At 36.3% G+C, this 54,050-nt stretch overlaps 1 protein-coding gene across 1 annotated transcript; it reads right to left on the reverse strand.

Annotated features, from left to right (window-relative positions):
- Positions 1 to 940: 940 nt before the first annotated feature.
- On the reverse strand, positions 941 to 29,699 carry LOC150083585 (transcription termination factor 4, mitochondrial). Its single transcript, XM_090377373.1, has 3 exons — positions 29,382 to 29,699; positions 21,236 to 21,316; positions 941 to 1,931 (listed from the first exon to the last, which is right to left on the reverse strand). Exon 3 carries the CDS (start codon positions 1,890 to 1,892, stop codon positions 975 to 977), a length of 918 nt encoding a protein of 305 aa, XP_090233499.1. The 5' UTR covers positions 1,893 to 1,931; positions 21,236 to 21,316; positions 29,382 to 29,699; the 3' UTR covers positions 941 to 974.
- Positions 29,700 to 54,050: the final 24,351 nt, after the last annotated feature.

Below are 54,050 nucleotides of genomic sequence, written 5' to 3' on the forward strand. Positions count from 1 at the left end.
CTGAATGACAGCATGGGGTAGAGATTTTAAGCCAGAGAAGATCGAAAAGAGGAGATTCAAAATTACTAAGTCTGACAGAGAATATCAGAGCGGACATGTGCACAAGTGCCACCTCTGAAGCGAAAGGAATCATGCAATGAATAATTAAGACAACTGAGATGATTGGTGAATGAATCAATGGATAACAGGGATTCTGCCAGCAAAAGTACATGGGGTTTGGCAGACTAAGTGGAAATGGACATCACCGAGATTAAGAAATGAGACCATGTATATTTGCAAAATGAATAAGGAAGTGTTTGGGAGGTTTAGATCATTTTGCACATAAGTTTGTTTATTGGTTTGAAAATTCATGGTGTATTCAGTAGTAAGAAAAGGTGGGCGCTGTATGAAGTAATGAAATTTTTGGTGGTGCACACATGGCAAGCATATACCAGCCCCCTTTTCATAACGTGGCCTCGACAATGCCCCCCGCATACACACTACTCGGACTCCCTCCAGTCACTATCTGGCAGAGTAGAGGCAGCGAGATTATACACTAGCTGATCCGGAAGCCTCCTAGAGAGTTATCAATAGGTTCGGTCCGGTGGACTATCTAGCGGCCGGCCTGCAAACACCTTTTAGAGCTGTACCCTCGTAATGTAAAGAAGACTGGATCTTGCCATGATGACATGATAACCTCAAAATACATCAACCATACTGTAAGATGAAAGTGATAGGGGGATTTTCTGGGGCTTTGCTCCAGAGACCATTGACTACTGAAAACAAACTGTAACCAATTAATTTTAAATGTAATAAAAAGCATCATATAAACATGACATCAATAAAGCTGTACAAATTATTTTTCAGTAAACTAACATGTGGAACTCCCTATATCATGTTATTAATAATAAGTAATAAGGCAGAAAATATTAATGGTTTATACAGCGATACTGGTCTAAAATAAACAAAATATGTTAGTAAGTTAAAAAAAAACCTTATTCATTATCCAGATCAAAGTCTGAGTCATCTTGCTCATCCTCCTCATTTTTTATCTCTTCTTTTACCAACTGATGTAACACATTATATTCCTCAAAAGATATCTTTGCCAATTTAATTAGATCCTTGTCTGTCAGTTTAAGAATTTCCTTAAGATAGGGATTGCTTAATTTTCTTTTACCTGGTTTGGGCATCTTATATATTCCAGTTTTTAACAAGCACTGGTGCCTGGTCCTAATATGAATTAAGTCATAAGAAAGGGCATGTGAAATAATGATATCTCTTTGGTCTAATCCCATAGATAATGAAATATAATTAATTTTACTCTGAATAACGTTCCAATCTTCTACAAGTACCTGTGGAGAACACTTAACCAATTGAATTATATCCCTGTCTGTAAATACACTAGTTAACGTCGTAATTCGCTTGTCTAAATATTGGGGCTTCAAAAGAAGAATGGTGGGGCACTGCAAAACTGCATTTATGATGTTTTCCTCTCCTAATCCATGTTCTCTAAGTCTTGTTAGTACCCATGTTAAACTGTCATTATTTACATTTAGCAAGCTTGGGACACTCATGATCACTGATTTTAGATTATCATTAGAAAAGCCATTCTCCAAGATAGTGGTAAAAACAGTCTCCCACTTTTGTAGAGGACATTTAATTAAATATGGATGCTTTGCAAGCATTTCACTTGCATCATTTCTGGAAATTTCATATGACATAAGAAATTGTAAGAATTTTTCACTTCCAGATGGAAGCAAGGCAGTTTGTATTTTTCTTAAGTATAATTTGAATACTTGATGATTATCAAACTGTTGAATAAATAATGGCCCTTTATAAAAGTGGCACAGAAAAGGGAATCTTCTCAGGTACTTATTGCAATGACCAAAAATCACATGAAAAGCTGACGACATGTTCACTTCAGGGTATGTTCAGCAGGTTTTCAGTGGTGCCTGGAAAAAAAAAAGAATATAAATATATATATATATATATATATATATATATATATATATATATATATATATATATATATATATATATTATAATAGTTATGTAGAAAATTTTCAAGAAATGTAAATAACAGAAGACATAAGTAGTGATATTTATGCATCATAAATCCAGAAAATCAAAGTCCTCCATGATACTTTCAATTTTGCAAACTGTAGCATCTGAAAATGAGGCATCTGCAAGGAGATCTGACTGAAGTGTTTAAGGTTTTAAATGGACTGAGTAAACTAAATGCTGATGGCATCCTTACTCTTTTTCGGCTGCCACACACATAAGAGAATTTAAATTGAAAATGGATGGTTGCAGGAGAGACATGTAAAATTTGACTTCGGCCAGATAGTACTTGATTGTTGGAATAAACTTCCATCTCAAGTTGTGGAAGAGGAGTTTGAATAAATTTAAGAAAGGATTAAAATTGTTAGCAGGGATGGACAGATAATATGGTTATGTTTTTTTTACATGATGCTGTATAAGCTAGCTTCCTTGCATCGTTTATCACTACAAATGCTGAAATCATAATTGTTCATGATTTTTGTTATCTTATCCTTAGATAATTTCATATTTTTAATCTCCTTTAATTTTCCATTAATATGGAATTCACCAAAAAAAAAAAAAAAAAAAACCTTCCATCTTCACCCATCCATTCACTCCAAACATCTGTCTAGTTCAGCCTTGAATTTATTTAAGCTGTCAACTTCCACAACGGCAGATGGAAGCTTGTTCCAGCAATCAAACCACCCACTGGCAAAAGGCAAATTATCACACATCTATTCTACAACTGACTTTCCTCAATTTGAATTTATGTCCCCTCAGGTGCAGAAACTGAGCAAGAGGAAGAATCCCACCAGCATTGACTCAAACTATTTAAGGCCTTATTCACCTCAATCAGATCACCTCATAGGTGGCTAATCTCCAGATGCTGCAATTTGCAGAACTAAGCCTATCTTGGTAACTGCAACTCTTTGTTTCACTCACTAATTCATTACCCTTCTCTGTGCTTGTTCTAGTAGCTCAACATCTTTCCTAAAATGAGGCCTCCAGACCTGTATGCAGTACTCAAGGTGTGGCCTGACCAGTGGCGGCTAGTGACTCTGTGTTTGGGGGTGCTGTGTCTTAAAGTTACATTAAATTGCCTTGGTTAAAAAACATGTAGACATACACAGTAATAATAATAAGCAAGTTAAAAATACTACAAAACACTAACTAGGCATTTACCATTAACAGACTTGAACTTTTATTTAAAAACAAAATCCATTCTTCGGTTTTTATTTGTTTAAAATAGATTAATAGCTTTTTCATTCAAGTTTGGTGCACTGTTGACCCAGCTTTTCTCTATTGAAAGTATTGCTTGAGCATTTAGCCTTTCCTGATTCATAGTGATCCTTAAAAATGTTTTTATTCTTTTTAATGTCAAATGGCAGTGTTCGGGCTGTGAATTAGTCATCGGAATGGTAAAAAGAACTTTTATGAGTTTTGTAAGTTTCACCAAGAACTTTGGCTAGATTATTTTCTGAGATCAATTTCAGCAAGTCAGTTAAGTTGCAATAATTGTGTAGATCATGTCTGCTATAGAAAACTTGTAATTCCATAAGAAGTTTTTCTCTTCCAATCATGGGATATACCTCAGTAGTCTCCCGTACCTCTTCCATGTGCATTTTCGTGCAAAAAATAACAAAGTTGTCCTTGTTAAACAATTTAGCAACAATTAATTGCTTTGAAAATGAATATCTCTCACCAACGTCAACACTTATATAGATGCATACTTCCTTCGCTTCAATCATGAGTGTTTTTGAAGGATTTTCACAGCACGTTTACATTTAATTCCTGATTTTTAGAATGGCATTCTTAAAGTTTCCTATATATTCATGTATTTTAACAGCCTCAATTTATCGAAACTGCATTTTATTATAAATAACTTCCACATGAGGCATTATCTGATATAAAAGTTCTAACCAGAACCCGAATTTTTCATTACTCAAGATATGCAAAATTCCAGTTGCTTCTGAAACCATCTTATCTGCATTTACTGTTGCTTGTAGTTTCCCCCCTGCACTTTTTTAAGGATTCAAAATTTTCATAATGTTCACGGTGCATTTATTGAAGTTCCATCTTGTAGGGGAAGGTCGGGCAACAAGACTGTCCATATGCTTTCTGAGAACAGAGAGAAGCTGTGGTGATCTCGAGAAAAATGTTGGTATTGACATGAAGTTCGAAAACAATATTCTTGAATCTCGGGTACTACTTGCTGCATTTCTCATCATCAGATTCAGTTGGTGTGCATAGCAGTGAATAAAATGTGCATTTTTGTACACTTCTTTTATTTTAGCCTGAACTTCCCCTTTCTTGCATTTTATTACACTTGCACCATTAAATGTCTGAGCAACCAGTTTTTTAGTATTTCCATCGAGGATTATGTCTAACTGATCTAGAATGCTCTTCGATATTCCATCTGCCATTTGGTTTTCTGGAGTAAAAAATCCCCCAAAAACGCTCAAAAATTTTATTTCATCCCAGCATATTTGCAGCAAACAGTGAAGAATATCATTCTGAATATTTTTTGAAATGCCTTTACATGCTGCATTACTTTCTAAATTGTTCTTTAAATTGGGATCTAATGTACAGGCAAAATTTATTAATCTTCTGAATACTCCTGGATTTTTAGAATCATCTTTTTCGTCATGTCCACAAAAAGGAATTTCGAACTGACCACAAAATTTAATGCAGTCTATTATTTTAGAGAATACCTCACAATTCTTGGTAATGTTTCTGTTATGTTTGTGGATGTAGCTATCACTAAGTTTAATATTTATGCTTCCTAAAAGCAATAGTGAAATCACATTATCAATATGTTTCTTCGAACTCTCATGTTTTACAGTTTTTTCTTTCATTCTGTTTGTTTGTAAAGCCACTTTTTGTCCACGCTAAGTCACCTCTCAACAGTAAACATGGAAACCCATGTTTTAACACTGTGAATATATTTCTTATTATTACTTATTCCCAGCTGAGAAATTTGAATCTTTGGCGTGGGGCAGCCTCCTTTTTTAATCGCATTTTTTTCTTGGAGAGATAATTGTAAAAAAATAAGTTGCTGAGGTTTATTCACTGTCAAGTGATTTACTTCACGGGGAAGCATGGAAGCCATGATCGAATCAAATTTCACAAAATAGTGTGTTGTAGAAATAATGTTTTGCTTACACATCACATCATAATATATAACTTCAACTTACCAAGTTCAAACTCAATTTGCAATTAAGCTGTAATCACATAATTACACTGTTGAATGTTGAATATTGACTTAACACTGATATATTTAGTTACTTAATGGGAATTCGGGAGAAAAACAAAGACACTGACATTGTGGCTACATACTCATCATGGTCAACAATGAAATGTGCACTGTGCACTTTACAGAGACTGATTCGTTTCACCTATAAAAAAGCTGCCAATGGCAACCAACTACCAGATATTCACTGGAATGCAAAATGTGTCACTGCCTGGTGCACAGTGAGGCCTACAGTTAATTAAACTTCAAAGTTTGAAACGATTTCACATTTTTATTCATTTATTATTGAAATGATTACTGGAAATAGAGGATGCACATACTATACGCAGGTCCTGTTAACAAAAATATTTATATAACTCCATTCACTGTATATCTAGATTTAAATAGCTGAGGGTGCTACAGTGCCACAGTGCCTACGGATGTGAGCTGCCCCTGGGGCCTGACCACACCTTGAGTCAGCAAACAAGGAGATGATTATTCCCTTATACAAGGGGATAATCACCTCTTTATCGCTGCTAGCAAAGTTACTATATATCATTGACAAGACCCCACGAGCTACCTGCAGACAGGTTGCTACACTAGCAACCTGTCTGCACTACTCAGAAAACTTCATTTCTGACTGTACAATTACCCCCAGGTCTTAGCAGTGCAGTACATAACTGTGCAGTACTGCACAGTTATGTTACTATGGGGTTATTGCTACCCACATGCAGTATTTTGCATCTGTCTATGTTAAACTTCAGTTGCCACCTCTCAGCCCATCTGCTCAACCTTTCTAGATCCTGCTGCAGTAGTGTACCGTCCTTACTGTCATTGACAAACCTACCAATCTTCATATTGTCTGCAAACTTGGACATTAAAGGTTGATGACGTTGTAGAGCAGATATCATCTTTTAAGGGCACAAAAGGTGATATTGTTGTACACATTGGCACTATTGATATTAAGAGTAGGAGACTGGCAGAATTACTTAAGAAGTACAGGTCAAAGTTGAAAAAAAAGCCTTGAGTTAGGGTTGAATTTGAAAGTGTCTGCAATTCTGCCCAGACACGATAGGAAGTAGTATATGACAAGAGAGCTGTTGAACAATTCAACCCTGGAGAAATTGTGCAAGGCTCAACCGGTAGAATTTTTCTCAGCCTGGTCTGTGCTTGTTAACAGGAGAGACTGCTTCTACAGGGATGGGATACACTTAAATAGAAAGGGTGCAAGAATATTCGATGATGCTATCGAGGCAGAGTTAGGCGGGTCGGAAAACTGCTAGCTTGGGGGATACATGAACTAATAGATTAACAGAAGCAGCAAAGGTGAAAGTGATTTTTGCACTACTTCTATTGAAATGAACAGCAGCCTAAAAAACAAGGTGCAGGGGATTCCAGAGAATGCTGGGAGTCATTGCAGAACAAGTAAATAAGTGGGCTGTGTTAGGGCAGCTAAGAATAGAAACAGGTGGATGTATATTTAACCCCAGGGGCTCAATATCTGGTGAGTATGGGCTTGGCACACCCAGGGTCATGAGCTGGATATCATCATTCTTCTCTTTCTTGGTGATTCCTTTCTACCTCTCTCTCTCTCTCTCTCTCTCTCTCTCTCTCTCTCTCTCTCTCTCTCTCTCTCTCTCTCTCTCTCAGGGTACTCAGGAATTTTTTTTTTTTTGTCTGGTGCAGCATAAGCCTCAGGCTTCCTTGCACCATATGGCTAATAATAATAATAATAATAATAATAATAATACTTGTGTGTACACCAATGCTAGGAGTTTGGTAAATAAATTTGATGAATTTGAGGTGTTGGTCAAAACTTCAAAGGCAGATATTGTTGGGATAACAGAGACATGGCTTCACACAGATATAAGGAATGCAGAACTGGAATTTGGGGAGTACAATGTGTACAGGAAGGATAGGACAGGATAGAAAGGGAGGAGGGGTTATGCTACTGGTTAAGAAACAAAATCCAAAGAAGTACAGCCAGTTGACATGGCTGGACAGTGCAGTGTTGAGTCATTTTGGTGTGACATAAGTACTGGGAAGGGAAAATTGGGAGTAGGAGTGTGTTATAGGCCTAATGACTCTGATGAGTATAATAAACAAACGTACAGAGATATAGAGTGGGCCAGTAAATCAGAGTGTCATATAATGGGGGATTTTAATTTCCAAGATATTGACTGAAATTTATGGGTTGGTCACGCGCACTAGCAAGGCTTTTGTGGATTTATTGGATGATTGTTTTCTACAGCATCATGTTCGGGAGGCAACTAGAGGGAGTAATACTCTTGATCTCATTATCAGTAGTGATTCTTCATGCATTAAGAATCTGCAGATAAAGCAACCACAAGGTGGCAGTGATCACAGTGTGCTGAAGTGGGACTTACTCAAAGAGGCAATTACCATCAGGGGTAAAGGGAAGGGTTTTTGCTTTCATAAAGGTGACTACGGCAGTCTGAGACAGTATTTAAATTCTATACGGTGGGACCAACTGATGACGTTACCAACAGCAACTTCAAAATGGGAAGCATTCAATGAATCAATCTGGGAAGCTGCTACACTTTTCATACCAACTAAGGAATATTGTTCAAGATTGCTTAAATAGATGTTAGATGAACTAATTAGACATGTGACAGAGAAGAAAAATGCATGGGATACATATAAATTAACAGGTGACACGGAAGCTATGATAGATATAAGCTGGTCTGTAACCATGTCACACAGGAGGTTAGGCAGGCAAAGGCAGATTATGAGAAATATTTGGCAAATGATGCAAAGAAAAACAGCAAAGAGTTCTTTATTTATATAAACTCTAGAAGGAAGGGGATGAATCAGATTGGTCCACTTGATATCGATGGTTCAACTGTTGATGATCCTGACCATGTAGCTAACAAACTAAATGAATATTTTGCATCTACATTCACACATAAGGAGTTATTCAGGAAGGGGAATGCCAGAGGTGTATTAAACTCTGACAGTAAGCTACATAATCTTGTAATAACTGAGAGTAAAGTGGAGGAGAAATTGTTGAAGATAAACATAAGAAAGGCACCTGGGGTGGATGGAATCTATCCAGTTATATTAAAGGAGGTGGCAAAGGAAGTAAGCAAACCCTTAGCCATAATTATGAGAGCTTCCTTGGACTCGGGGTAAGTACCCATGGACTGGAGATGTGCAAATGTGACCCCAATCCACAAAGGAGGATCAAAGGGAAACACAGGTAATTAATGGAGGCACTGGTTAAAGAAGCATTGCAGGACATCTAGACAATACTTCAGTTATAGCTTGGACACAGCATGGGTTTGTTAAGGTCTTCTCTGATCAATCTGATTGGATACTATGATGTGGTCACAAAGGAACTGGATGGAAAGAATAATCTTGATGTCATATATTTGGATCTTAGAAAGGCTTTTGATACTGCTGCACAAATTGGAGCAGTGTGGCATCGGAGGCAAATTGCTGCTATGGATAAAGGGATGGTTGAGTAGGTGGGGAGGGAGGGAGGGAGGGAGGGAGGGAGGGAGGGAGAGAGAGGGAGAGAGAGAGAGAGGGGGGTAATCGATGGACACTGCTTTTTGTGGACTAAATGGGAAAGCATCTAAATATACTATTAATGGAAAATGATGTTACTAGTTTATTTAGCAGTGATCCTCTTGTTTTTCCACAGTGACAATCCACTTAATGAGGATTTAAATGAACTTGGGTGATGGGGGAGGCAGAAGAGAAAGGCAAACTGAAGTATTTTCAGAGGAAGTGTCTAAGGACTCCAGAATAAAAAATATTCACCAGAAAATTGTTGTAATTAAGACTGAAGAAGGTCTACAGCTCAGAAACGCAAGATCCAAAAAAAATGCAAGATTTGCATCCATCTCCACGGACAAATTAGACCTTCTGGTATGCTATTATGATATAGAGAAATTTATCATGAGAAAAGCAAGGCAACTGTGCAAAGTTCTTTGAAGTCCTACTTCACCAGTTCTAAAATGGGACTACTGTGCAACTCTGACGAGGACTCAAGAGGGCTTCTGTTCTAATTAAAATCAATCTACAACAACAAAAGGTCCATTCCAACCAGCATCAATAGGCAAGGCAATAAACTGTTAACTTAATTGTATTTTCTATACTATTTACATGATGTATTTTTTTTTTTTTGCTGGGTGATTAAGGTTGTCTTTATTTTTATTTAAAAGATAAAATAAACAGTTTTTATGTGCTAAATAGTTTTGTTTGTATGCATATGTACACCACTGCTAATTACATTATTTATTATTATTATGAAATCAACAGGGTTATGTTATTGTTGTTATTTGGTTTTTAGGAGCATTAGCAACTAAAGCCATGTTGTTCCGGGGATATGCGGTGGTCATTCCATGACCTTTCCGCATCCTCCGTATTTGGTGGTCACGGGCTCGAATCCCGGTCTAATCAAGAAGCGTATGCGACGCACTGCCGCTCCTGCCCACCTGGCTACGGAGGCGCCGAAATCAACAGCGATTACCTTTATTTTTGATATAGGATGCTTCTAGGATACTTCTAATTTGATATAGGATGCTTCTTTTCCAACCAACGGTTGGAAAAGAAGCATCCTATATCAAAAATAAAGGTAATCCCTGTTGATTTCATAATATAATAGAATATAGGAATTACTGAGCACTTAATAGCTCTCTATTATCAAATCTATTATTTATAATGGAAAAGTTGTTTCTAGTTAAGAGTGGGCAGGTGCAACGGTGGAGAACATACATGCTTTTGAATAGATCGTGGTTCAAGCCTGCATGATGCTCAATACAGTTAATGATTGTATTCATTGTCAAAAATAATTAATGTAAACTCTTCTGACATGGTGGTCATGCCAAGTATAAACAAGAACAGAGAGCTTAGGAACATAATTCATTCCTAAGTCAAGGACCAAGTATGTATAAGACTGGAAGGATGAAGTGGGAAGAGAGGTAATACTTTAATTATAAAGCACATAATTCAAGAAGAGCATATCAGAAATATAAGCAATGAAATACTGTGTTAGTTGAGTATGGCAGGAATGGAGTTGTTGATTTAGCATTTTTTTTTTACATCAACTACTTGGGTCACAGTGTACCAGTCGTATGGTCTTTGTTGTGTATTATATCCATACCGATGCGTATTCATATGCTGATTCACAAGTTTTAGAAACTGAAAAATCTGGAATAACTGATGGATGAAAACTATTTCCTCTACCTGAGGTTAACTAACTGCAGCTTTTACTGAACAGACTACGTAAGAATTTCTTCAGTTTCTGATAGGATTTAGGTGCCTCCTTAGCCAGGTGGGAAGGAGCAGCAGTGCGTAGCACATGCTTCTTGATTAGACCAGGGTTCGAGCCCGTGACCACTAAATACGGAGGATGTGGAAAGGTCAGTGAATGACCACCACATATCCCCGGAGCAATATGGCCTTAGTTGCTAATGCTCCTAAAAACCAAATTACAACAACTCTTTTCAAAATAGTAGAGAAATCCATTAGCTGCTAACTCTTATGCTATCTTGAAACTTTCCATTTGATTAATGATTGCAAATATGAATTCTATCAGTGTTGATCCACTGGTGATATAATGGCCTATGTTATTCATCTTCGGATAAATTTGAGGAAAAGGTTGGTGAAACTCAGAAAGTTGCTTGTGATATTCCCAAGGCATTTGATCATGTTTGACATAAGACTTCCAAACAAGCTTATGTCTTGTGGTTTTCCATCTGTTTTTTTTTTTTTTTTTTTTACAAATTGGTAGCCAATTTCTCTCAGAGAAGTGGATATCAACATGAATTTCAAAAAGTAGCTATATTTATTTAGTTATTGGGATTATTTGGTGTAATTGTACCAATTTGTCCTTTTCATACCAGAATATCCACATGAAATATTTATTTATTTTACTAATTAAATATTTCATGTGGTAAAGTGTCTTTTCTTACTTAACTTTTCCTCTCATTTATCCTTTCTACTACTGTTCTTTGGAACAACCTTCCTTCCCATGTATTTCCTAAAAATTACACCTCACAGAAATCGAAGTCTACTGACAAAAAGACAAAGTATCTTCTGTCTTCTCAACCTGTAACCCATAAACATACTTTGTATCACAGATTCTCAGTGTTTAGGATTTCAATAAAAAGAGAAAGAGAGATTCTGTAGGCTCTTTGTTGACCCAGTAGCCAAAGTTTCATTGTTCCAAATTTAAATTTCTTAAATTCTTTATAAAGTACTACAGTTTCACTGGACCCTTTAAATATCCCATTTAGAATGCCATTCTAAATGGGTTTTAGAATGGCTTGATTTTAGAATGCCATTCTAAAATCAGGGCACAGACTAATAATCAAATAGTAGTAGTAGTAGTGGCATGTGATGCAAGAAAGCAAGCGGGCTTTTCATAGAAAAGTATACGTAGAGGTAATGCCATCTACAAAAAAGTAGCAATGTAGTGGTCTAATATGCAAATTCGTATGCGATTTAGCTCGGAGTACACGGGTTGAAGGAGAGGTGGAAGCGAAACGATATCATAACTAAACTCACTTCCTTGTATAAATTTTTTTGATAATTATCAGTATTTTAAAATATTATTAAAATAAGCACTTTACCATGGATTTTTTGTTTTAAGAAGGAACTTTAAAACAAGACGAAAATACTTCTAGTATTGTAACTGTGCTCAACGAAAACGAACACAATACTGCCACACTTCAAAGTGAGAATGAACAATTGAGCCTTTTATTCCCCAAAATTCTGAAGTGAAAAAACAGGAACCAACTAATAAAAGACCAAAACGAAAGTATGATAACAGTTATTTCAATTTTGGCTTTACATGTGTTGGAAATAAAGCTGTTCCTAATGCACAGTGCGTCGTACGTAATAAAATATTAGCAAATAGTTCTTTGCCTTCTGCTAAACTTGTGTTCCGTAAATATTTGTGAGATGAAAAGTGTTCTGTGACTAAAAAAGTTTGGGATACGCTGCTCTAGAAATATACTGTCATCATATTCCCCTCTTCCTCAAGAAAAAGTTTAGATCCTTGATTAATGCTACCAGATGCTCATCTTGCATTTTCCAGTGTTAAATAATTTATCTAAGTCTTGTTGATGTGGTACATACTGATTACTGTCATTAACTTCCCTGCTAACCTCTGTACCATCAGTAAACTTAGACGTGAAACTTGAAGCAATACTTGTGTCAACATCACAAATGAATATTTGAAACAGAAGAGCTGAAGAACCAAATCCCCTGTGGGATTCTACTAATAGCAGTAATCTATTATGAGTCTAATCTGTCTTCTACTACTCAACCTTTATTCATAGTACTTTACTATTATGAATAAAAGTTGAGTAAGGGAGAGTTACTATTTTATTCATAGTAGTAACTAACTTGCCCTTAATGCCATAAAGCCCAATTTATACAATAATCTTTCACGTCAAAGTTATTCCTTTTAATTCATTTTTTTATTGGCAACCTCATAGTAGCTAATCACATTAGTCAGACATCATCTGCTGTAAACAAATCCACTATGAGTCTCTTATAATTCCATACCTGTCAAGACGAACTTTTATTGCATCTGTAACTCCATAACCTCTCTTGGCACAGAAGTCAAATACAGAGGGATTGTAGTTGTTTGTTTCCCCTCATACACCACATTTGTGAAGGGTAACACATCTGATGATGTTACCAACAGCAAATGCAAAATGGGAAGTATTCAATACATCTGTACAAATACAATCTAGGGATTTTGTCTGAAATCGTGGTTGTTCTCATTGTAGCAGCTAGAGGTTTGCTTATATCTTTTACTGCTTCCATCAATATAACTGTACAGCTTCCTGAATTCCTGGTGCTTTTTTATTTTTAACTGTAATAATTTTGCTTCTTTTCCCTGCTCAGTTATCTTACAATCATTCAACTCCCAATTAGTATTATACAGACCACTGTATTGTAAACTTCAAAAACTTCCTCCCTTGTGAATGTGGATGAAAAATATTTATTCAGCTTATCAGCACCCAGTTCGGGATCACATATACTGTTAACAGGGATAATGGGATATTAAGTGGACCAATAATCCTTTCCTTTTACTACTAACATAAACAAAGAATTCCTCTACTCTTCTTTGCAATCTTGGGTAAGGATTTTTCGTGATCTGCCTGAGCATGCCTAACCTTGAGTACCTTTATTAAAGAATAATTTATATTTACTGTAGGATTCCCAGTCTGCAGATATTTTATAATCATCTGATGCACCCTTCTTCTTTACCACTAAGAGCACGAGTTCTTTAGTCGTCCATTTAGGTATATATCTTGAAAGATATCTTTTTGTTGGTATAAAAAACCCTAGCTTCCAGAATATTTCCCATTTAGTGCTTTTTTCTCACTACAGAAGTATCATAAAATCTGCTGCAAGGAAGACCAAAGTTGGGATTCAACTTTTCAAGAGTAATCCAGCATATCACTTCTATTTGAAAATTTTCAAAAAAGAACGCCTGTGCTAACTTGTCTCTCCTCAACAGTAACAGAAGGAGAGCCAGATTCCACGTTGCTTGTTTGTCAACCTAATAATTGCTCAAACATCACAAAGAGTTCATGGAATCAGAATTTTTTCATCAGAAATAAACAATCAAAATCCATAACAGTAACAATTAATTCCCTCTCCACATTCTGTGGTAAATCAGCCTGAAAATTCACCACGATTTCAGAATCAAAAATATTACCACTATTGTAATCCATCTTCCAAAAGAACACACTGAAAAATAAACCAAGAAAAAGAAAAAGTATCAGTGTCATATCAAAATATCAAATACCACATGTATGAGCAAATTTTAAGAATTTTGTCTGGGATGGATTTAGGTTGTCAAGGGCATCTTTAAAATGGGGGGACAATCTGAATTTCATGAGACCATCTTTGATGGGTGAGGGTGAGACCTAGCTAGCACCTCATTGTGCTTGTGCATAAATCTGACCATGTTTTATTGATGAACACAAAGATTAACTACACAAAGAAGCTAGCACATAAACTTCATAAACTAGCACAATGTTCCATTAGTAGTAAGTTGTCCCACTGAATAAAATTATGGTTAACTGATAGGAGAGAGAGGATGGTGTTGAAAGACCATTATTCTGAACAAGACAGGGGCATGACTGTGGATACCACAGGGTTCAATATTTTCCCACTCAATATTCATTAATAACACTGCATAAAAAGTGTAATGTCTTCTTTTGTTTATCAACAAAATTCCCTTTACATTCTGTTCAGTACAGTGAATGTGTCACTTGGTCAGTTCAACTATGTAAATATGTTATCTCCATAAGTTTCACCCACTCTAAAACCTAAGAGTAAAATGCACAAATGTGCTGATTCTTAAAACTCATAGATTATAAATTTAATGTGGACGTAAGTCACAAGCATGAGACCAACTAATATTATAGGAATGCCAAATGAACTAGATTACTGAAAGATGACTCTTATCCAACTTATGGAAATTTTCATCACTACCCAGTTGACAGTTTTAGTGGTAACTGGCATGAGGAGCTATAGTAGCCGAGTGGTCATGTGCGTGGGTGCTAAGTACACAAGTGCCCTGAGTGACCGGGGGTTCAAGCCTGTGACTGCTAAATACGGTGCTGTTTCTTGTATTCAGTCTATCTTGTGCACTCCTCTGACCGTTTGGTCGTCCCGGAGTATAAACAGAAAATTTATTTATTTATAATAGTTATAATTATTAGGGTCCAAAGGAGCACTGTAATCAACATGTAGTCAATTGAGAACCTGCTATATTTGGTCACTGTCTTTCGTCAAAACATGTTCAAACCTTGTAACAAATCTCTATTATTAACCTTAATGGGACAATACATTACTAGTGCTTAACTCACTTCACTGCTGATATAGATAATCTTTATCTATATCATCAGCAGTCACAAGAAAGAATAGTGTCTCCGGCTTCAGAAATATCCAAATTCACTGCAACACAAACAAGGTACAGCTGCATATACTCATATGGCTGCATTGCTGTCTGGTGTGGTGAATTGGCTCAACGCTACAGCATTTTTAAAAATTTTATTCTATTTTATATTTTGGAATAGCTATGTGACTAGAGGAATTTTAAACAAGTGAGCTGCTAGAGGCAGTGTTTTATACTTTTTATGAATATAAAATGATATTAATGCAAAGAAAGACACTATTACACCATGTTCAGTGGTGTAATAGTGTCTTTCTTTGCATTAATATAATTTGTTATGAATAACCATGTATTATCCTTATTTAAAATAATTAGTTTCATGTTACAACTTACCCAAGGTAGGTTCAAAAAAACTACTAACAACTGTACTGTAGAAAACAAAATATTTTTCTTATAGGGTTGCAGCCATATGCCTCTAAGGGGCTTAGAGGAGAATAGGTATTCTGTGTGTTATCAGACACTCAGTCTAAAACACTGATGGATCCAATATCTTTCTATTAGAGAAGATTTAGGAGAAGCCCGATTGGCCTGCCTCCTGAAAATCCACGCATGCACACCTTCTCGATGGTAAGCCCTGTTATGTCACTTAGGTGGCAACGAACGTATAGAGTAGTAGCTCTCTTCAAAACGCCTGGTCAGCGTGAAGAGGAAAAGACCAAACCCTCCAGCATATGACAGCACGACGAAACAAATGGCCCTCAGTCCCCAGTGCCTTTCACTCCCCCTCTTACGGCAGTGAGAGGATCAGAGTGGAAGCAGAGGGTGCTACAAATCTCTGGGTACGACCAGGCCATATACCAATGCCATACACGGAAACTGAACTTGGCCTGTTACAACGTAAGATCACGCATCGGTGAAGATAGGATATTAGAGTTGGAAAAGGAACTAGAAAATGTGAAATGGAATATCATCAGTTTGGCTGAAACAAGAAGAAGAAGAAATGAATCGCTTATAAGTTTATCAAGTGGAAATCTACTGAACACCAATGGAAACAATGAAAGGAGTGAAGGTGGAGTTGGGTTTCTGATCCATAAAGATTTAAAAAACAACATTTTGGAATTCAAAAGTACATCACCAAGGGTGTCAAGAATAATACTCAAGATTTCTAAGAGGTACAAGCTAAAGGTTATAATGATTTATGCACCAACATCGAGCCATGATGATGATGATGAAGAGGCTGAAGAAATGTACACTGAAATCGAGTCTTCTAGATGAGCAGAAAACCCACTACACTTATTATGGGGGACTTCAATGCTAAGGTTCGGAAAAGACAAAACAGCACAGAAAGGGGAACTATAGGAAATTTTGGAATTGGTGAAAGAAATGAAAAAGGTAAAAGACGTGGAATTTTCAGAATCTCAAGGATTGTCAGAAATGAACACTTTTTTTTCAAGAAAAGGGTGAACAGAAAGTGGACATGGAAGAGTCCAAATGGATTAACAACTAATGAAATCGACATCATCCTCACTAACAGAAGATATATCGTGAATGATGTTATCGTCCTGAATAAGGTAAATGTTGGAAGTGATCACATAATGGTAAGATGTACACTTGATATATATGTAGGAAAGGAAAAAACTGACTCGAGTAAATAATACAAAGGTCTTTCAGATAACAGAAGAGGAAAAAAAGCAGTATGTACTGGAACTTAAGAACAAGTTTGAACGACTCAGGACCAAGATATGAACGAGGAATATTGCAATTTTCTGAAAGTGATAAAGCCCAAGAAACCTATAGGGAAAAAGAAATCCAAAGAATAAAAAATTAGTCAAGAAACATTTATGATGAACTGAAGGCGACGAATGAAAAGCAAGATAAACACTGACAAGGAGGAAATTGAGTACACTGAGTTATGCAAAACCATTAGAAAGAGACACAGAGAGGACATAAGAAGATTTAACAAAAGAAAAGTAGAACAAGCATTAAGGGAAAACAAAGGACTTAAATCAGCAGCCACGAGCAGTAATACAGAAAGACAAATAATACTGAAACTGTAGAATAGCGATGGTGTACTTATAAATAGCAGAAGACTACTATAGAGAATTATACAAGGAGCGAGGGAATGATGCCAGAAGTGGGGAAGATGGATCGCAAATTAGCAACACATACGACATTTTTTTTTTTTTTTTTTTTTTTTTTTGATTTGGTAGTTGTTGGCGCATCGGCTTCTGTGGCCATATTGCACCTCCCAAGGTTTTTGCAGTACTTTGATCCAAGCCCGAGGCGGGAATCGAACCCGCGACCTTTGGGTTGCCGGGCAGGTACTTTACCCACTCGGCTAGCCCGGTCGGCTACATATGACATACCCGATATTTTTCCTGATGAGGTAGAACATGCATTGAAGAAAATTAAGAATCAGAAAGCCCCGGGGAAAGATGAAGTTACTGTAGAGTTGTTAAAATTGGGAGGAAGTGATATAACACAAAAACTGGCAAGGCTCTTCACACAAAGTGCATTAGAAAAGGTGCGATACCTAAGCAGTGGAATAATGCAATCATAGTTTTGCTGCATAAGAAAGGAGATAAATCAGAAATTGGAAATTATAGACCAATTAGCTTGTTATTCCACATCTACAAGTTGTTCACAAGGGTCATTACTAACAGATTATAAAGAATACTTGATGAGAATCAACCGAAAGAGCAAGCTGGCTTTAGGACAGGATTCTCAACTATGGATCACCTTCACATAATATCACAGCTAATGGAGAAAGCAAATGAACACCATTATACCTGGCATTTGTGGATTATGAAAAGGCATTTGACTCCATACAGCATAGGGCAATGTTTCGGGCACTGGAAAGACAAGGCATAGATACCCCACATATTATGATTTTGAAGAAAATATATGAGAATGCTACCTCCTTTATTAGACTAGACAAAGACAGTAGCAAATTTAAAATCGAGAAAAGAGTTCGACAAGGAGAGACTATAACTCCGAAGCGGTTTACTGCTGCTCTTGAGGAAGCTTTCAGAAGATTAGACTGGTTGCAGAAAGGAGTCAATGTGAATGGAGTGGATCTAAACCACTTACGATTTGCAGATGACATTGTGGTCATAAGTCACGATCCCAAAGAATTAGAGGAAAATCTTAATCAGTTATGCACAGTTAGTAAGGAATTTGAACTAAAGATGAATATGGCTAAAACAAAAGTAATGATGAACAAGTATGCTACAGAAAGGGACATAATGATTGAAGGAGCAGTAAATGAAAAGGTGGAGCCATATACTTATCTGGGGCAAGTTATTAGCTGTAATAATGATAAATGGCTGGAAGTCAAGAGAAGAATAAATTTTTGATGGATAGCATTCAGGAAATATAGTCACATACTGAAGAGCAATATCCCAGTTTGTCTGAAACATAAAATAATGAACCAATGTATACTCCCCACCATGGGCACTCACCAAAACTTGGACACCAAAACTTGGAAACTTTGGCACTCACCAAAAGAATGGAAGAGAAGCTGAGCACTACACAGTGAAGAATGGAACAAATTATATTGAGAATCAGACTGTTAGATAAGAAGAGAAAATATGGATTAGGCAGCAAACTCAAGTAAAGGACATTATTATCAAAACTAAAGAACTAAAATGGTCTCGGGTAGGACTCATAGCTCGAAGACATGATGACAGATGGACTAAGAAAATAACAGAATGGTACCCAAGAGGAGCTAGAAGAAAACCTGAAAGACAACGGCGGAGATGGATAGATGAAATTCATGAGTTTGTGGGTAGTAAATGGAGCCATTGCACAAAACAGAAGGAACTGGAAAGTTGCTGGAGAGGCCTTCATCCTGCAGTGGATTGAAAATGGCCGATGATGATGATGCTTCTAACATTTTTGCCACTAAAGCAATTCTGAATACTGATCCATTTGGAATGATTCAATGCTATTCTATTGCATTTTGTTTTACAGCTTCAATAACAAGTCTTTCTCCTTTGAAAATACCTTTTAACTGCATAAAGAAAAAGAAGTTACTTGGGGCTATATCAGGTGAACAAGAAGGCTGATATTTCTAACACTGGTTTGATATAAGTTAGAAACTGGTAAGTAATTAAAAATTAATGCAATTCACAGTTCATTGAATACACACAAAATTTAATGTCCTGATGTTTCAAAAACTGCAATACGAATTCCCATCATTATTCTCAACAGTGTTATTTTGAATGATGGAAATTTGTTCTTGCAATTTCTGATATGGCATGGCAAAGTCTTAAAATAATGTAACAGAGATGCATTTAGCAATTTCAAAATGCTGCAACAAAAGGCACTTAAAGGGAAATCAGGATGCAAACTCTGTACATGAAATACTGTGTAGTCTGCTACAGTATCAAGCTTCATACTTTTTTAAACAAACCCCTTAAATATTCTGTTATCAAGCCAGCTTGCCAATCTGTAGGCTATTCGAGTTCAGGTAAAAAAAAAAAAACATATGCACGGACCTCTGAGACTGACTACTTCAATCTTGTTTAAAAGCCAGGAAAATTTCTGTATCAAATAACATGATTCAGATTTTATTTCTTTCTTTCTTTTTTTTTTTTTTACAAACTGGTGGAATGTGTTGAATTAATTAAACAAGGAGGACATTATTAAATGATTGGTATTAAATAAAAAATAAAAAAAAAATTTATTAGTTACTAGATGAATGTGATTACGGACAGGTCCCAGCTTTACGAGTTTTCGCTTTATGAGTTCCCGGGTTTACAAGTTTTTTTTTTTTTCTGAAGTATCAACAAAATTGAAAATATGGAGATTAATTGCAAAAAATGAATGTTAAACATTCATAAATACCGCATTTCAAACTACACACATAGCTATACAATACAGTGTACCCCGTTCCAGAGACACCATTGTATCATGAAAACATCATAATGTGAACCCAATAACACATTGTTCTTTAGTTATTCATTCCAAGACCTCAGAAGTTGAAATTTTCTCTATATAACTCTCTAAAAGGTCGTTTTTATAGTGTAAATTGTATTAGTTACCAATTCAAATCATTAAAATGCATTACACTTTCATCGTTATCATATGTTCTGTTATAAGAACCAATTTTGAACGGGCTTTGTGATATTTTTCTAAAGCACATTTCTGGAGGTAACAACCAAAAAGCAAAAACAAATTTGCACTTTCCGGTTTATTGGGCTTTTCTGTTACTGCAATCAATTACAAACGGGTAGTAAACTCCATATTATTGCATTTGAGAAAATACCGATAGCTGGAATTGTGTGGTTTTTTTTTTTACGTTGGTGAAACGTGTTTCCCCTTTACTGAAATCTTCAATCATATAAAAAACATAATAAATTTCAGAATTGCATTTTGAAATTCTTCATTCCTTTTTTTTTTTTTTTTTTTTTAAACTTTGTAAACTTGTTACTCTGTGCAAATCGAGTGTTCCATTAAAAAATGCTTATGCATTTGAAATTTATAAAAAAAGAGAAGATTATCTTGGAAATAAACGCCTCTTGAAGCATTTCTGAAGAAGACGACTCCACATGCAACAAACCAACAACGAGTGCCGAGCCAATAATGAGTGATCAATGAGTGTGCATTTAGTCGATGATGATGATGGTGAAGAATAAACATTCTTTAACATTTGTAATATTTGCTTGATTTTACAGGCTATGATTTCATTTCTTTGGATAAATCAATCGTTTAAACAAACTAATTAGTAAACTAATTTCATTGTTGATAACGTAACCCCTATTTTTAACATTATGTCTATGGGAAATAAATTTCCGCTTTATGAGCGCACACTAGGAATGAATTAACTCGTAAAGTCGGGAACTACCTGTATTACATTTCAGACATTAAATTACATTTCCATATAACTTAGATTAGTAATTAACATGAAGCACATTTAATTGATCTATTCTTTATTCCTTAATATAATTTACCATCTTTTCATTTTTTTACTAACTAGACTCTGAACCAAAAAGCTTAGCTGTAAAGTTCAAGATGTTTAAAAAAATAATAATAAAATAAAATGTTGATATATCATATACAAAAGCACAGAAGTGAAGTGATATGCTACATACCTTTTGAATAAAGAAAACCAAGTTAATAGAAATGTATCTTTTCTCTCTTTCTGTTATTAGGGGCTTTTCTTGGATTTCTTTCTACAAACAAATATAACCAAAATTTTCAGATATTAGCTAATATCCTCGTATAAAAACAGAAAAAAATTTAATATTTATTAAAATTACGTAAATGTAATTTTAGTATTTACTTCCATTCTAAATCATGAATTATTTTTAATTGGAAAAGGCAATAAAGAGTTCTTCTTCTAAGAAGAACTGAAATTTTTTTATAACATGTTTGTTGAAAACTGTTTCTGTGTTAATTTTCCATAGAGTTTTGGTTTCCTTTATTTTTTCACTCAATTTGCTAACCTGAAATTTCACAATAAGATAGATGGGATTTTGTTTTTTTTGTTTTTTTTTTTTGATAATAAGACTGTTGTTTTTAATGTTTTTTGATCTTATCATGCAATATGTCAATTACAAATAAAATTTTTAAACTTTCCATTTAGATGATTTTTGTCTTTTTTTTCTGCCCAGAAACACTGATTGGTATATAAAATCAAGTATTTGTTAATGGACAGAATATGATATGCAAACTAAAGAGTTAAGAATCCTCACAAAAAATGCATGAAAACAGCACTAATTTAACAAGGATATTCTTTTATCACAGAATCTCAATATAAAGTAACATGACAACCCAAGGGGCTCACATCTGGTAAGTATGGGTTTGGTTTTTTTGGTTGGTTTTTTTTTTTTTTAGGAGCATTAGCAACTAAGGCCATATTGCTCCGGGATATGCGGTGGTCATTCCCTGACCTTTCCGCGTCCTTCGTATTTGGTGGTGACGGGCTCGAACCCCGGTCTAATCAAGAAGCATGTGCTACGCACTGCTGCTCCTTCCCACCTGGCTACGGAGGCGCCGGTAAGTATGGGCTTGGCACACCCAGGGTCCTGAGCTGGATATCATCATCATTCTCTTTCTTGGCGATCTCTCCCCCCCCCCCCCTCTCTCGGGGTAATTCAGAATTTTTTTTTTTTTTTGGCTGGTGCAGTATAAGCCCCAGGCTTCCTTGTACCATATGGCTAATAATAATAATAATAATAATAATGTCAGTTAGCAAATGGTAGGTAAAAAATATTTCCCTTCAATTCATTTTACTAACTTACATCAATGTGGTGCTAAAAGTTGCGATTCAACTCAGGCATTCTTTGACCTTTCTGAAGATGGTGGCAAAAAATATTTGAACTATTCATATCTAGAATTACGTTGAAAATACAAACTGAGAAACACAGTGAATCCAGATACATGTTTGCATGTACATATGGCTAGTAACATCCTCAGTATTAGCATTAGTAGAGGCATATGATGCAAGAAAGCAAGCTTATTCAGCATCAGCCAAAAAAAAAAAAAAAAACCCCTCTCCCATTTCACCCCTCCGTTCGTTCGAAATACCTGTCCAGTTGAGCTTTAAATTTGTTTAGGCTATCAACTTCAACAACAAGTGATGGAAGTCGGTTCCACCAACCAACCACCCGCTGGCCAAAGGCAAATTTCCGCACATCTATCCGACACCCGTCCTTCCTCAATTTGAATTTATGCCCTCTGAGGTGATTATTCTGAGAAAGATGAAGAATCCCATTGGCATTGAGCATGCTCAAACCATTCAAAGCCTTATACACCTCTATCAGATCACCTCGCCGGTGCCTAGTCTCCAGACTCTGTAATTTGCAAAATTTAAGCCTTTCTTCGTAAGAGCAACCCTTTGTTCCATTTACTAATCTTGTTGCCCTTCTCTGTACCCGTTAACATCCTCAGTATAAAGTACTGGTTTGCAACTGAACACCAACATTTATAAACTAAGGAAAAACTAAAGAAATTTAGAAAGAGTACAGGAAGATCAGGAAGATTAGCAAGTATTGAAGACTACATCAATTTTCCAATTTACAAACACCATGCATTCCTGAGAAATAGATCATAAATGGAAAGTTTGTAAATTTCCTCCAATTACGATGACATACTGAAAAGAGTGCATTCCAAAAAAAAATTTCATAGTACTCTCCCATTTTTATTGCATTTTTCTTCTAGCCTCATGGTCAACCCATAACCATCTCTCTCTTATCACATCGATAATATTAGAATGGTCAAATAATGTAAGAAAACTACTGGCTGATGCATTTGTTATTTAATGCATACAGTACTGAGTTACATCGCAGTTAAACACAGTATAGTACATTATCATGTACTATACTATTCTTGTGAACTTAACAAGCAAATTAAAATCGATGAGAAATGGCACATTTCCTATAACACAGACATTTATCATTACATCTGTACACTTCCCTCAAGGTTTTTTTTTTTTTTTTTTTTTTAAGTTCAACATTGTTGTCCATTTTCGATGTCTTTTTTTGACATTATGCTCCATGTCCATTATGACATTGAGTCTAATGAATAGTTCTTTCCCCCTTTTTCATTTGCACATGTTCCATACCAGTGTGTGTCTAGATGTGCATTTGGTTCACCACATTATGTACTAATATTTATGCAATTTGTATGCCTGTCCTCGTTTAGGAATTCTATTTTTAGGCTACTGAAGGAATTCTATTCCAAAAGCTACTTCCGTATATTTTAGTGTGTTTAATAATATTGTTTTCAACTTTTATCTATTTTTAATATACAATAAACTCCCATTATAACACTCCTATTCATAGTACTCTCCCATTTTTATTGCATTTTTCTTCTAGCCTCATGGTCAACCCATAACCATCCATGCACTTTTTAATGGCTATGTATAGCATTCTTGTTTGAGAGAGAGAGAGAGAGAGAGGGAGAGGGAGAGAGAGAGAGAGAGGGAGAGGGAGAGGGAGAGAGAGAGAGAGAGAGAGAGAGAGAAATCACCAAGAAAGAAAAGAATGATGATATCCAGCTCAGGACCCTGGGTGTGCCAAGTCCATAATCACTAATCACCAGATGCGAGCCCCTGGGGAGGATTCCGAATACTGGTCATTTTTCCCGGTATAGAAAACTCCAGTATTGATACAAAAATACCACTTTTTGGTACTAATTTAAAAAATAACTATCCATGATTTATACACAAAGGTTATAAAATTGACAACAATAAATCATTAATACTGCTGAAATTGCAAATGAGGGATTGTTATACACAGTACAAATCCAACGGAAACCTGAAAATGTCATTGAAACTGTAAGACAAAATGTTACAAATATATTTCTCTCAGTAAGTAGAGTGCATGTATGTGTGGAAGTAAAGCACTTAAGGAATAACGAAAACAACATTATGGAAACATTTCCATTAGTGGCAGTAGGCCTGGTAGTTAAGGAATACGGTGAACAGTAGTATGGCGGTACGCGGGTGCAGAAGGGTTAAAATTAAAAGCTTCTGAACAATAGTTTAATTGCTCTATTACACCTCTACTTGAGTATGCGACATTGGTGCATTTTGGGAAAGGGTGTCGGTATGGAGCAGTTCAAAGGTATTGTGAACAGGTGATCTAGAGGTAAAAGATGAAAGCATTTCGTTGTGTGAGAAAAATATTCTGTTTTCCCCACCAAAGGAAGAAGAGTGAGTTTAAAGAATAAACACTGTGATTGGGGTCATGTTTAAATTAGACAGGGGGAGATACGTAAATGCGTGCAAACCCATGGGCGCCTCCGTAGCCAGGTGGGAAGGAGCAGCAGTGCGCAGCACATGCTTCTTGATTAGACTGGGGTTCGAGCCCGTCACCACCAAATACGGAGGATGCGGAAAGGTCAGGGAATGACCACCGCATATCCCGGAGCAATATGGCCTTAGTTGCTAATGCTCCTAAAAACCAAATAACAAACAAATAAACAAACAAAGCGTGCAAACCCCTTTGGGGTTTGCACATAAGCTTGCGTATAAAAAAGTAGTACAAGGGACAACTGTAACTTGCAATCAATTCAATAAATAAACAAATGAGAAGGAAATAAATAAGGTGCTCGCACCAAAAAGGATGGTTTGTGGTTGTTGTTCGGAGGGGTTGCAGACTTCCAGTGGTAGTTCTGGGTTCAGTTTGGGTCCAGTTCTGGGAGTGTCCAGCTATATAGTGAAGTATTCCGACAGGCATGTTCCTGTGCTAGAAGTTAATCCGGAAGTTGAATAACAGACCAGTCAGATAGTGCCCTGGCTTCTACTACTGCTGTGGTAATTTCCTTCAGTATTAACAGGGAACTGTTCTTGCAATCCCAAAATAAGACAGTACTGGGAGAGCTATACAGCAGAGATGCAAAGTTCAACTAAGAAGAGAGAGAGAGAGAGAGAGAGAAAGAGAGACATCACTGCACTCTGTGGAAGGAATCCCACCATAAAAGAGAAGGAAGGTAAGACCTCTGAACTGTGTTGTTTTGGAAATGGTACTTAGATAAATTGAGAGATTATTTTAGAGTAAGGTTAAAGTTGAAGAAACATGAGAAATAAGGAAATGTTTAGTATAGTATTAGGTTGGTTTATTGGTTGAAGTTGTAAAGAAAATTGATATTGCTAAATTATGAGAGATTACATGGAATTGTTAACATTAAGTTAGCGACTTATGGATTGCTGTTGTGAAAAGAATTGACACTGATCATTAAGAGAAATATGAGGAAGTGATTAAGATTGAATAGTTTAGTGTTTGAAGCTGTAGAGAGAGTTGAGATTGTTAATTGAGAGAAATTTTATGGAAATGATAGCATGTATTAACAGATTAAATGAGAAAAATGAATAGATTAGATGTAAATGAACACCAGTTATGTATGTATTTGTATGATAAATGACTTGTTTTATATTTGTCATTGCTCTTGAGAAACTGACACCTCACATATAATATATATACTCGTGTGTGGGGGGGATAATATCCCTCAGCTCCTGGAAATTCTCATTTTTAATGCAGTCAGGAAGCTTTTGAGGTTTAGTGCTAGAGGGGAGCTGCTGTATGAAAATCATAAGAATGGCCACTGACGGCAATACTAAGGTACAGGGAAATAAAAATTAATAAATAAATAAACCCCCCCCCCCACAACTTAGATTTGATTTCCTCACCAAGCCTAACTGTCAGTCTCTTTCTTTTGTTAATACAGATATAGTGCCATAAAAAGTCAAAAAGGAAATATTTTTTATTTTTGATAAAAAAGGGAAGTTGAGGGAATAAGGGGGGGGGGGGTTTAAACTGCAACTCATCTACGACTATCTCAGTATAAAGCACCAACCAGCACAGAATCCAAAAAGACATTTTCTGCCGCTAATTAAACATGTACCAAAATTAGATCCAGTTTAAACGATAACGCTATTGAGTTTCTTAAGAGCTCACTTTATTCGGACAGGTAGTGTGGATGCTTATTTTTTTGTTTTTAGAATAACCGTATGTTTAATAATTTTTGCTAGAATATTTATTATTGTAATAAGTTTGCTTTAAAACGTGAATTCAAGTAATTACTTGTTTTTTTTCTTTACTTTATTGCACCTAATTATCATCAAAATTTATTGCAAAAAATGTTTTTTTTTTTTTTTCTGCATATGCATATATATATATATATATGCATATGCATATATATATATATATATATATATGCATATGCATATATATATATATATATATAAGGTCATGAGAAGGAAATACGCAAGATATAAACCTCTTTTCTCTTGAGTTTTGCTTTTAGGAAAGGGATGAGAAACTAGAAGCTGAATTCTAGGAATCATTTATGGTGCAATTTGTTTACTTTATAGAAATTGCATCTGGTGCTTTTATTTGTTTAATATTTAGCTTGAAGCTTTGAAAGTAAAAAGGCAAGCCCTATAATTTAAAATTATGACTCCTACTTTTGGAATTTTTTAGAATAGCGAGAATGTGAACACACACATGCACACTACTGCATATAGTAACATTAGTAGAATGTTTATTTTCTACAGGTTTTAAGTTAAATGAGATAAAAATACGTTGAAAGTGGAGGGGGACAGGGAAGGGAGCATACCTAACATTTCAAAGGTCACTGACATCTCAGACTAGGTTGCTGGATCACAGGCAACCATTCTAGAAGAATTTACTGCAATGAAACCTTAGTACCAAAAGCAGTCCTTTCAAGCCTGCAATTAGAAGAATCCAATTGCTTCTACAGTGTAGCAATTGCTGGGTACCAATTCAATAAACCATTTAATTTGAAAATATACATGGAATGTGTGTTTTATACTCTTAAAATTTAATTATTAACTTTCACATAATGCTTTTCGTAGAATATATATATTGTACAGTAGTGGGTGCTCATCTGTTTTACCTAAATGTTCTTACACAGTTTTATTAGAACATATATATAAAAAATACTTTTTAAAACTGATAAGAAGAAAATTTCTTTTTTAATGACAAAGATTAAAAAAAAAGGCAACATATATCTTGCATCTCAAACTGTGGTTTTTCATTTGCAAAATGATACACAATGCTTAATAATAAATAAATTTTCTGTTTATACTCTGGGATGCCCATGCTGGATCAAAGGAATTCAAGACACCACCATATTTGCAGTCCTGCAAACTTGAACCATGTTTCACTCCAACACATGTGCATCATACTGTACCCTGAGGTTTGACTACTCAGTTGCAGTTTCTAAATATGAGCCTTATTTAAACCGATTACTGCCTAAAACAATAATTTTAGCATGTCAAGTTTTCAAAGGTGATTACAGATCCTTTACCTCTGAGTTACTTGACCTTCACCCGAAATAGATTTACATTTGCTTTTGAAATTCTACTGCATGTAATAAAGCATTGTTTTTGTTAGCAGTGTAGTGTTTTCATCCAGTCCTCTTTCTCGAAATAGATATTTAATACATCTACATTGATTTGACATCTTCCTCTACAAAATTATTGTATTGTAGCCTATTATTACTGTCCATATACAAACAGTTCATCATTGGCTAAAATAACAGAGCTGAAAACTCCTCTGGCCCTGCCATAAAAAGGTAAACTGCAGCTATTATCAACCCACTGCAAGATGGAAGCCTCCTCAACAATTCATGTTGAGGGAAATGGACCATAATCTGCCTTGCTGGTCCAATGCGGGTTGGCAAATCAACCATATTTAGCAGTCAAGGGCTTGAACCCCGGTCTACTCAAGGAGCATGAGCTACTGCACTCCCGCTCCTGACCACTCGGTTACGGAGGCCCTCCATATATAGAGTATAAAAGGAAATTTATTATTTATGATTTTACACAGTATGCAATGCTGATGTAGTCTGGGACAACCTCTCAATTACTTTTAGAAGAATAAATATCTTTATTGATTCAATGTAAACATTGGCACAGGTATATGAGTCTAATTGATCCACATCAATGTACCAATTGGGATCATTAATTATTCCTTAACCATGGGACAACACTATTAATTGTGTTGTCCCAGGGTTAAGGAATAAACTATTAACAACACTATTAACTCTTCATCTACCTTCCTTCTGCAGTGGCGGAACTCAAAGGGGATGATGAAACCTTGCAACTCCATTAAGTGGAACCCGGCAAACAGTATTTCGAGTTAAGCAACTTTTATTTATAAAAAATATATCACTACTCATCGATATACAGTGCTTTGGTAATGGAGAAATGGAAAAGTTCAGAAGGAGAATTGTTACAATCCACGAGATGTTCACATGCATAAGCATACTGTACTGGTTGCTAATAACACATTTCACAAGTCACTTGATATTTTCTACTATGGCTTAATTTCATTACTTTAAACAAAACATTACCATCCAATTTGAATGGTAAAGTTTTGGATGGTAATATTTAAACACAACATTATCATCCAAACACTATAAACCAATCTATTACAAACGAACCATGGGGGCTCACATCTGGTGAGTATGGGATTGGCACACCCAGGGTCCTGAGCTGGATATTATCATTCTTCTCTTTCTTGGTGATTCCCTTCTACTTTTGACTTTGACTCACTCTCACTCTCTCTCTCTCAGGGTAACTCGGGAATTTTTTTTTTTTTTTCCTGGTGCAGCATAAACCTCAGACTTCCTTGCACCATATGGCGAATAACAATAACAACAATAATAATAATAAAATAAATAAAGATTGAAAAAAGACAGCATGTAAACAGGCAAAATGACTAGCAAGGCAAGAAGTCAAGCGACATATTTAAATAATATAATTACCACCACACTACATTGCGCGTTAGTTTTGTTTTTCTTCTCATCGTTCTTATTTCACATATATATTCGCCTTCAACAGAAGGGGAGGGGGCAGGAAACTGAAATACTGTATTTGTTATTTTGATGAATGGCAATATTTTACGAACGGCACGTTGCCCATAGGCTCACCCATCTTTTCATCAACCTGCCACACAGATATTCTCCCGCAAGTTTGGTCCTCAAGTCAAAATTACGACATGGGAATACAAAACCTTCTCACTAACAGTAACATATATATCAATTTACCATTGCAACTGAATTTTGAAATTATAATCAAGTCGAACTAACAAATAAATAGCGTTAGTCAGCAAACCACACTTTAAGAATCGGAGCTACAATCGCATTGCATGAAAATCCCCACTAACAAACCTCAACAATTCCCGATATATTTGATTCTGAACTAACTTTCCCTTTTCTCATTACCAAAGTACCACACTGTACATCGATAAATAACGATAATCTCTTGTTGTTAAATCCTATTTTTATTAATTAAGTATTTATATGATTACTGTTAGTATTATTAGTGGCAAATGATGTAAGAAAGCAAGGTTATACAGCATCAGTCAAAAATATATATATAAAATAAAACAACGCAACACCACATACACTTGTTCATCTCCTTGATGTTACCAATGTGTGTGTGTGTAAACTGATCGGAGCGTACCCGCTGCACTTCTCAATGTACTGTCTCCTTTTTTCCCTTGTGCTGCATTAAACGTGTTTTTTTTTTTCATTTATTTGTTGAAAATATTCATCGCTCTCTCTACAACAGAGAACTATTCTCCAGGATCTCCATCAAGATAAACAATGTGTCCGAAGTCAGGAACAAATCGTTCACCCCGTTATTGTGTTAGCTACTTATTAAAGGGGAATGCAAGGAACTTATTAAATACGAGGAACTTGTATTTAATACGAGTTCTTCGTACTTATTAAATAAGTACACTACAAGAAACTTATTAAAGGGGTATCACTTCTTTCCCCCCACACACTACAAGGACTACGGGAAAGAAAAAACAAAACATGCCTGTTTTCCAAATCTCTCCACCCAAGGAGGTAATAAAGGAACGGCAGGAGAAAGACTCTATCAAAGTAGATTGGCGGACAAAAATCTGCATCACTTGTGAATTTTGCAAATGATGATATCCAGCTCAGGACCCTGGGTTGCAGAAATGTTCGAAATGCATTTGTTAGTTGGGATATATATCTCTGTGAATGAAATGCTATTAAAAGACGCCACCTGATATACCTAATTGCCATAAAAATCTTCCTAAAGGGTAAAATGTGTAATTAACACAGATATGAGAAATCATGCAAATGGCAATCATGACAACCAAAAACCAAACATACATTTTATTGCATTTACGTGTACAAATTGAAATGACAAGTTAACGTAATAGTATTATGTACCGTAATTCAGCAAAATAAGTCCTCAATATTTTGTTGTTCCTTCTCGAGCTGCAATTACAGCCTTGCAACGACCTGGCATAGAGTTAATTAACTTATGGATGTATGGGTGTCCAATTTCGTGTTACCACACCCTTACAACGCTCTCTCTTGCAGCTAAATCTTACTTGTTGGCGTCTTCTGGAGAATTTTAGAAAACATTATGCACCAGCAATTTTCAATGGGTTCAAATCTGCTCTGTTGCCAGGCCAATCCAACACTAATGTCAGCATTTCTGAGGTATGACTGCACCGCAAGGGAGGAAAACGAAGGGGAAATATTGGTATAAGTATGTTTTAAGACAAACTGATCATTAAATCTAAATAGCATAAATCTTACCAATTTTGCTGTGTGCTGAAGTGCTGAGTCCTATTGAAAAATGCAGTTTTGGACGTCTGTGTGGGTTATCCCTAATAAAGGGGTTTCAGGCACTCCTACAAGAGCGCAGTGTAGCTTTCTGCATTCACATTCCGTTAATAAATTTAATTCGTCCCACCGGTTTGCTTGTTATACATCTCCAGGCCATCTGACCGGCGGGGAACTTTACAGTTAGTGTTATGCAGTCAGGATGGTATGCCTCCGATTTTCGTCTTCTGATATATTGCTTCCCATCCGAGCCATGCAGGTTGAATTTCGATTCGTCAGAAAAGATGACGGTGTCCCATTTCTCTTTTCTCCACAAAACATGGGTTTTAGCCCAAGCAAGTCACTTTTTCCTCATTTGTTGGGTCAACAAAGGCTTTTTCTTGGGCCGATAGGCATGCAGACCACATTCTGAAAGCCACCTTTGGATATTTCATGCACTTATTTCAACACCAGAGGCCATCTCAAAGTCCAGTCTCAAAGATCAAGAGCACTAGCATGGCGATTACGAAGACGTAGCCGTTTCAAATGTCGATCTTGAGACGGCGTAGTCATTCTCTTACGGCCTGATACAGGTCTTCTTTTCACATCACCGGTTTCAAGTTTAATTTCAGCACCCGGGATACTGTTGACTGGTTCCAGCCTATTTTATCAGCGATAGCACGCGTAGAAAGCCCTTCCTGGGACAGAGCAACAGCTACACTTTTTTTTCTTGGTGCGAACTGAACATATGGAGCCATGCTTACACTTCTTCAAAACAAGATACTAATGAGCGTGTATACCCTTCCAACGCCGTATTTATAGAAACAGCTGATGCAGTACTTTGCAATTACTGTCTGATTCAATAGAAGCATTATCTAACGCAATAGCTTTGCTTTGCGACAAACAAAATGACTGTAATCAAACAATATCTTATACGTTTCACTACAAATGCTACTTTTTTTAAGGTGATGCAGTTTTTTGTCTGCCACAGTATGAGAGACTGACCAGCTTAATGACAATCATGGTGAGTACCCCTCGGGACTCCGCCCTCTTAACAAAGCACCATAAAATAAAAAAGCCACAGAATCCAGAACAATATGAAGACTAAAATGAATAAGATGAGGAAGGATTGGAAGAAGATGCTGTTGCTAAGTGCATGGGCCCCAGGGTTCTGCCTCCAAGAAGCAGTCTAAAATAAAAAAGATTGCCATGAAATTCCCTAAAGCAAGGTTCCTCAAAGTAAAGCGGAGGATTGATCTGGACATTGAAACGGACCTCCCTCCGAACTTCATTATTAGAGAAACCACAAGCCTTGACTTAATATCTATTCTTCGCCACTGCATTTAATGTTGTTAGTCCAGCAAAAAGAGCAGAGTGTCAAAGGAAGCCTGGATAGCTATGGAAAAGCTCCTGTACGAACTTTTCTTGGATAATGAGCAACCGAAAGCCAAGAACGAGTTGCTTGCTGCTGTCATTATTAAACTGCCCCCAGCACAGGCACAGCTTAAGAAGAGCCTGAAGTTAATGTCACAAAGAATGGAGCAACAACAAGCCATACCATACCATGCCTAGGATTTCCTATGCTGCTTCATTAAAACAGCAGAGTTTTTTAATCCAACCAGTAAAGGACCCAAACATGTTGTTATACTGAAGGCAGATGAAAGTAGCGCTCTAAAGAGCAGTGAGGAAGTTAGAATGGAAGTTCTGAAATCTCTTCACCCACAACTTAACAACATCAGAGTAAATAAAATCCGGAAAATTAGAGATCGCGGCATCATCGTCGAGGCAGCTTCCAAGGAAGATGTAGACCAATCCAACAGTGTGAAAGCCTGGAGAGCATGGGCTTGAGGGCCAATATCCCCAAGTTAGGGGAACCCAGCATCCTCGTTTGTGACGTTTATTCCTCTCTTTCCAGTGCGGAGCTAGCCTCCGAGTTAATCACTAGAAATCTCGCCGGCTTCCTGGAGCCTGAGGAAGCAGAACGCGAGGTCAGAGTGCAATATTCCACAAGGACAAAAGCAAAAAAATCTTAACTGGATCGTAAAGGTCTCCCCAGCTGTAAGAAGAATCTTACATAACCCAACCAGAATATTCTTAAGGTGGTCCTAGTGCTGCTTACGTGATTTTGTGACCGTCACCAAGTGTTATTACTACCTTGGATATTGGCACACATTCTCCAGATGCATCAGGCCACAACCAGCAGGCGGACACTACGGTGAGGAGAGGGACACATGTTCAGAGATTGCCCATCCAAGAATCTCCCAGCCAAATGTGCTAACAGTAAATATATCAACCAACCTCATGGCCTGTGCTGGTAGCACAGTGGTTCGTCACTGTCCTCCCCGCACCCACCGGGTGGAAAATGGCCGGGTTCCAATCCCGTCGATTACGCGAGGAACTTTAGTGGGCTTTTTTCACTCTTTTTTCCCAGAATCCCGGGGTTTTTCATCCAGAAAAGCAGGAAAAACGACCAGAGAACACGCGCAATTTGCAGACACAATACCCATAGGTAGTTGAATTAATATTCTCCATGACCCTAATAAACAGTTTTAGTTTTTAACTGACATATAAATATTCAACGCCTACAAATCAATAACCGTAGCTAACCAATTGCACCAAATACTTAAAGAAAGAAACATCGAAGTTCTGCTCCTCCAAGAGCCATACTGCTCTCTAGGTAGAATAGCTGGATACCCTAGCCTACAGAAAAGTTCTGACCTCTGAGGATGATTGCTTTGCAAATATTATAGTCAGGAACACAGATATCTTTGCCACCTGGATACATTCTCTCACCACATCACATCTAGCTGCAGCAACAGTGGATGGAGACTTTGGTAGAATCACAGTCCTGTCCTCATATATATAGTCACGACATTGACACCTCACCTGGCAGAGCTAGATCGCACCCTGGATCTTCTGGATGGCTGCCGAATCATCATAGCCATAGATTAGGGTGACCATACGTCCGGGTTTCCGAGGACTTGTCCTCTTTTTTAGGGTGTCCTCGCGGGTTAATATAAGAGAACTCTGCGTCCAAGCTCCCAGTCAGTTCTCGTAATCCGAACAATAGCCATAGTAAATTTCTTGATTTTATCTATTAGGTTTACGTGGCGAGTAAAATTGAGTCTATCATCAATGATCACACCAAGATGTTTTAAGTGCTTGACATATGGCATTTGCTTGTTAGCTATTTTCAAGATAGGAGGACAATGGATATTTAGTTGACCTTTAAAGATCATGAGCCGGGTTTTGGATGGAGATATTTTAAGTTTGTTGACAGTTGCATATTTAATGAGATCCTTTAAGACTGGAGAAGCTCATTCTTGAATTTTTTGCCTGGAGTTGCCTGAGAAGACAATGACAAGGTCATCAGCATATGCAAATGGAGTAGCAAAATCGAACTGTCTGGTTAGCCACGTATTTAGTGTAATGTTCCAGAAGGGCGGCCCCAGAACAGAGCCCTGAGGACATCCCCTATTGACAGCTTGTGTTATGCTGCAGGTTTTTGAAATAACCTGTATAGTAACCTGTGATCAAAGTAGTCTCGGATAGCTTGGTACAACTGAAGGCTTGCGAGGGCACTCTCCCACCAGAGGGAGTCAAAAGCACCTTCAAAGTCTACGAAGATGGCCATTTCATATTTTGATATGACCTTCGTCAGAGCGAAAAGTTGGGAACGATTGATATTAGTTTGTAGTTTGCACACATGGTGATCTGTTTTTGAGTTTCTGCGAAGAAGAATGGGTCGCCGTCGAGATCTTTCCGACTTCGAATGTGATTTTGGCGCAAGATAATTTAGCACTGCCTTCGGTGGGTGCGGGATCTGCCCCTTTTTGGGCAATTAAGTTAATATAGGTCCACTTCCTCGTGCCGAGGATGGGTACCGCTTTGTTGCTTCTCGGTTAAGGGAGCACATACAAACCAGATACGATTTAGATTTAGCCAAACTACAGCATTCTGTAAACAATACATTAATAACTGGTGGAGTTGAACTCTGTTCCAGGTGCTGCCAAGGCGCCTCCGTAGCCAGGTGGGAAGGAGCAGCAGTGCGTAGCACACGCTTCTTGATTAGACCGGGGTTCGAGCCCGTCGCCACCAAATACGGAGGATGCGGAAAGGTCAGGGAATGACCACCGCATATTCCCGGAGCAATATGGCCTTAGTTGCTAATGCTCCTGAAAACCAAATAACAACAACAACAACAGGTGCTGCCACTACACTGAACAGTTACATGCATACATGTTTTTCTTTAGAGTCTTTGAGTGTTTTAATGTTATTTATGGATTTGATTGAGATGATCTATAATTAGGAGTTTCCCTGCAGAACTGGATGATTGTATAAGAAAAGTGTTTGTATATATTTGTACATATTTTAATAAAAAAAAATAAAAATTAAATGTGCAGATGCCAGTATCACGACAACAGCTAACGTAGTTAAGTGCTCGAGTTCTGTGGTATCGTGAGTTTACCGTGACTGGCTTGGTAGCTGTCGAAGAACCAGCCAAAAGTCAAACGTGGGATAATCACGTGTTGTAGACTCCGTGGTGAGCTATATGTGTCGGTGAATGACGGAGCATGGTGGTCCAGCTAACTACTCAGTACGACGTTGGAATAACAAGACCAATACCTACATTGACTATGCCCCGATCGTTAGCTGGTATACGCTATGGCACTCGACGGCCATTACTGGTACCCATTATTACTGTGGGACGCAAGAAACTGCACCTTGCACGGGCACGTCAGCACCAACACTGAACTGCCAACATGTAGAAATCTGTCATTACCTAGTCTGATTAATCCTGTTTCCAACTCTATCATACTGATGGGTGTATTCGCGTTTGGAGAACGCGACAGGAGACAATAGTACCTGCTGCACTGTTGGCGTTCGGTCGGCTGGAAGCAGAGATGTTATGGTTTGGAGACTATTTTTGTGGCCTGATCTGGGTTCTCTGATCACTGTTAATCAACGACTAGATGGGAATTCATACTTTTCTATCGTCGCGGACCAAGTACACCCCACTCTTAATGACAGTATTTTCACATATCTTCAGCGTCTACCAAGACAACGCGCCATGCCACAAGGCCCATCGAGTTGCTAATTGGTTTCAGGAATATGACAATGAATTTTCTGTATACATTATGTCTGTAAATTGCATGTGTTCTCTGGTCGGTTTTTTTTCTTTCTGGAACAAAAATCCGAGTTTCCTACAGAAAACACCCTTGCGAGAGACCGATGAAGTCACTCACCTTGTGAAAAGGGCCCACAAAAATTCCTCGGATCATTGACGGGATTCGAATTTAGGTCTTTTCCAACCGGTGTGGGGAAGTTGGCGATTATATTAACAGTGCTACACGCAAGGACACACATATACGGTACAAATTTATTGAACATGACATAAAAGTACCGTAGATGAGTAGCAAAATATAGCATGCAAGAGTCTACAAAAAGGTGAAACAGCCCGACATCCTCACCCTCATTCTTTAGATAACAGCAACCCTAAGTGGCTAGTCATATATCACATAAACTGACAACAAGTTCATAGGAGACGTGGCTGAATCTTTATGAAAGGAATCGATTTATGTGATTTATTGCCCTCCCCATCTCTCTCTCCAATTCAGATAAGGGAAAATTGTTTATAATGTCACAATATCCAACTGTATTCGTGGATGCAACTTCATACTGTCACTTTAATATAGTTGCTGGTCATGGAGATAGAGTGAAAATTGACTTATTTATAGATGTACCATTTTTGAATCAAAACTGAGTCTTTCCAGGGGTGCCATTTTTTGAGGGTATGTAATTTTTATATTACTGTGAATGTTTTTTTTTTATATAAAATATATCTGTGAAGAATGTTGGCATCGAGGGAACTGGTGAGTTATTTTGAATATTATAAAAACACAAAAAGCATGCCATTATCAAGGTATCGAGGCAATGCAGTACATTTTTTTTTCGTGGATGTGGTTGTGGGTTGATAGAAGACCTCCATGATCAAAGCTGCACAGCATCAACAAATCCGAAGGCATGAGAGAATATTTCACCACAAAGCTTTTACTCTAAGTATAATTCACCCAAAATGCTAAATACAAGATCCCTCACTCTGAACAGACTGAGGAACCCTGTACTTGCCTGATCCCCAGACGAGCTTCCATGTTATGCTGTACCTTTCCAATTATGTGAATCTCCACGTTCACTTTGAATAAGAGATTGAAGTCTTCTATGAGGATAATCTGCTTAATCAATTTACTGTTTACAGATCAATTTTTATTATAGAAGTTTATCTAAATACGTAAGGGAGGTACAATACCTTCAAGAGATAAGGTATTATAGATTTAATTATTTATTCAATCAAACAAACAATATACATCAAGGGAATACACTTCCTTGTACTATACTTGTAAAACCTTATAGATTTACAACATACAAAGGATATAATAAAATTGGTTGATACAAATAAAATGATGACACAGACGAAAATACAGTATATGTAAATACACTGGCACTTCTTGATGATATTTATTCATTCAAATATTCATAATATTAACAACCATTTATTAATATTATTCACAACTATTTGTTAATGAGATACAGAGTGATAACTATCAACCAAATCTCAAGTTTGTAAGCTAAGCCTATATCATTTTATCTATATATTCTTGATATCACACTACATTTAAAAATCTGATATTGAAAAAACGGGCATAAAAAGCATACTATTCTACTAAATTATGACCGTAAGGGACTTCGTTTATTGTCTGCTGCTTCACTTCTCTGTCTACGAACAAAATATTTACTTATACACTCTGTGACATTCAAATTGCAGCACCCAGAAGGAATGATCGAAGTGCATGCAAATCACCAGGCCGATGAGTTGAGCCGAGATATACAAATAATTCAAATATCGGGCCAATCTGACTTGGCGAGCAATCTGATTGCTCACCAAGATTCTGGAACTTGCCACTTTTCCCTTTCTTACTGGACTGCTTGTGCCACTTTCCAGAATGATTCTGCACGTAGCACAGTGAATCGTCATCGTCTTCCTCACACCAGGTAGAAAAGGCCCGGGTTCGAATCCCGTCGATGAGGCAAGGAACTTTTGTGGGCTTTTTTTAACTGCATGGTTGAGTTAGTCGGTCTTATGCGTAGATAGCAAGGTTTTTTCACCCGAAACCCGAGTTTTTCTTCCAGCAAAGCAAGCAAATCGACTAGAGAACACACGCAATTTACGACACAATACACTTGGGTAAATGAAATAACTTTCCGGGTGACCCAAATAAATAGTGTTTTCCAGAAGGACAATGCCCGAACACACCGCAGTGGTTCCCTCTGAATATCTTCGTGGTGGGATGTACTGTCTTGACCAGCCATGTCTTCGGATTCCCAGGTCCTGTGGTAATTCCCACTAAGCCACTTGGTGGGAATTACTTCAGAAAGCTATTCGACACCTGTACGACTCAATGCTAAGCCGCTAGCTGAATGAATCCGCAACAGAGGTGGAGTTACTTCATATTGATCAGTCCATTGTAAGCGCCCTCTTGAGTAACAGTTGGTAGGATCGTTGTCCTCCCCACACCGGGTGGAAAGACCTCAGTTCGAGTCCCGTCAATGACGGGAGGAATTTTTATGGGCCTTTTTCATAACGTGGCTCAGTTATCGGTCTCAGGCTAGGGTAGCATGGTGTTTTTCCTCCCGGAAACTCGAGATTGTCATTCAGCAAACAGAACATCGCCCTTAGAACACACGCAATTTACAGACACTATACAAGGAGCAATATGGCCTTAGTCGTTGATGCACCTAAAATCCTACAACAACAGCAATTGTAAGCATCATTTGGTATCATTCAATGTGTTCATACAGGCAAAACGTTTATCATGTGTTCCTTAACTTTTGGCTATCATTACTCTAAGTATCCTCTTTTTGTTCCTATTCTTTCAGGGTGCTAATTTTAGTGTCACAGAGAGTAATAACAAACATTAAGTGCTATTAATTTCAGCCTACACTTACTGTGTTTAAAATGATAAAATGTCAGACTTAAGTGAGTTTAGAGAATAATTTCTTTCTCCTCTCTTTACGCATCGCTATACGTTTCAACATAGCATCCTTTAATTTCTTCCTCTTCTGTTTACGCCTCTCTTTTCTCTGTTTTCGTATATCTTTGAACTTTCTTCCAAATAATGCACGTCTCTTGGTTGCTTTGTTTTTGGCCTCATACAACCTAAACATTTGTAGAGAATAAGTGGTGTCGTTTACGGTAGGAGAAAGTTTAGTTTCCACAAAAACTGTTCCTTTTTTATTATTCTCATTTTTCGTTAATAACGTTCCACCTTTTGAGTTCCAGCGACTTCTGAAATACTGTTCCTTAGTCGGTCGTGTTTTATTCAGAAATTTAGAGACGCATTTCTAAAAAGAAATAAAGAAAAAAAAAAGTAAATCACGTTCAGGTCAATGATGCTTCAATTTAACATTGTGCACTTTGATTATTGAAGATTACAATAATTGCAAGTATCAGAGAGAGAGAGAGAGACATCGAACTATAACTATAATACTTAGAATAATTATACATTATCATACCAAAGTCATGGGACACTTCCACTTATGAATAAACATGTATTTATTCAAAGAAATTGATAGAGTATTGGTGCATCTCTGGCTACAATGATTACTTAAATGGGTTGTGGAAGACCGTCTTGCCCTTTCTTTAATTTTGCGTTCCAGTTCATCTCAAAGGTGGGTTGTAGTGAAAGCTGCATGCTGGCCATTGCAGTGTTCCGATGCCATTCTGTTCAAATACGTTCACATTCATTTTAATATAGTTTGATATGGACCGTCGTGACATAACTTTGTGACATTGAGTGTTGTCGTGCTGGAAGGCGCAATGGCCAGTTCCATAAGTGGGAAGAGGTAAGACAGAGAAATTAACAGCCCTCCACATCTATACCATTTTTTTATTTTCTGTTCCCAACCTCTCGCTAACTCAAAAACTAATTCATTGTACAAAAGTACAATAAATTTATGAAATGTTCTCATACACCGATCTGTCATATAAGCCAAATGTCGTGCTGGAAGGCGCAATGGCCGGTTCCATAAGTGGGAAGAGGTAAGACAGAGAAATTAACAGCCCTCCACATCTATACCATTTTTTTATTTTCTGTTCCCAACCTCTCGCTAACTCAAAAACTAATTCATTGTACAAAAGTACAATAAATTTATGAAATGTTCTCATACACCGATCTGTCATATAAGCCAAATTACACAAACGTAACAAATACACTGAATTGGCTTGAACCCCACATTTTTGGTGTTAAGGTTACTTTCAGAATAATTATTATTCTAATAAAAAAAGAAAAAACAGGATATTTCTTGAAATTCATACGTTCAAGGAGAAAACTTGTGACTATATCAAATAAAATTTTGACTCATTAATAAAGAAGAGTGAATTACACTATTATTTTATTATATTTTGATCAGCGATTAATACATGGAAGAGTACTTGAGGTGATATTCAAAATAATAGAAGCAAAGTAGATGTAAATCTCATTACAAGAAACAGAAATCCGCTGCTATAAAAGCTCCAGTTATTTACCTTTCTTATTACCAAAACTTAATTCTGTCTATTTTAGACGGTCTTTTCCTCGCTTTACGTTTAATTTCTCTGATCCATTTTCTTATTTTACGTAGTTCCCTGAATTTTCGAATAAATGCGCCTCTTTTGATTCTTTCTTTCTTTCCAACAACCTGCATGGACTCTTGGTATTTGTTGAGTGTATGTGTTCTTTACTGATTCATTCTCCGAGTGTTTCAAGTGTTTCATGGCGATGGAAATAACTTTATTTTTCGGAAAACCTGTTCTATTCTTATAATTCTCATCATCTTCTAATAAAATGCCATGTTTTCCTTTCCAGTGAGGTAAATATTTCTTCTTAGTCAAGCGTGATTTGTTCACTAACTTAGAGGCGCATTTCTAAATGGAAATAGAGAAATAAATAAATAATGACAAGTTAAATCATGTTTAAATTTTTATGAAAATGTACACGTTTCTGATTGGAGAATACGATTCTGTAGAAAACGTAGTGGCATGGCTAAGCGGGCCCTCGAAGGTAGCAGTTCGTATAATTAAACGTCCTTCACCACACCGAGTGAAAAACACCCGAGTTCAAATCCCGTCAATATTGAAGAAAATTTATGGGTCTTTTTCACAACACGGCCGAGTTATTCTGTCGCAAGCGAGGGTCACAGTTCTTCCCCACCGTGTGCAATTATTTGGTTCGAATCCAGTCTCAACGAGAGGAACTTTTGTTGGTTTCACAATGTGGCCGAGTTAATCGGTCTCAATAACTTTGTGTTATTTTTAATCCTTAGAAATACTGGAAATCAAAATAAATAGGAAAATCGAGCGAAGAAAGCTGCTATTAAGAACACACTATTTACACCTCACGGCTCTAATTGCTTTGACACTTAATAGTTATCTCATAGGGATGTTATATTTAGGGGTGTCTGCTGGACGGGTGTAAAACGCTTGAAAGGATGTTTTTTAACTGCACATAATGAAGTATTTTTAAGTCTGTTTACCATAAACAGACCTTGTTTCCCTGTTAGCAAGGAGATATCTTTGATAATTACATCCATTTAATATAATCCTTAGAAGCCTGCGGATTACATTGAATGAACGTACTGATCAAAGATATGCAAATATTATTTTCTGTAATTACGCATTGCCACTACTTTTTCCACAATTTTCGTTATTTATTTGTGTTCATTAAATAGCCCATAAACTACTAAAAGAAATTGTAATAAAAAAAAAGAGACGAATAAGAAAACAAGTCAAAAAAAGTGTGCAACATATGAATTTTTATTGAAATTAATATTCGAATGCAAAAATTAATCCTTTAATAATACCGTTGATTTAAGAAAACAGAAACTTACCTCTGCAGTTTTTGATTTAGCACAAATATCTATCTAGGGAGCAAAAAATTATGAATCCATATAAGTTATAATGAATTTGCAATAAAACTCTAAATGAATAAATTTTTTCAAGATAGGTTATAGAACTACGCGATACAATTTACTTTAAATTTATTAATAAATATGTACAATAACACAATTTTATGGACAAATATTCTTAGTGTGCGAAGACATCACTCGATATCCGTATGATAGCTTATTATATTTCTGCATTCTCGTCATTGGGTTGGTGGTGTATGTGTGTTAGGATTAAGGCAAGGAGGATTTTAAAGTGTCCCTTGGTTTTGTGACCCATTTCATCGTGTAAATTCCACCACCACCACCATTCAATTCGTTACAAACTGCTCCTTTAATTGCCTTATGCACCACAATGAGAATCCCTCAAAATGCTCTGCTTTCAAGCTCTGTAATCCACTCTTTAGTGGATTACACAGCTCCTCATGTAATCTCTCCTCATATGGACCGTTCTTCGCTATTCTCGATAGATGAATCGCCCGTCTTTGGGCCCATTTTTCTTCAGATGCCGCTTCTAAACTTGACCACAATATATACAAATGCTATCTCATTGTTGGCTTGTATAACAGAGCAATAATCTTCTTTTCCCTAAAAGCAAGATATGGCAAATCGTTGACGGTTGGTTAATTTTTGTAAGTTTTTTTTGTGCAACAGCGATTTAGCCCATATTGTGCTATATACTGTATGTAAATACTGTAATTATGTCTGTAAACTGCGTGTGTTCTATGTTCGATTTGCTGTTTCCTAGACGAAAAATCAGAGTTTCCTGGATAAAAAGCCATATTACTTTCGTCCGAGACCGACAAACTCAGCCAAGTTGGTAAAAAGGCCTATAAAAATTTCTCACGTCATTGACGGGATACGAACTCAGGTCTTTTCTACCCGGCGTGCGGAGAACAGCGATTATACTAATTGTGCCAACCAGGAGGGAACGACATTATGCACCTTCTTGACTACCTTCTTACACTACATGGTAACCTTCATATCGTGTCCTAAAAAAATTCCCGCGGCCCCTTTTATACCATTTAAATTCTATCTTCCTTTCCCCTTGGTGCAAAAATTAATCTTAGGTTATTTCGGCAATGCAAAACCCCACATTTGATAGCATTTAAACGTAACTGCCATATTTATGACCATCCAAATTATTCTGGAGCTCAGCCCATCATTAACCATTTTCCCAATATCCATATCATCTGCAAATTTCAACACAGTTACAGAACCATGACGGACCACAATTATAACTGTGGACCACTCAAAAGAATGGTAATTTTATAACAACTCACTACCTTCTGTTATTTAGCCATCCCTCAATCCACCTCAGGATCTTTCCCGTAATCCCAATGTAATGTAGTTTGTACAGCAACTTCAATGTGGAATCGTATATAATGCTCTACTAAATTCCAATTATACAATGTAAATACTGTACAGTTTCTTGAATCCGACTCTTGTGTAAACACGTAGCAGTAATTTATCAGATTATTCCAGCGAGATTGTCTCTTTATAAAGCCATTTTATGATCTATTTAGGATGTTATACTTCTCAAGATGATTCTGTAATCATTCTTGACAGCAAGCCCTTTGATGTTCCTCTCTAGCAAGACCAAACTGCCCTCATCAACGAGGAAACCCTCCTTTTGTGGACTGGTAAGAAGTTGGCACTTCTTCATTTCAATGTTTTCAAATTCATTAAGATTGGTGTATGTGAAGATGTATGTACACAATCCTAATAGTTTTGTGTACGTATTCACAACCTCTTTCAATAGGAACGGGGTCCTTACACACTTTCAGACCTAGTAGATTTTCTGCTTGACTATCCTCTTGAAATATAATTATTATTTATTATAGTTCTGAGGTATACTAGATCAATTTACCTCATCGCAAAAGGATTATCTATCTAAAGGTCGCTGTGGTGCTGTATGGCAGATTATTCCGCGCGATACATCGCCTGCCACTGAAATATTCTGTCTGATATCCTTATTACAATCATCGTCCTTCCACACTGTGTAGGAAGGTCCGGATTCGAATCGCGCCGATACAAATAATTATAGGTAATTATAGGCTCTTTTGACACAGTGGCCAAGTTGGTCGTTCTGCCAAAAGAGTAACATGTTTTGATTTTTTTTTTTCTTTTTCAATTTATTTCAGTCTTCTGTCATTCTGTGCCAACTCTGCTAAATGAATGTTTGCACAGTTGGTAGGATCGCCGTCCTCCCCACACTGGGTGGAAAAGACCTGAGTTCGAGGGTCGTCGATGATGGGAGGAATTTTTATGGGCCTTTATCACAATGTGGTTGAATTAGCCGGTCTCAGGTGAGGGTAGCGTGGTTTTTTTCTCTCGGAAACACCGGTTTTTACCCCATTCTTCAGTACCCCCCCTCTCTCAGTAAACCGATCGAGTACACCCCTTAACAATGCCGTCAAATTCTAATCACAGTCTAAATTCTACCGCTTTCTTGTAAATCTCTTTCGGCCAAATTCTAGTGTATGCCCCTTATTTTTTAGGCTTGCCACTGAAATCCTTGGAAATTAGGTAGTGGAGCCTACCAGAGTAGTGGTAGGCTCCACCAGTAAATGGGCCTCAAATGTTATATAATCAGGATATAGTTCATGAATGATTCAGAGCATGAATCAGTCGTGCAACTCCCCCTACCCCCCGAATATCACTAGAGCTTGCGACCCTGCCAACCTACATCCTGCTGCAGGATAACTCGCTTTCTCAGTAACTCAATCTCGACTATTTGGTTTTAATGCAATTTAGCTATAATTTTATTTACTGGGAGCAAATAAACGCCATAAATGCCTACAATTTTGGTGGCATAATTAGTATTTTTTTTTCGTTTTTTTTTTTTTTTTTTACAGGAGACTTAATTTTTGTTATTTTCCTGGAAATTTTGGAAAATCCCAGAGAAAAATAAATATTCAATTGTAGGAATTCTGCAAAATTGGATGTTGAAGTCTGTGGCTTTCATTTTCATGCTATATATTTTATTTTTAGTGATTTTATTTTTATTTATCTTCAACCTTCCTAAAACACATGCCAATTTGGTAATCAGTATTGTATGTATTCAATAATTCTTAGTATTATTTTCGTAAAATTTTATGCATAATTCATAATGTTATTATTAACAGTTTATAAAGTCGACAAATATAACAATTTATAACATTATAAACTCATATTATTAGAAATTTATTTTCCCTCTAATTAATTTTCTCTTTCCTAAAAACTGATTTATTTTTTAAAAATAAAAATACGAAAATCAAGAACAGTACATATTCTGTGGTTGCCAATAAACCACTAAATGATTTTGCTTTCTACTCATTCGAATTCGTAATAATAGTGTTATTTCTTTAATAACAAAGCGAACTATATAAAACAATTTGTAAACAAAAATTAAAATTAGTTTTCTTAAACGTTTATTGCTTTTTCCTTATTTTTTGGTTAGTAATTACAAATTTATTTATACACCACATTATTGTTTCTAAATAAATAATGACTGGTCATGAAGAAGTGTTCACATGATCACATCAACAGTTAATGACGTAATGACCCTTTTTAAAATCCACGGGACGTTAAAGTTTCTTGGGGGGGAAAGTTGAAAAATATGAGGAAAGAATAGGAATTTTTACTTCTCTAACATTATTAGTTCCAATTATTTTTTTTTTTCTTATTAAAAAGTTCTACTTAAATCCATATGAATTCTTGTCTGGTTAGAAATATTGATACCAATGTTGCTAAATGTTTGTATTTTGAGTAATCGTTGATTTATTATAGTTAATGCTAGTTATTTAATTTTTTCACTAACTCTTGGCTATTGAAGCTGAATACAGTTTCGAAGTATTTGCTTACCATATTTCTTAAATTATTTTTGTATACCAGGTTTAAAATTGATAAAAAGGATTTTGAAACAAATACTAAAGTAAGATTCAGGTTTGGCTCGAAAAATAAAAATACTTGTCATTTAGTTTTCGAGGTTTCCCCGAAAATGAGACACTGCTTATTGAGTTCGGATTGTAGAGTTTTCTTGGGCTGGACAGCCCACAGTGTAAAGGACTTTACCATTGTTTCGCGCTGTTTTCGTTGTTTAGGATATGGTCATTCCGCAAAAACTTGTCAACAAACTGCTAATGTATGTGGTCACTGCGGTGATCAAGGTCACCAATTTGACAATTGTACTAAGAAAGACTCCCCCCCTTGCTGCGTTAACTGTAAGGTGAGGAGAAAGGATAGTAAACACTCTTATAGGGATCTTAGCTGCCCGGAATTTATTCGAGCACAGGAGCTGATTCGCTCAAAAACTAATTTTCAATAGAATCCTCCATTCTTCTTTTAGTCCTTCGCTAAAAGTTATACAACTCAATTGTCAGAGGTCAGCTTCGGTTACTAATGACTTAGCAAAAATTGCAATTGATAAAAAGATTTCGTTTATGGGTTTACAAGAATTATATTCAGTAAAGGGTTTGGTTAAAGGCTTTCCTTTTTCGTTTCGAATAGTCTCTTCTTATATACAGCATATTGGTACTGGGGGGAATGCCAGGGCTATGGTTTGGGCAGCCCTGGTGGTGGCTGACCCCTCATTGGTTGTTACTAAAATTAATACCTTGTGTTCTAATTTTGCTGCCTGCGCCTGCATAGAGGGTCCGTTTGAAAAGTTTTATGCTATATCATTGTACATGCGTTGTTCACAAGGTGTACAGCCAATTGAGCCTTTTTTAATCTATCTGGACCACGTATTATCGCATTTAGCTGGTGAAAAACTACTAATTATGACAGATTCTAATTCTTCTTCGTCGCTCTGGTCTTCTTTTCCTCCAAATCTTAAGGGTGAGTTGTTTGAGGAGTTAATTTTTTCTAAAGGTTTAACGGTTTGGAACATTCCGTATTCACCTCCAACTTTTGTTTCTGCTTCCGGACAGTCCAGTGTTGATGTAACTCTTACCAACAGAGCCTTTGGCAGTAACATTCATTCTTGGTCGGTTCAGCCCACGTGGTCCGGTAGTGACCATAATGCCATTGTATTCCACATTAAATTTAACGTTTCCTTGGGCCCTTCCAGACACACAGCTGATTTTCCCAGATATAGAACAGTTAATATAGATTGGTCACTTTTTGATGCAAAATTTTTGGATACTTTTACTCCTACCTGTATTGCTTTTCTGAATTCTCTGGACACTAATTCCCATCTTGAAGAATTTATGAAGTTATTCTCTTTTGTTTGTGACTCTACATTGCAGAAATGTTCTCGTTCCCCTTCTTCCGTCCCTTGGTGGACGTCTGAGCTCTCGAACCTGAGAAAAGCTTTTAGCTCTGCAAGGCGAAAATTTCAAAGGGCTAAGCGTTCACACAGACCCCAGGCGGAAATACAGACTTTTTACGAACAGTATAAAACATCAAGGAGAACTTATTTCAATACTATATATAAATGTAAGAGAAAAGCTTGGGATGATCTAATTTCAAAAAACTTAAATTCTGACCCTTGGGGTTTTGTGTTCAAACTGGTTACTGAGAAGATTCACCCTGGTCTGATCCATTCTTCAATCCTAAAACCAGATCTCACGGAAACTCTTTCTTGGAAGGAATCCATCACTCTCATTTTACAAGAAATAATAAAGGATGATATCACCGTTCCTGAGAGTCCTTTGCAGACTTCCTTAAGATTGAATCATCTTTGTTACTCTGCTTCAAGTGTTGAGGAACCTTTTTCCATTTTTGAAATCGACAACTCCATCAGTTCACTTAATTCGGGCAAATGTCCCGGTCTGGACTTGATGGAGGTGTCCATACTGAAGCGAATCTGGAAGCTTTGCCCGACTTGCATTAGTGACTTATTGAATTCTTGTTTGGCTGGTGGTTGTTTTCCTGATTCTTGGAAGGTAGCAAATTTGAAAATATTATTAAAACATCAAGACAAACCGGCAAATATGGTTACTTCATATAGGCCTATTGCTTTACTTCCTGCTTTAAGCAAAGTACTAGAAAAATTAATCTCACTTCGTTTTCAGATTTATTATAACAATCATTCTCTTTCGGCACGTAATCAATTTGGCTTTCGGAAAGGGTACTCAACGGTGGATGCCATTAATGCCACCCTTGATTTGACAGCTGCCTCTAATAGCAAATATGTCCTTGGTCTCTTTGTAGACTTCAAGGGGGCCTTTGACACCTTATGGTGGCAAAGTGTCCTCGCGAGGTTTCGGGAGGCCGAGGTTTCCATTCCTTTATACAGGTTAATATCAAGTTATTTCTCAAACCGTAACATTGTTGTCTCCTCTGGCTTTGAAGTTGTAAAGAGACAGGTTACTCGTGGCTGCCCCCAGGGCTCTGTTCTGGGACCAATTTGTTGGTCCGTTGTTCTGGATGGGTGGCTCACTCAAAATCTACCATATACACATAAAGTTGCTTACGCCGATGATTTGGTCGTTCTCATCCTTGGTAATTCCAGGTTGGAATTGGAGGAACGTGCCAATGAGGCACTCCTTGATCTTGACTGCTGGTGCCAACTGCATAAGCTCGAGGTCTCAGTCTCAAAGACAAAGCAGATGCTGTTGAAGGGGCGGCTAGCTGTTAACAGACCACCAACCGTAAAACTTAATGATAATTCTATTGGCCTTGTAACTTCTTTCAAATATTTAGGAGTCATGCTGGATAATAAGCTAAATTTCGTCCAGCATGCGAAATACTTGCTAAAGAAAATTAAAATCCTCACTGGCAAAATACTTCATATAGCAAGATGTACTTCTGGTTTAAAATCCAGTGTGCTTCGAACATATTACAGATGCATCTTTATCCCGATTATTGTCTATGCTGCTGGTGCTTGGGGCCGTAAATGTACTACAACTATGGTTGCAAAGTATCTTATACAAGCGCAACGTTTTTTCCTTTTAGCAACATCACGTGCTTGCAGAACCATTTCTACCCCAGCCCTGTTAGTTTTAACTGGGAAATTACCAATTCAATATGAGGTTATTCAAAATTTTCTTATGTTCCATAAAAGTCGAGGTATTCTTGTCCAATTGAACCAGTATTCTAACAATTTGGATCTTACCTATAAGGAGGAATGTAAAAGGTTGACAGCACTCTTTAAAGATTCCTGGCAACAGGATTGGAATCTTAATACAAAAGGAAGAGTAACTTATAGTTTTAAACCTACAGTAGAAATTTTTACTAGGGATAACTTTCCCTGGTTTACGCCAGGTCTATATCTCACCTTTCTTCTTTCTGGGCACGGTAGCATTAATTTTAAGCTTTTTCATTTCGGTCTTGCTAACTCTCCAAACTGTTTGTGTGGTGAATTGGAAACAGTTCCACACATAATATTAGACTGTCCTTTATATGTTGATTTACGGCTTCCTTTTCAATTAATAACAAACGTGTTTGATGTTTCTGAGTTTCCTCTTTTGGTTTCCTCTTTGGAATTGTTTGGGGCTTTTTCAACTTTTGCGGATAAGGTTTTCAAACGTCGGAAAATCTTAATGTCAGATAGTTCTTAGATAACATCGACACCATTAGGAATCTAACTCTTGTGTTTTAGGTATAATAATGCACAGTTTTTGTTTTGCCCTGGTTAGGGTGGAGTCTTTCTTCTTGTACTTCTGTTGTAAATGAGATGTCTTAGCTCGTAGTTAAATGTAAATATGTAACAAAGTTTTAACTCTTCTAGAACTTTTGTATTATATTGTAACTTACAGTTATTACCTGGTTTTGTTTTTGGGTTTTTGAGTCTGTTCTGTGTTTGTTTTCTAGTTTTGTATATATGTATATCTCTTCTGAGAAATTGAGATTTTGTAAATTTCAGCCCCATTCGGGCTGGTGGTTGATTCATTAAGTTAAATGGTAAATGTAATTATTTACTTAAGTGTTGTTCCAATAGTTGCTGAATTTTGTTGTAATAAGTTAATTGGTGTTATTGAATCAAATTTAACTTAACTGTAGTTGAATATACTTACTTATTTTTGCTTTCAATTGGAAGATTTTATATAACAAAATATAAATAATATTTTGTAATAGTAAGAGTTTTAAAGCAATATTTGTTGAAATGTTTTTAATTATTTGCCACTAGTGTTGAGGAAATTCTTTTTTCCTCTTCTGTTTCCTTTTCTAACCTATTTCTTCCGTTTCTTTCTTCTAACTATTTTCCTACTAAGTCCTTCCCATTTATTCTTGATGTTTTGCATCAGTATGAAGTATAGCTGTTCCTGGCTGCCTCCACGTGGCTAGGGACGGGAGTCTGGGGGTAGAAGGAAATTGCTTCTGCCCCCAGACTGCGAAATGCCAGGAGCCGGCACACAACATACAACAGAACACACACTTACACACAGTAACGGGTTCAAACATTTTATTAGTTGTTCTTTCCTTGAAAAGTTTTTTTTTTTTTTTTTTTTTTTTTTTTTTTTCTGCCGGCTCAGCGATATGCTTTTAGAGTACACTGCGGTGTATAGGGGAAACCCTGGATCCCGCCTAACAAACACAAATACTTGAATACTTGAATTCTGACTATCTCCTGCAATGAAGGACTAGATGCTGTCTTCAGTTAAGTTAACCAGCTGGAAGTTTAATTTTTCATATTTTAATATCATAATATATAATTTTATAATGTAGATTTAAAAAATTAAACTTAGTAGGAACGATCTTCCTACCCAATTTTCTGTTGTTGTTGTTCCTTCACCTACAAGGAGTTCAAATTGTGTGTCCCCTCCCCCAAAAGTTCCATATGTTTAATGTTGCCCTTCATGCAAAGACCAGACCGATTATTTAATATATCTTGTAATTATCTTTAAATTTCCATTTACAGTGGTGTTTGTCTCAATCACCTCCAGCAGAGCGAACAGACAACCCCCGGCCCAAGAAGACGCCCGACCACACCCTCTAAAGAATGCGCACGACTTTTTTGCAAATGAATAATAAATAGAAAGAACAGGGAACTCATAAGCATTACCTTTTCAAGAGGACATCATCGCTTGTGAACTCCAAAAAAGATCATATTTCTGTCATTGTCTGTCTAGCAAAATGTCAATGTCAACGTCAACGATCTGACCAAACAGTAAATAACAAATAGAATTCAAACTTAAGAAGTGAAAATTAGTTTTTAATTAAATTATTTATGTAAAATTTGTTTATTATAACTTGTTTATTTGTTTATTATAACTCAAGGTTAATTTGCATTTGGTTTAGACCTGTCGATTGACTGCATCGACATTAAATTTGCATTTTGGTTTTATTATGCTTGCTAATTTAACCTATAGAGAGTGGTGGCCATGACATGATTTTTCCTCCTAAAGTTCCATAAATTATTTACTATTTGGATGACTCATATAGGCCCATCCATTGACACTTTGCCGGATGGTGGTCAATAACTGAAATACAGTACAGTACCACCCATTTTCCCGTCGAAGGGGTCATGTTTGTGAGTTCCCAGTTCTTTCTATTTATTATCCATTTACAATGAGTAGTGATCATTCTTCGGTGGGTGAGGGCGTGCGTTTTCTCGTGCCAGAGGATTTGCATTCGCGATGCGATGGTGGGTGTTGCTTTGTTTGGTCTTTCTTATTTTATTTCATTTTATTTTTAAGTGGCTTGGTAACAAAAAGTAGAATCGCACCTTTTAAAAACGAGTGAGCCCTAAAAAAAGACATCAAGGATCTGCTGTGTCAGAAACATGGTTTAGTGTTTCCTTTTTAAAGACAGAGTCCGAGTTTAACTTACTGTACTTAATGTAATACTTTGTATATAAAGTACAAATATGATAAGAACAATTCGAGTGGTTTTATTAGGGTTATTCACATTTCAAATCAAATCATCATGAAAACCACGCGGCTTTCTCTTAACACACAAACATTTTCAAATTATTAATGAGAACTGAGAATCGAAACTTTGATTCTTAATAATATTGATAATCGGTTCATTATATTTCTCATATAATGAATCGAAAATTTGGCTTTTATGTTTACATCAAATTTTCTAGTTACCTACGTATTTTTTAAAATTAAAAATATGTGAATAATTGTACAACCAGCGTATTTCATTTTAGTTGTGGATAATTGCTGTATCCAGAGGCTTGTTTATTTTTAAGGTAATTTATCTATCCTAGTTCTAAAGCAGTGCTATATATACGTGGATATATAGAAAATATTCATTATGAACTTCCACTTACTCTAATAAATTCGGGTTTGTAATTTTATAGGCAGATTTGATTTTTTTTTTAATAGTTTGAGTTTTATCATTTTCTTTAATAGAAGATTATTATTGAAAACCCAAACTCGTTTTAAATACATAAAATATTAATTTCTGACATTCACATTCTAGAGTTTCGTCTAAATTCAAGACATTGCCTTTTAACAGAGATTAATTAGTTACCAGAATTCTGTTAATATGTAAAAAATAAAGAAAAAAAAATAAAGAAACTTGTTAACCTGGCTTTTAGATTGTGAAATTAATTCATTAAAGCTCAGATTATATTATTTTTTGCAGTAATTATCAGATAATTACTGCAAAAATTAAAATTAGTTTCGTTTTAATTACGAAAATAATTAAATGAAACATTTATCTCATAGAATAATCAGAAGCAGGTAAAAAAGAAAGGAAAATAAAATATTGTATAAAAAAGTCGATACATTTGAGTTGATGCTATTAATCAAGTAGCGCCATCTACAATAAATGTCTAATAAACACATATTATAAATGTCTAATAATTTAAAACTTCAATCTGATAAAAATAGTTTGGAAAAAATAAAATAATCAAACTAATTGAAAATAATTATAAAATAAATATAATAATAAAAATAGTTTGTAAAAAGGAAATAGTACTTACAGCCTTGCTGTAACTGTCAGTGCAGTGGATATAATTTTTTATGAAATCATCTAAGTGGAAACATCACTTTTAGAATTATTACGTTTTTAAAAAATGTAATTTAATAATTATAAAAAAATCTAGAGTTACATCGGTAAAACTCAAATGAGAAAATTAATGCCATAAATGAAATGCGACGAACTGTGATGTTAAACTAATAAACATTTTTAGGACTTAAAACAAATCAATAAACAAATTAATAATTAATTTAATAATTTAAAACATTTGTTTTCGAATATTAATGCAAAAGTAATTAATGGTAATTTGTAATACTTCACAGATTCTTAAATACCGAGCTGTACTTTCTTTTAATCGGTTTCAGGAGAGGGTGGCATGGTTTTTTCTCCCGGAAACTCGAGTTTTTCGTCCAGCAAATCGACCTCAAAACACATGCAATTTACTGATAATATACACAGCGCAACATGGCCTTAGTTGTCGACACTCCAACAACAACAACAACAACAACAGCAGCAGCAGCAGCATCATTTGTCTTTTAAGACTCCATGCAAAAAAGGTTAAAATTGACATCACAGTACCTGACTGGCATTTTCTGTGACTTTGTTTATTGTAATTTGTTTACATTTAACACATTTTTAATATCATTTGTCAGTACCAGGACTATCTTTCAGTCATTATAATGTTTACAGACGTCAATCATTTCAGTTTTTATTTCAGTCAATAGCTCAGTTGTTTAAATTTCGCCTTTTATCCCAAATATGATCTTCAACATGGAGTAGATAAATATGATCTTCAACAGAAGTAGACGCAGTAAACAGATTATCGCTCTTGCATTTACCTTCAGTTTTAGTATTTATTTACATAAAATAAATATTACAACTAACAAACATGATTAGCAGCACACTTACCGCAAAGTGATTTGGCTACAGATTTATTTCCTGCTGTTTTCCATACAAATATAATATAAATAAGTAAGAATACGGTTTTCATTGTACACATCATTCAGTGACACTGCTAAACTGGTTGGTGTGAGGGAATCAGATTCGTGTATTGCATGTAATTTTAGA

The sequence above is a fragment of the Mastigoproctus giganteus genome, chromosome 7 (assembly GCF_048544385.1).
Source record: "Mastigoproctus giganteus isolate SK-2022 chromosome 7, ASM4854438v1, whole genome shotgun sequence".
Taxonomy (NCBI): Eukaryota; Metazoa; Arthropoda; class Arachnida; order Uropygi; family Thelyphonidae; genus Mastigoproctus; species Mastigoproctus giganteus.

Bases quoted from the DNA above. Each gene is read 5' to 3' on its own strand.
- LOC150083585 (XM_090377373.1), bottom strand. From the start codon at position 1,892: ATGTCGTCAGCTTTTCATGTGATTTTTGGTCATTGCAATAAGTACCTG.